This window comes from Halichoerus grypus, chromosome 11 (assembly GCF_964656455.1).
Source record: "Halichoerus grypus chromosome 11, mHalGry1.hap1.1, whole genome shotgun sequence".
NCBI classification, from domain to species: domain Eukaryota; kingdom Metazoa; phylum Chordata; class Mammalia; order Carnivora; family Phocidae; genus Halichoerus; species Halichoerus grypus.
This window is the reverse complement of record NC_135722.1, coordinates 66,308,297-66,380,385: the sequence shown is the minus strand read 5'-3', so window position 1 is coordinate 66,380,385 and position 72,089 is coordinate 66,308,297.

Here is a 72,089-nt window from a genome sequence, read left to right as displayed (position 1 = left end):
TCGAAGGAAAAACTCGCTGGAGAATCCATGCTTCAGCTAAAAGAGCCGCTCTTGAAGGTGGAAGCATTATGTTGTGTGCGTGCATGAGAGCCCTGCAAGGGAGTCCAAAGCTTTTTGTGAGTGAGCCTCAGGCCCCAGCAGAAGGCAGAACACGACTCCCCATGTGTTTCCTCACGCTAGCACGGCAGCCCCACTTTTGCATGGAAGTCTAACAGCTAGTGTTCTCACTCGAAGAAACAACACTGTAGAGAAACCCTGCTTTAGCTACCGTCGACCTCTAGATGGAGGAAGTATTACACGGAGTACCGTGGCTGAGAGCCTGGGGGACGGGTTCCATAAGTGAAACCAAGGGAGAAATAGGTCCGGGCAGAAGGCACCTCTGGACTCAGCTCTTGCTACCTGAAGCTAACACTACTGCTCCATGTGTGCTTGGAATGCTATGTGCTCGACACTGACTGGGAAGAAACAAGCCTGTCAAGAATCCCAGCTGCAGCTCATTCGCCTACCAGGCTACTAACACCAAGAATCAATGCTGTGGCGTTACTGCGCCTCAGCTAACATTGCCGTTCCTGAAGCCGCAGGAGTTGTATAGTGCTCGTGTATGAGAGACCGGGGAAAGGGTCCCAGACGTGAAATGGAGTGAGAAACAGGCCGGTGCGGAAGGCAGCTCTCAACTCACCTCTTGTTTATGAGGCTAGTACCCTTGCCCCGGGTGTGCCTGCAGGCCATAAGCCAACCACCTAACTCAAAGGAACAACTCTGTAGGGAATTCCTGCTTCGGCTAAAAGAGCCATGCCTCAGGGTGGACGCATTGTGTGGTGTGCATGCGTGAGTGCACAGCAAGTGAGTCCAAAACCATTTTCCTTGTGAGACCCAGGCCCCGCAAGAAGCCAGAACACGACTCCCCACTGGCTCCATGAAACTAGTACTGCGGCCCCACTTTTGAATGGAAGTCTAATAGCTAGCTTTCTAACTCGAAGAAACAACACTGTAGAGAAACCGTGCTTTAGCTACCGTCGACCTCTCTGTGGGCGAAGCAGTTTAGGGTGTACTGTGGCTGAGAGCCTGGGGACGGTTTCAATATTGTAATATCGGGGGAGAGACAGGCCGGTACAGAAGGCAGCTCTCAACCCACATCATGGTTATGGGGCTAGTACCGTTGCCCAGGGTGTGTGTGCAGGCTTAAACGAAGCCACCTAACTCGAAGGAAAAACTCGGTTGAGAGCCTGTGCTGCAGGTAAAACAGCTGCTCCTGAGGGTGGCAGCATTTTGTTGTGTGTGTGCGTGAGAGCACTGCAAGGGAGTCCAGACCCATTTTCCGTGTGGGACTCAGGCCCCGGCAGAAGACAGAACACGACTCCCCACTTGTTTCATGAAGCTAGCACTGCGGCCCCACTTTTGCATGGAAGTCTAATAGCAAGCGTTCTTTTTTATTATTATTATGAAATGTTTTTATTGTTATGTTAATCCCCATACATTACATCATTAGTTTTAGATATAGTGTTCCATGATTCCTTGTTTGTGCATAACACCCAGTGCTCCATGCAGATCGTGCCCTGCTCAATACCCATCACCAGGCTAACCCATCCTCCCACCCCCCTCCCCTCTAGAACCCTCAGTTTGTTTCTCAGAGTCCATCGTCTCTCATGGTTCTTCTCCCCCTCCGATTTTCCCCCCTTCATTCTTCCCCTCCTGCTACATTCTTCTTCTTCTTTTTTTCTTTCTTATCATATATTGCATTATTTGTTTCAGAGGTACAGATCTGAGATTCAACAGTCTTGCACAATTCACAGCGCTTACCAGAACACATACCCTCCCCAGTGTCCAACACCCAGTGACCCCATCCCTCCCACCCCAGCCCCCACTCCAGCCCAGCAACCCTCAGTTTGTTTCATGAGATTAAGGATTCCTCATATCAGTGAGGTCATATGATACATGTCTTTCTCTGTTTGACTTATTTCGCTCAGCATGATACCCTCCAGTTCCATCCACGTCGTTGCAGATGGCAAGATCTCATTCCTTTTGATGGCTGCATAATATTCCATTGTGTATATATATATACCCCCTCTTCTTTATCCATTCATCTGTTGGTGGACATCTTGGCTCTTTCCACAGTTTGGCTATTGTGGACATTAATGGCAAGCGTTCTAACTCGGAGAAACAACACTGAAGAGAAACCGTGCTTTAGCTACCGACGACCTCTGTGTGGGAGGAAGCAGTTTAGGGTGTACGGTGGGTGAGAGCCTGGGGACGGGTTCCGTTTCGTAAAATCGAGGGAGAGACAGGCCGGAGAGAAGGCAGCTCTCAACTCACACCATGGCTATGGGGCTAGTACCGTTGCCCCGGGTGTGTGTGCAGGCTTCATGAAAACCGCCTAACTCGAAGGAAAAACTCGCTGGAGAATCCATGCTTCAGCTAAAAGAGCCGCTCTTGAAGGTGGAAGCATTATGTTGTGTGCGTGCATGAGAGCCCTGCAAGGGAGTCCAAAGCTTTTTGTGAGTGAGCCTCAGGCCCCAGCAGAAGGCAGAACACGACTCCCCATGTGTTTCCTCACGCTAGCACGGCAGCCCCACTTTTGCATGGAAGTCTAACAGCTAGTGTTCTCACTCGAAGAAACAGCACTGTAGAGAAACCCTGCTTTAGCTACCGTCGACCTCTAGATGGAGGAAGTATTACACGGAGTACCGTGGCTGAGAGCCTGGGGGACGGGTTCCATACGTGAAAGCAAGGGAGAAATAGGTCCGGGCAGAAGGCACCTCTGGACTCAGCTCTTGCTACCTGAAGCTAACACTACTGCTCCATGTGTGCTTGGAATGCTATGTGCTCCACACTGACTGGGAAGAAACAAGCCTGTCAAGAATCCCAGCTGCAGCTCATTCGCCTACCAGGCTACTAACACCAAGAATCAATGCTGTGGCGTTACTGCGCCTTAGCTAACATTGCCGTTCCTGAAGCCGCAGGAGTTGTATAGTGCTCGTGTATGAGAGACCGGGGAAAGGGTCCCAGACGTGAAATGGAGTGAGAAACAGGCCGGTGCGGAAGGCAGCTCTCAACTCACCTCTTGTTTATGAGGCTAGTACCCTTGCCCCGGGTGTGCCTGCAGGCCATAAGCCAACCACCTAACTCAAAGGAACAACTCTGTAGGGAATTCCTGCTTCGGCTAAAAGAGCCATGCCTCAGGGTGGACGCATTGTGTGGTGTGCATGCGTGAGTGCACAGCAAGTGAGTCCAAAACCATTTTCCTTGTGAGACCCAGGCCCCGCAAGAAGCCAGAACACGACTCCCCACTGGCTCCATGAAACTAGTACTGCGGCCCCACTTTTGAATGGAAGTCTAATAGCTAGCTTTCTAACTCGAAGAAACAACACTGTAGAGAAACCGTGCTTTAGCTACCGTCGACCTCTCTGTGGGCGAAGCAGTTTAGGGTGTACTGTGGCTGAGAGCCTGGGGACGGTTTCAATATCGTAATATCGGGGGAGAGACAGGCCGGTACAGAAGGCAGCTCTCAACCCACATCATGGTTATGGGGCTAGTACCGTTGCCCAGGGTGTGTGTGCAGGCTTAAACGAAGCCACCTAACTCGAAGGAAAAACTCGGTTGAGAGCCTGTGCTGCAGGTAAAACAGCTGCTCCTGAGGGTGGCAGCATTTTGTTGTGTGCGTGCGTGAGAGCACTGCAAGGGAGTCCAGACCCATTTTCCGTGTGGGACTCAGGCCCCGGCAGAAGACAGAACACGACTCCCCACTTGTTTCATGAAGCTAGCACTGCGGCCCCACTTTTGCATGGAAGTCTAATAGCAAGCGTTCTTTTTTATTATTATTATGAAATGTTTTTATTGTTATGTTATTCCCCATACATTACATCATTAGTTTTAGATATAGTGTTCCATGATTCCTTGTTTGTGCATAACACCCAGTGCTCCATGCAGATCGTGCCCTGCTCAATACCCATCACAGGCTAACCCATCCTCCCACCCCCCTCCCCTCTAGAACCCTCAGTTTGTTTCTCAGATTCCATCGTCTCTCATGGTTCTTCTCCCCCTCCGATTTTCCCCCCTTCATTCTTCCCCTCCTGCTACATTCTTCTTCTTCTTTTTTTCTTTCTTAACATATATTGCATTATTTGTTTCAGAGGTACAGATCTGAGATTCAACAGTCTTGCAAAATTCACAGCGCTTACCAGAACACATACCCTCCCCAGTGTCCAACACCCAGTGACCCCATCCCTCCCACCCCAGCCCCCACTCCAGCCCAGCAACCCTCAGTTTGTTTCGTGAGATTAAGGATTCCTCATATCAGTGAGTTCATATGATACATGTCTTTCTCTGTTTGACTTATTTCGCTCAGCATGATACCCTCCAGTTCCATCCACGTCGTTGCAGATGGCAAGATCTCATTCCTTTTGATGGCTGCATAATATTCCATTGTGTATATACCCCCTCTTCTTTATCCATTCATCTGTTGGTGGACATCTTGGCTCTTTCCACAGTTTGGCTATTGTGGACATTAATGGCAAGCGTTCTAACTCGGAGAAACAACACTGAAGAGAAACCGTGCTTTAGCTACCGACGACCTCTGTGTGGGAGGAAGCAGTTTAGGGTGTACGGTGGGTGAGAGCCTGGGGACGGGTTCCGTTTCGTAAAATCGAGGGAGAGACAGGCCGGAGAGAAGGCAGCTCTCAACTCACACCATGGCTATGGGGCTAGTACCGTTGCCCCGGGTGTGTGTGCAGGCTTCATGAAAACCGCCTAACTCGAAGGAAAAACTCGCTGGAGAATCCATGCTTCAGCTAAAAGAGCCGCTCTTGAAGGTGGAAGCATTATGTTGTGTGCGTGCATGAGAGCCCTGCAAGGGAGTCCAAAGCTTTTTGTGAGTGAGCCTCAGGCCCCAGCAGAAGGCAGAACACAACTCCCCATGTGTTTCCTCACGCTAGCACGGCAGCCCCACTTTTGCATGGAAGTCTAACAGCTAGTGTTCTCACTCGAAGAAACAACACTGTAGAGAAACCCTGCTTTAGCTACCGTCGACCTCTAGATGGAGGAAGTATTACACGGACTACCGTGGCTGAGAGCCTGGGGGACGGGTTCCATACGTGAAAGCAAGGGAGAAATAGGTCCGGGCAGAAGGCACCTCTGGACTCAGCTCTTGCTACCTGAAGCTAACACTACTGCTCCATGTGTGCTTGGAATGCTATGTGCTCGACACTGACTGGGAAGAAACAAGCCTGTCAAGAATCCCAGCAGCAGCTCATTCGCCTACCAGGCTACTAACACCAAGAATCAATGCTGTGGCGTTACTGCGCCTTAGCTAACATTGCCGTTCCTGAAGCCGCAGGAGTTGTATAGTGCTCGTGTATGAGAGACCGGGGAAAGGGTCCCAGACGTGAAATGGAGTGAGAAACAGGCCGGTGCGGAAGGCAGCTCTCAACTCACCTCTTGTTTATGAGGTAGTACCCTTGCCCCGGGTGTGCCTGCAGGCCATAAGCCAACCACCTAACTCAAAGGAACAACTCTGTAGGGAATTCCTGCTTCGGCTAAAAGAGCCATGCCTCAGGGTGGACGCATTGTGTGGTGTGCATGCGTGAGTGCACAGCAAGTGAGTCCAAAACCATTTTCCTTGTGAGACCCAGGCCCCGCAAGAAGCCAGAACACGACTCCCCACTGGCTCCATGAAACTAGTTCTGCGGCCCCACTTTTGAATGGAAGTCTAATAGCTAGCTTTCTAACTCGAAGAAACAACACTGTAGAGAAACCGTGCTTTAGCTACCGTCGACCTCTCTGTGGGCGAAGCAGTTTAGGGTGTACTGTGGCTGAGAGCCTGGGGACGGTTTCAATATCGTAATATCGGGGGAGAGACAGGCCGGTACAGAAGGCAGCTCTCAACCCACATCATGGTTATGGGGCTAGTACCGTTGCCCAGGGTGTGTGTGCAGGCTTAAACGAAGCCACCTAACTCGAAGGAAAAACTCGGTTGAGAGCCTGTGCTGCAGGTAAAACAGCTGCTCCTGAGGGTGGCAGCATTTTGTTGTGTGCGTGCGTGAGAGCACTGCAAGGGAGTCCAGACCCATTTTCCGTGTGGGACTCAGGCCCCGGCAGAAGACAGAACACGACTCCCCACTTGTTTCATGAAGCTAGCACTGCGGCCCCACTTTTGCATGGAAGTCTAATAGCAAGCGTTCTTTTTTATTATTATTATGAAATGTTTTTATTGTTATGTTAATCCCCATACATTACATCATTAGTTTTAGATATAGTGTTCCATGATTCCTTGTTTGTGCATAACACCCAGTGCTCCATGCAGATCGTGCCCTGCTCAATACCCATCACCAGGCTAACCCATCCTCCCACCCCCCTCCCCTCTAGAACCCTCAGTTTGTTTCTCAGAGTCCATCGTCTCTCATGGTTCTTCTCCCCCTCCGATTTTCCCCCCTTCATTCTTCCCCTCCTGCTACATTCTTCTTCTTCTTTTTTTCTTTCTTAACATATATTGCATTATTTGTTTCAGAGGTACAGATCTGAGATTCAACAGTCTTGCACAATTCACAGCGCTTACCAGAACACATACCCTCCCCAGTGTCCAACACCCAGTGACCCCATCCCTCCCACCCCAGCCCCCACTCCAGCCCAGCAACCCTCAGTTTGTTTCGTGAGATTAAGAATTCCTCATATCAGTGAGGTCATATGATACATGTCTTTCTCTGTTTGACTTATTTCGCTCAGCATGATACCCTCCAGTTCCATCCACGTCGTTGCAGATGGCAAGATCTCATTCCTTTTGATGGCTGCATAATATTCCATTGTGTATATATATATATATATATATATATATATATATACCCCCTCTTCTTTATCCATTCATCTGTTGGTGGACATCTTGGCTCTTTCCACAGTTTGGCTATTGTGGACATTAATGGCAAGCGTTCTAACTCGGAGAAACAACACTGAAGAGAAACCGTGCTTTAGCTACCGACGACCTCTGTGTGGGAGGAAGCAGTTTAGGGTGTACGGTGGGTGAGAGCCTGGGGACGGGTTCCGTTTCGTAAAATCGAGGGAGAGACAGGCCGGAGAGAAGGCAGCTCTCAACTCACACCATGGCTATGGGGCTAGTACCGTTGCCCCGGGTGTGTGTGCAGGCTTCATGAAAACCGCCTAACTCGAAGGAAAAACTCGCTGGAGAATCCATGCTTCAGCTAAAAGAGCCGCTCTTGAAGGTGGAAGCATTATGTTGTGTGCGTGCATGAGAGCCCTGCAAGGGAGTCCAAAGCTTTTTGTGAGTGAGCCTCAGGCCCCAGCAGAAGGCAGAACACGACTCCCCATGTGTTTCCTCACGCTAGCACGGCAGCCCCACTTTTGCATGGAAGTCTAACAGCTAGTGTTCTCACTCGAAGAAACAACACTGTAGAGAAACCCTGCTTTAGCTACCGTCGACCTCTAGATGGAGGAAGTATTACACGGACTACCGTGGCTGAGAGCCTGGGGGACGGGTTCCATACGTGAAAGCAAGGGAGAAATAGGTCCGGGCAGAAGGCACCTCTGGACTCAGCTCTTGCTACCTGAAGCTAACACTACTGCTCCATGTGTGCTTGGAATGCTATGTGCTCGACACTGACTGGGAAGAAACAAGCCTGTCAAGAATCCCAGCTGCAGCTCATTCGCCTACCAGGCTACTAACACCAAGAATCAATGCTGTGGCGTTACTGCGCCTTAGCTAACATTGCCGTTCCTGAAGCCGCAGGAGTTGGATAGTGCTCGTGTATGAGAGACCGGGGAAAGGGTCCCAGACGTGAAATGGAGTGAGAAACAGGCCGGTGCGGAAGGCAGCTCTCAACTCACCTCTTGTTTATGAGGCTAGTACCCTTGCCCTGGGTGTGCCTGCAGGCCATAAGCCAACCACCTAACTCAAAGGAACAACTCTGTAGGGAATTCCTGCTTCGGCTAAAAGAGCCATGCCTCAGGGTGGACGCATTGTGTGGTGTGCATGCGTGAGTGCACAGCAAGTGAGTCCAAAACCATTTTTCTTGTGAGACCCAGGCCCCGCAAGAAGCCAGAACACGACTCCCCACTGGCTCCATGAAACTAGTTCTGCGGCCCCACTTTTGAATGGAAGTCTAATAGCTAGCTTTCTAACTCGAAGAAACAACACTGTAGAGAAACCGTGCTTTAGCTACCGTCGACCTCTCTGTGGGCGAAGCAGTTTAGGGTGTACTGTGGCTGAGAGCCTGGGGACGGTTTCAATATCGTAATATCGGGGGAGAGACAGGCCGGTACAGAAGGCAGCTCTCAACCCACATCATGATTATGGGGCTAGTACCGTTGCCCAGGGTGTGTGTGCAGGCTTAAACACAGCCACCTAACTCGAAGGAAAAACTCGGTTGAGAGCCTGTGCTGCAGGTAAAACAGCTGCTCCTGAGGGTGGCAGCATTTTGTTGTGTGCGTGCGTGAGAGCACTGCAAGGGAGTCCAGACCCATTTTCCGTGTGGGACTCAGGCCCCGGCAGAAGACAGAACACGACTCCCCACTTGTTTCATGAAGCTAGCACTGCGGCCCCACTTTTGCATGGAAGTCTAATAGCAAGCGTTCTTTTTTATTATTATTATGAAATGTTTTTATTGTTATGTTAATCCCCATACATTACATCATTAGTTTTAGATATAGTGTTCCATGATTCCTTGTTTGTGCATAACACCCAGTGCTCCATGCAGATCGTGCCCTGCTCAATACCCATCACCAGGCTAACCCATCCTCCACCCCCCTCCCCTCTAGAACCCTCAGTTTGTTTCTCAGAGTCCATCGTCTCTCATGGTTCTTCTCCCCCTCCGATTTTCCCCCCTTCATTCTTCCCCTCCTGCTACATTCTTCTTCTTCTTTTTTTCTTTCTTAACATATATTGCATTGTTTCAGAGGTACAGATCTGAGATTCAACAGTCTTGCACAATTCACAGCGCTTACCAGAACACATACCCTCCCCAGTGTCCAACACCCAGTGACCCCATCCCTCCCACCCCAGCCCCCACTCCAGCCCAGCAACCCTCAGTTTGTTTCGTGAGATTAAGGATTCCTCATATCAGTGAGGTCATATGATACATGTCTTTCTCTGTTTGACTTATTTCGCTCAGCATGATACCCTCCAGTTCCATCCACGTCGTTGCAGATGGCAAGATCTCATTCCTTTTGATGGCTGCATAATATTCCATTGTGTATATATATATACCCCCTCTTCTTTATCCATTCATCTGTTGGTGGACATCTTGGCTCTTTCCACAGTTTGGCTATTGTGGACATTAATGGCAAGCGTTCTAACTCGGAGAAACAACACTGAAGAGAAACCGTGCTTTAGCTACCGACGACCTCTGTGTGGGAGGAAGCAGTTTAGGGTGTACGGTGGGTGAGAGCCTGGGGACGGGTTCCGTTTCGTAAAATCGAGGGAGAGACAGGCCGGAGAGAAGGCAGCTCTCAACTCACACCATGGCTATGGGGCTAGTACCGTTGCCCGGGGTGTGTGTGCAGGCTTCATGAAAACCGCCTAACTCGAAGGAAAAACTCGCTGGAGAATCCATGCTTCAGCTAAAAGAGCCGCTCTTGAAGGTGGAAGCATTATGTTGTGTGCGTGCATGAGAGCCCTGCAAGGGAGTCCAAAGCTTTTTGTGAGTGAGCCTCAGGCCCCAGCAGAAGGCAGAACACGACTCCCCATGTGTTTCCTCACGCTAGCACGGCAGCCCCACTTTTGCATGGAAGTCTAACAGCTAGTGTTCTCACTCGAAGAAACAACACTGTAGAGAAACCCTGCTTTAGCTACCGTCGACCTCTAGATGGAGGAAGTATTACACGGACTACCGTGGCTGAGAGCCTGGGGGACGGGTTCCATACGTGAAACCAAGGGAGAAATAGGTCCGGGCACAAGGCACCTCTGGACTCAGCTCTTGCTACCTGAAGCTAACACTACTGCTCCATGTGTGCTTGGAATGCTATGTGCTCGACACTGACTGGGAAGAAACAAGCCTGTCAAGAATCCCAGCTGCAGCTCATTCGCCTACCAGGCTACTAACACCAAGAATCAATGCTGTGGCGTTACTGCGCCTTAGCTAACATTGCCGTTCCTGAAGCCGCAGGAGTTGTATAGTGCTCGTGTATGAGAGACCGGGGAAAGGGTCCCAGACGTGAAATGGAGTGAGAAACAGGCCGGTGCGGAAGGCAGCTCTCAACTCACCTCTTGTTTATGAGGCTAGTACCCTTGCCCCGGGTGTGCCTGCAGGCCATAAGCCAACCACCTAACTCAAAGGAACAACTCTGTAGGGAATTCCTGCTTCGGCTAAAAGAGCCATGCCTCAGGGTGGACGCATTGTGTGGTGTGCATGCGTGAGTGCACAGCAAGTGAGTCCAAAACCATTTTCCTTGTGAGACCCAGGCCCCGCAAGAAGCCAGAACACGACTCCCCACTGGCTCCATGAAACTAGTACTGCGGCCCCACTTTTGAATGGAAGTCTAATAGCTAGCTTTCTAACTCGAAGAAACAACACTGTAGAGAAACCGTGCTTTAGCTACCGTCGACCTCTCTGTGGGCGAAGCAGTTTAGGGTGTACTGTGGCTGAGAGCCTGGGGACGGTTTCAATATCGTAATATCGGGGGAGAGACAGGCCGGTACAGAAGGCAGCTCTCAACCCACATCATGGTTATGGGGCTAGTACCGTTGCCCAGGGTGTGTGTGCAGGCTTAAACGAAGCCACCTAACTCGAAGGAAAAACTCGGTTGAGAGCCTGTGCTGCAGGTAAAACAGCTGCTCCTGAGGGTGGCAGCATTTTGTTGTGTGCGTGCGTGAGAGCCCTGCAAGGGAGTCCAGACCCATTTTCCGTGTGGGACTCAGGCCCCGGCAGAAGACAGAACACGACTCCCCACTTGTTTCATGAAGCTAGCACTGCGGCCCCACTTTTGCATGGAAGTCTAATAGCAAGCGTTCTTTTTTATTATTATTATGAAATGTTTTTATTGTTATGTTAATCCCCATACATTACATCATTAGTTTTAGATATAGTGTTCCATGATTCCTTGTTTGTGCATAACACCCAGTGCTCCATGCAGATCGTGCCCTGCTCAATACCCATCACCAGGCTAACCCATCCTCCCACCCCCCTCCCCTCTAGAACCCTCAGTTTGTTTCTCAGAGTCCATCGTCTCTCATGGTTCTTCTCCCCCTCCGATTTTCCCCCCTTCATTCTTCCCCTCCTGCTACATTCTTCTTCTTCTTTTTTTCTTTCTTAACATATATTGCATTATTTGTTTCAGAGGTACAGATCTGAGATTCAACAGTCTTGCACAATTCACAGCGCTTACCAGAACACATACCCTCCCCAGTGTCCAACACCCAGTGACCCCATCCCTCCCACCCCAGCCCCCACTCCAGCCCAGCAACCCTCAGTTTGTTTCGTGAGATTAAGGATTCCTCATATCAGTGAGGTCATATGATACATGTCTTTCTCTGTTTGACTTATTTCGCTCAGCATGATACCCTCCAGTTCCATCCACGTCGTTGCAGATGGCAAGATCTCATTCCTTTTGATGGCTGCATAATATTCCATTGTGTATATATATATACCCCCTCTTCTTTATCCATTCATCTGTTGGTGGACATCTTGGCTCTTTCCACAGTTTGGCTATTGTGGACATTAATGGCAAGCGTTCTAACTCGGAGAAACAACACTGAAGAGAAACCGTGCTTTAGCTACCGACGACCTCTGTGTGGGAGGAAGCAGTTTAGGGTGTACGGTGGGTGAGAGCCTGGGGACGGGTTCCGTTTCGTAAAATCGAGGGAGAGACAGGCCGGAGAGAAGGCAGCTCTCAACTCACACCATGGCTATGGGGCTAGTACCGTTGCCCCGGGTGTGTGTGCAGGCTTCATGAAAACCGCCTAACTCGAAGGAAAAACTCGCTGGAGAATCCATGCTTCAGCTAAAAGAGCCGCTCTTGAAGGTGGAAGCATTATGTTGTGTGCGTGCATGAGAGCCCTGCAAGGGAGTCCAAAGCTTTTTGTGAGTGAGCCTCAGGCCCCAGCAGAAGGCAGAACACGACTCCCCATGTGTTTCCTCACGCTAGCACGGCAGCCCCACTTTTGCATGGAAGTCTAACAGCTAGTGTTCTCACTCGAAGAAACAGCACTGTAGAGAAACCCTGCTTTAGCTACCGTCGACCTCTAGATGGAGGAAGTATTACACGGAGTACCGTGGCTGAGAGCCTGGGGGACGGGTTCCATACGTGAAAGCAAGGGAGAAATAGGTCCGGGCAGAAGGCACCTCTGGACTCAGCTCTTGCTACCTGAAGCTAACACTACTGCTCCATGTGTGCTTGGAATGCTATGTGCTCGACACTGACTGGGAAGAAACAAGCCTGTCAAGAATCCCAGCTGCAGCTCATTCGCCTACCAGGCTACTAACACCAAGAATCAATGCTGTGGCGTTACTGCGCCTTAGCTAACATTGCCGTTCCTGAAGCCGCAGGAGTTGTATAGTGCTCGTGTATGAGAGACCGGGGAAAGGGTCCCAGACGTGAAATGGAGTGAGAAACAGGCCGGTGCGGAAGGCAGCTCTCAACTCACCTCTTGTTTATGAGGCTAGTACCCTTGCCCCGGGTGTGCCTGCAGGCCATAAGCCAACCACCTAACTCAAAGGAACAACTCTGTAGGGAATTCCTGCTTCGGCTAAAAGAGCCATGCCTCAGGGTGGACGCATTGTGTGGTGTGCATGCGTGAGTGCACAGCAAGTGAGTCCAAAACCATTTTCCTTGTGAGACCCAGGCCCCGCAAGAAGCCAGAACACGACTCCCCACTGGCTCCATGAAACTAGTACTGCGGCCCCACTTTTGAATGGAAGTCTAATAGCTAGCTTTCTAACTCGAAGAAACAACACTGTAGAGAAACCGTGCTTTAGCTACCGTCGACCTCTCTGTGGGCGAAGCAGTTTAGGGTGTACTGTGGCTGAGAGCCTGGGGACGGTTTCAATATCGTAATATCGGGGGAGAGACAGGCCGGTACAGAAGGCAGCTCTCAACCCACATCATGGTTATGGGGCTAGTACCGTTGCCCAGGGTGTGTGTGCAGGCTTAAACGAAGCCACCTAACTCGAAGGAAAAACTCGGTTGAGAGCCTGTGCTGCAGGTAAAACAGCTGCTCCTGAGGGTGGCAGCATTTTGTTGTGTGCGTGCGTGAGAGCACTGCAAGGGAGTCCAGACCCATTTTCCGTGTGGGACTCAGGCCCCGGCAGAAGACAGAACACGACTCCCCACTTGTTTCATGAAGCTAGCACGGCGGCCCCACTTTTGCATGGAAGTCTAAGAGCAAGCGTTCTTTTTTATTATTATTATGAAATGTTTTTATTGTTATGTTAATCCCCATACATTACATCATTAGTTTTAGATATAGTGTTCCATGATTCCTTGTTTGTGCATAACACCCAGTGCTCCATGCAGATCGTGCCCTGCTCAATACCCATCACAGGCTAACCCATCCTCCCACCCCCCTCCCCTCTAGAACCCTCAGTTTGTTTCTCAGATTCCATCGTCTCTCATGGTTCTTCTCCCCCTCCGATTTTCCCCCCTTCATTCTTCCCCTCCTGCTACATTCTTCTTCTTCTTTTTTTCTTTCTTAACATATATTGCATTATTTGTTTCAGAGGTACAGATCTGAGATTCAACAGTCTTGCACAATTCACAGCGCTTACCAGAACACATACCCTCCCCAGTGTCCAACACCCAGTGACCCCATCCCTCCCACCCCAGCCCCCACTCCAGCCCAGCAACCCTCAGTTTGTTTCGTGAGATTAAGGATTCCTCATATCAGTGAGGTCATATGATACATGTCTTTCTCTGTTTGACTTATTTCGCTCAGCATGATACCCTCCAGTTCCATCCACGTCGTTGCAGATGGCAAGATCTCATTCCTTTTGATGGCTGCATAATATTCCATTGTGTATATACCCCCTCTTCTTTATCCATTCATCTGTTGGTGGACATCTTGGCTCTTTCCACAGTTTGGCTATTGTGGACATTAATGGCAAGCGTTCTAACTCGGAGAAACAACACTGAAGAGAAACCGTGCTTTAGCTACCGACGACCTCTGTGTGGGAGGAAGCAGTTTAGGGTGTACGGTGGGTGAGAGCCTGGGGACGGGTTCCGTTTCGTAAAATCGAGGGAGAGACAGGCCGGAGAGAAGGCAGCTCTCAACTCACACCATGGCTATGGGGCTAGTACCGTTGCCCCGGGTGTGTGTGCAGGCTTCATGAAAACCGCCTAACTCGAAGGAAAAACTCGCTGGAGAATCCATGCTTCAGCTAAAAGAGCCGCTCTTGAAGGTGGAAGCATTATGTTGTGTGCGTGCATGAGAGCCCTGCAAGGGAGTCCAAAGCTTTTTGTGAGTGAGCCTCAGGCCCCAGCAGAAGGCAGAACACGACTCCCCATGTGTTTCCTCACGCTAGCACGGCAGCCCCACTTTTGCATGGAAGTCTAACAGCTAGTGTTCTCACTCGAAGAAACAACACTGTAGAGAAACCCTGCTTTAGCTACCGTCGACCTCTAGATGGAGGAAGTATTACACGGAGTACCGTGGCTGAGAGCCTGGGGGACGGGTTCCATACGTGAAAGCAAGGGAGAAATAGGTCCGGGCAGAAGGCACCTCTGGACTCAGCTCTTGCTACCTGAAGCTAACACTACTGCTCCATGTGTGCTTGGAATGCTATGTGCTCGACACTGACTGGGAAGAAACAAGCCTGTCAAGAATCCCAGCTGCAGCTCATTCGCCTACCAGGCTACTAACACCAAGAATCAATGCTGTGGCGTTACTGCGCCTTAGCTAACATTGCCGTTCCTGAAGCCGCAGGAGTTGGATAGTGCTCGTGTATGAGTGACCGGGGAAAGGGTCCCAGACGTGAAATGGAGTGAGAAACAGGCCGGTGCGGAAGGCAGCTCTCAACTCACCTCTTGTTTATGAGCCTAGTACCCTTGCCCCGGGTGTGCCTGCAGGCCATAAGCCAACCACCTAACTCAAAGGAACAACTCTGTAGGGAATTCCTGCTTCGGCTAAAAGAGCCATGCCTCAGGGTGGACGCATTGTGTGGTGTGCATGCGTGAGTGCACAGCAAGTGAGTCCAAAACCATTTTCCTTGTGAGACCCAGGCCCCGCAAAAAGCCAGAACACGACTCCCCACTGGCTCCATGAAACTAGTACTGCGGCCCCACTTTTGAATGGAAGTCTAATAGCTAGCTTTCTAACTCGAAGAAACAACACTGTAGAGAAACCGTGCTTTAGCTACCGTCGACCTCTCTGTGGGCGAAGCAGTTTAGGGTGAACTGTGGCTGAGAGCCTGGGGACGGTTTCAATATCGTAATATCGGGGGAGAGACAGGCCGGTACAGAAGGCAGCTCTCAACCCACATCATGGTTATGGGGCTAGTACCGTTGCCCAGGGTGTGTGTGCAGGCTTAAACACAGCCACCTAACTCGAAGGAAAAACTCGGTTGAGAGCCTGTGCTGCAGGTAAAACAGCTGCTCCTGAGGGTGGCAGCATTTTGTTGTGTGCGTGCGTGAGAGCCCTGCAAGGGAGTCCAGACCCATTTTCCGTGTGGGACTCAGGCCCCGGCAGAAGACAGAACACGACTCCCCACTTGTTTCATGAAGCTAGCACTGCGGCCCCACTTTTGCATGGAAGTCTAATAGCAAGCGTTCTTTTTTATTATTATTATGAAATGTTTTTATTGTTATGTTAATCCCCATACATTACATCAGTAGTTTTAGATATAGCGTTCCATGATTCCTTGTTTGTGCATAACACCCAGTGCTCCATGCAGATCGTGCCCTGCTCAATACCCATCACCAGGCTAACCCATCCTCCCACCCCCCTCCCCTCTAGAACCCTCAGTTTGTTTCTCAGAGTCCATCGTCTCTCATGGTTCTTCTCCCCCTCCGATTTTCCCCCCTTCATTCTTCCCCTCCTGCTACATTCTTCTTCTTCTTTTTTTCTTTCTTAACATATATTGCATTATTTGTTTCAGAGGTACAGATCTGACTTCAACAGTCTTGCACAATTCACAGCGCTTACCAGAACACATACCCTCCCCAGTGTCCAACACCCAGTGACCCCATCCCTCCCACCCCAGCCCCCACTCCAGCCCAGCAACCCTCAGTTTGTTTCGTGAGATTAAGAATTCCTCATATCAGTGAGTTCATATGATACATGTCTTTCTCTGTTTGACTTATTTCGCTCAGCATGATACCCTCCAGTTCCATCCACGTCGTTGCAGATGGCAAGATCTCATTCCTTTTGATGGCTGCATAATATTCCATTGTGTATACATATATGTATATATATATATATATATATATATATATATATACCCCCTCTTCTTTATCCATTCATCTGTTGGTGGACATCTTGGCTCTTTCCACAGTTTGGCTATTGTGGACATTAATGGCAAGCGTTCTAACTCGGAGAAACAACACTGAAGAGAAACCGTGCTTTAGCTACCGACGACCTCTGTGTGGGAGGAAGCAGTTTAGGGTGTACGGTGGGTGAGAGCCTGGGGACGGGTTCCGTTTCGTAAAATCGAGGGAGAGACAGGCCGGAGAGAAGGCAGCTCTCAACTCACACCATGGCTATGGGGCTAGTACCGTTGCCCCGGGTGTGTGTGCAGGCTTCATGAAAACCGCCTAACTCGAAGGAAAAACTCGCTGGAGAATCCATGCTTCAGCTAAAAGAGCCGCTCTTGAAGGTGGAAGCATTATGTTGTGTGCGTGCATGAGAGCCCTGCAAGGGAGTCCAAAGCTTTTTGTGAGTGAGCCTCAGGCCCCAGCAGAAGGCAGAACACGACTCCCCATGTGTTTCCTCACGCTAGCACGGCAGCCCCACTTTTGCATGGAAGTCTAACAGCTAGTGTTCTCACTCGAAGAAACAACACTGTAGAGAAACCCTGCTTTAGCTACCGTCGACCTCTAGATGGAGGAAGTATTACACGGACTACCGTGGCTGAGAGCCTGGGGGACGGGTTCCATACGTGAAAGCAAGGGAGAAATAGGTCCGGGCAGAAGGCACCTCTGGACTCAGCTCTTGCTACCTGAAGCTAACACTACTGCTCCATGTGTGCTTGGAATGCTATGTGCTCGACACTGACTGGGAAGAAACAAGCCTGTCAAGAATCCCAGCTGCAGCTCATTCGCCTACCAGGCTACTAACTCCAAGAATCAATGCTGTGGCGTTACTGCGCCTTAGCTAACAATGCCGTTCCTGAAGCCGCAGGAGTTGTATAGTGCTCGTGTATGAGAGACCGGGGAAAGGGTCCCAGACGTGAAATGGAGTGAGAAACAGGCCGGTGCGGAAGGCAGCTCTCAACTCACCTCTTGTTTATGAGGCTAGTACCCTTGCCCCGGGTGTGCCTGCAGGCCATAAGCCAACCACCTAACTCAAAGGAACAACTCTGTAGGGAATTCCTGCTTCGGCTAAAAGAGCCATGCCTCAGGGTGGACGCATTGTGTGGTGTGCATGCGTGAGTGCACAGCAAGTGAGTCCAAAACCATTTTCCTTGTGAGACCCAGGCCCCGCAAGAAGCCAGAACACGACTCCCCACTGGCTCCATGAAACTAGTACTGCGGCCCCACTTTTGAATGGAAGTCTAATAGCTAGCTTTCTAACTCGAAGAAACAACACTGTAGAGAAACCGTGCTTTAGCTACCGTCGACCTCTCTGTGGGCGAAGCAGTTTAGGGTGTACTGTGGCTGAGAGCCTGGGGACGGTTTTAATATCGTAATATCGGGGGAGAGACAGGCCGTTACAGAAGGCAGCTCTCAACCCACATCATGGTTAAGGGGCTAGTACCGTTGCCCAGGGTGTGTGTGCAGGCTTAAACGAAGCCACCTAACTCGAAGGAGAAACTCGGTTGAGAGCCTGTGCTGCAGGTAAAACAGCTGCTCCTGAGGGTGGCAGCATTTTGTTGTGTGCGTGCGTGAGAGCACTGCAAGGGAGTCCAGACCCATTTTCCGTGTGGGACTCAGGCCCCGGCAGAAGACAGAACACGACTCCCCACTTGTTTCATGAAGCTAGCACTGCGGCCCCACTTTTGCATGGAAGTCTAATAGCAAGCGTTCTTTTTTATTATTATTATGAAATGTTTTTATTGTTATGTTAATCCCCATACATTACATCATTAGTTTTAGATATAGTGTTCCATGATTCCTTGTTTGTGCATAACACCCAGTGCTCCATGCAGATCGTGCCCTGCTCAATACCCATCACCAGGCTAACCCATCCTCCACCCCCCTCCCCTCTAGAACCCTCAGTTTGTTTCTCAGAGTCCATCGTCTCTCATGGTTCTTCTCCCCCTCCGATTTTCCCCCCTTCATTCTTCCCCTCCTGCTACATTCTTCTTCTTCTTTTTTTCTTTCTTAACATATATTGCATTGTTTCAGAGGTACAGATCTGAGATTCAACAGTCTTGCACAATTCACAGCGCTTACCAGAACACATACCCTCCCCAGTGTCCAACACCCAGTGACCCCATCCCTCCCACCCCAGCCCCCACTCCAGCCCAGCAACCCTCAGTTTGTTTCGTGAGATTAAGGATTCCTCATATCAGTGAGGTCATATGATACATGTCTTTCTCTGTTTGACTTATTTCGCTCAGCATGATACCCTCCAGTTCCATCCACGTCGTTGCAGATGGCAAGATCTCATTCCTTTTGATGGCTGCATAATATTCCATTGTGTATATATATATACCCCCTCTTCTTTATCCATTCATCTGTTGGTGGACATCTTGGCTCTTTCCACAGTTTGGCTATTGTGGACATTAATGGCAAGCGTTCTAACTCGGAGAAACAACACTGAAGAGAAACCGTGCTTTAGCTACCGACGACCTCTGTGTGGGAGGAAGCAGTTTAGGGTGTACGGTGGGTGAGAGCCTGGGGACGGGTTCCGTTTCGTAAAATCGAGGGAGAGACAGGCCGGAGAGAAGGCAGCTCTCAACTCACACCATGGCTATGGGGCTAGTACCGTTGCCCCGGGTGTGTGTGCAGGCTTCATGAAAACCGCCTAACTCGAAGGAAAAACTCGCTGGAGAATCCATGCTTCAGCTAAAAGAGCCGCTCTTGAAGGTGGAAGCATTATGTTGTGTGCGTGCATGAGAGCCCTGCAAGGGAGTCCAAAGCTTTTTGTGAGTGAGCCTCAGGCCCCAGCAGAAGGCAGAACACGACTCCCCATGTGTTTCCTCACGCTAGCACGGCAGCCCCACTTTTGCATGGAAGTCTAACAGCTAGTGTTCTCACTCGAAGAAACAACACTGTAGAGAAACCCTGCTTTAGCTACCGTCGACCTCTAGATGGAGGAAGTATTACACGGACTACCGTGGCTGAGAGCCTGGGGGACGGGTTCCATACGTGAAAGCAAGGGAGAAATAGGTCCGGGCAGAAGGCACCTCTGGACTCAGCTCTTGCTACCTGAAGCTAACACTACTGCTCCATGTGTGCTTGGAATGCTATGTGCTCCACACTGACTGGGAAGAAACAAGCCTGTCAAGAATCCCAGCTGCAGCTCATTCGCCTACCAGGCTACTAACACCAAGAATCAATGCTGTGGCGTTACTGCGCCTTAGCTAACATTGCCGTTCCTGAAGCCGCAGGAGTTGGATAGTGCTCGTGTATGAGAGACCGGGGAAAGGGTCCCAGACGTGAAATGGAGTGAGAAACAGGCCGGTGCGGAAGGCAGCTCTCAACTCACCTCTTGTTTATGAGGCTAGTACCCTTGCCCCGGGTGTGCCTGCAGGCCATAAGCCAACCACCTAACTCAAAGGAACAACTCTGTAGGGAATTCCTGCTTCGGCTAAAAGAGCCATGCCTCAGGGTGGACGCATTGTGTGGTGTGCATGCGTGAGTGCACAGCAAGTGAGTCCAAAACCATTTTCCTTGTGAGACCCAGGCCCCGCAAGAAGCCAGAACACGACTCCCCACTGGCTCCATGAAACTAGTACTGCGGCCCCACTTTTGAATGGAAGTCTAATAGCTAGCTTTCTAACTCGAAGAAACAACACTGTAGAGAAACCGTGCTTTAGCTACCGTCGACCTCTCTGTGGGCGAAGCAGTTTAGGGTGTACTGTGGCTGAGAGCCTGGGGACGGTTTCAATATCGTAATATCGGGGGAGAGACAGGCCGGTACAGAAGGCAGCTCTCAACCCACATCATGGTTATGGGGCTAGTACCGTTGCCCAGGGTGTGTGTGCAGGCTTAAACGAAGCCACCTAACTCGAAGGAAAAACTCGGTTGAGAGCCTGTGCTGCAGGTAAAACAGCTGCTCCTGAGGGTGGCAGCATTTTGTTGTGTGCGTGCGTGAGAGCACTGCAAGGGAGTCCAGACCCATTTTCCGTGTGGGACTCAGGCCCCGGCAGAAGACAGAACACGACTCCCCACTTGTTTCATGAAGCTAGCACTGCGGCCCCACTTTTGCATGGAAGTCTAATAGCAAGCGTTCTTTTTTATTATTATTATGAAATGTTTTTATTGTTATGTTAATCCCCATACATTACATCATTAGTTTTAGATATAGTGTTCCATGATTCCTTGTTTGTGCATAACACCCAGTGCTCCATGCAGATCGTGCCCTGCTCAATACCCATCACCAGGCTAACCCATCCTCCCACCCCCCTCCCCTCTAGAACCCTCAGTTTGTTTCTCAGAGTCCATCGTCTCTCATGGTTCTTCTCCCCCTCCGATTTTCCCCCCTTCATTCTTCCCCTCCTGCTACATTCTTCTTCTTCTTTTTTTCTTTCTTAACATATATTGCATTGTTTCAGAGGTACAGATCTGAGATTCAACAGTCTTGCACAATGCACAGCGCTTACCAGAACACATACCCTCCCCAGTGTCCAACACCCAGTGACCCCATCCCTCCCACCCCAGCCCCCACTCCAGCCCAGCAACCCTCAGTTTGTTTCGTGAGATTAAGGATTCCTCATATCAGTGAGGTCATATGATACATGTCTTTCTCTGTTTGACTTATTTCGCTCAGCATGATACCCTCCAGTTCCATCCACGTCGTTGCAGATGGCAAGATCTCATTCCTTTTGATGGCTGCATAATATTCCATTGTGTATATATATATACCCCCTCTTCTTTATCCATTCATCTGTTGGTGGACATCTTGGCTCTTTCCACAGTTTGGCTATTGTGGACATTAATGGCAAGCGTTCTAACTCGGAGAAACAACACTGAAGAGAAACCGTGCTTTAGCTACCGACGACCTCTGTGTGGGAGGAAGCAGTTTAGGGTGTACGGTGGGTGAGAGCCTGGGGACGGGTTCCGTTTCGTAAAATCGAGGGAGAGACAGGCCGGAGAGAAGGCAGCTCTCAACTCACACCATGGCTATGGGGCTAGTACCGTTGCCCCGGGTGTGTGTGCAGGCTTCATGAAAACCGCCTAACTCGAAGGAAAAACTCGCTGGAGAATCCATGCTTCAGCTAAAAGAGCCGCTCTTGAAGGTGGAAGCATTATGTTGTGTGCGTGCATGAGAGCCCTGCAAGGGAGTCCAAAGCTTTTTGTGAGTGAGCCTCAGGCCCCAGCAGAAGGCAGAACACGACTCCCCATGTGTTTCCTCACGCTAGCACGGCAGCCCCACTTTTGCATGGAAGTCTAACAGCTAGTGTTCTCACTCGAAGAAACAACACTGTAGAGAAACCCTGCTTTAGCTACCGTCGACCTCTAGATGGAGGAAGTATTACACGGACTACCGTGGCTGAGAGCCTGGGGGACGGGTTCCATACGTGAAAGCAAGGGAGAAATAGGTCCGGGCAGAAGGCACCTCTGGACTCAGCTCTTGCTACCTGAAGCTAACACTACTGCTCCATGTGTGCTTGGAATGCTATGTGCTCCACACTGACTGGGAAGAAACAAGCCTGTCAAGAATCCCAGCTGCAGCTCATTCGCCTACCAGGCTACTAACACCAAGAATCAATGCTGTGGCGTTACTGCGCCTTAGCTAACATTGCCGTTCCTGAAGCCGCAGGAGTTGGATAGTGCTCGTGTATGAGAGACCGGGGAAAGGGTCCCAGACGTGAAATGGAGTGAGAAACAGGCCGGTGCGGAAGGCAGCTCTCAACTCACCTCTTGTTTATGAGGCTAGTACCCTTGCCCCGGGTGTGCCTGCAGGCCATAAGCCAACCACCTAACTCAAAGGAACAACTCTGTAGGGAATTCCTGCTTCGGCTAAAAGAGCCATGCCTCAGGGTGGACGCATTGTGTGGTGTGCATGCGTGAGTGCACAGCAAGTGAGTCCAAAACCATTTTCCTTGTGAGACCCAGGCCCCGCAAGAAGCCAGAACACGACTCCCCACTGGCTCCATGAAACTAGTACTGCGGCCCCACTTTTGAATGGAAGTCTAATAGCTAGCTTTCTAACTCGAAGAAACAACACTGTAGAGAAACCGTGCTTTAGCTACCGTCGACCTCTCTGTGGGCGAAGCAGTTTAGGGTGTACTGTGGCTGAGAGCCTGGGGACGGTTTCAATATCGTAATATCGGGGGAGAGACAGGCCGGTACAGAAGGCAGCTCTCAACCCACATCATGGTTATGGGGCTAGTACCGTTGCCCAGGGTGTGTGTGCAGGCTTAAACGAAGCCACCTAACTCGAAGGAAAAACTCGGTTGAGAGCCTGTGCTGCAGGTAAAACAGCTGCTCCTGAGGGTGGCAGCATTTTGTTGTGTGCGTGCGTGAGAGCACTGCAAGGGAGTCCAGACCCATTTTCCGTGTGGGACTCAGGCCCCGGCAGAAGACAGAACACGACTCCCCACTTGTTTCATGAAGCTAGCACTGCGGCCCCACTTTTGCATGGAAGTCTAATAGCAAGCGTTCTTTTTTATTATTATTATGAAATGTTTTTATTGTTATGTTAATCCCCATACATTACATCATTAGTTTTAGATATAGTGTTCCATGATTCCTTGTTTGTGCATAACACCCAGTGCTCCATGCAGATCGTGCCCTGCTCAATACCCATCACCAGGCTAACCCATCCTCCCACCCCCCTCCCCTCTAGAACCCTCAGTTTGTTTCTCAGAGTCCATCGTCTCTCATGGTTCTTCTCCCCCTCCGATTTTCCCCCCTTCATTCTTCCCCTCCTGCTACATTCTTCTTCTTCTTTTTTTCTTTCTTAACATATATTGCATTGTTTCAGAGGTACAGATCTGAGATTCAACAGTCTTGCACAATGCACAGCGCTTACCAGAACACATACCCTCCCCAGTGTCCAACACCCAGTGACCCCATCCCTCCCACCCCAGCCCCCACTCCAGCCCAGCAACCCTCAGTTTGTTTCGTGAGATTAAGGATTCCTCATATCAGTGAGGTCATATGATACATGTCTTTCTCTGTTTGACTTATTTCGCTCAGCATGATACCCTCCAGTTCCATCCACGTCGTTGCAGATGGCAAGATCTCATTCCTTTTGATGGCTGCATAATATTCCATTGTGTATATATATATACCCCCTCTTCTTTATCCATTCATCTGTTGGTGGACATCTTGGCTCTTTCCACAGTTTGGCTATTGTGGACATTAATGGCAAGCGTTCTAACTCGGAGAAACAACACTGAAGAGAAACCGTGCTTTAGCTACCGACGACCTCTGTGTGGGAGGAAGCAGTTTAGGGTGTACGGTGGGTGAGAGCCTGGGGACGGGTTCCGTTTCGTAAAATCGAGGGAGAGACAGGCCGGAGAGAAGGCAGCTCTCAACTCACACCATGGCTATGGGGCTAGTACCGTTGCCCCGGGTGTGTGTGCAGGCTTCATGAAAACCGCCTAACTCGAAGGAAAAACTCGCTGGAGAATCCATGCTTCAGCTAAAAGAGCCGCTCTTGAAGGTGGAAGCATTATGTTGTGTGCGTGCATGAGAGCCCTGCAAGGGAGTCCAAAGCTTTTTGTGAGTGAGCCTCAGGCCCCAGCAGAAGGCAGAACACGACTCCCCATGTGTTTCCTCACGCTAGCACGGCAGCCCCACTTTTGCATGGAAGTCTAACAGCTAGTGTTCTCACTCGAAGAAACAACACTGTAGAGAAACCCTGCTTTAGCTACCGTCGACCTCTAGATGGAGGAAGTATTACACGGACTACCGTGGCTGAGAGCCTGGGGGACGGGTTCCATACGTGAAAGCAAGGGAGAAATAGGTCCGGGCAGAAGGCACCTCTGGACTCAGCTCTTGCTACCTGAAGCTAACACTACTGCTCCATGTGTGCTTGGAATGCTATGTGCTCGACACTGACTGGGAAGAAACAAGCCTGTCAAGAATCCCAGCTGCAGCTCATTCGCCTACCAGGCTACTAACACCAAGAATCAATGCTGTGGCGTTACTGCGCCTTAGCTAACATTGCCGTTCCTGAAGCCGCAGGAGTTGTATAGTGCTCGTGTATGAGAGACCGGGGAAAGGGTCCCAGACGTGAAATGGAGTGAGAAACAGGCCGGTGCGGAAGGCAGCTCTCAACTCACCTCTTGTTTATGAGGCTAGTACCCTTGCCCCGGGTGTGCCTGCAGGCCATAAGCCAACCACCTAACTCAAAGGAACAACTCTGTAGGGAATTCCTGCTTCGGCTAAAAGAGCCATGCCTCAGGGTGGACGCATTGTGTGGTGTGCATGCGTGAGTGCACAGCAAGTGAGTCCAAAACCATTTTCCTTGTGAGACCCAGGCCCCGCAAGAAGCCAGAACACGACTCCCCACTGGCTCCATGAAACTAGTACTGCGGCCCCACTTTTGAATGGAAGTCTAATAGCTAGCTTTCTAACTCGAAGAAACAACACTGTAGAGAAACCGTGCTTTAGCTACCGTCGACCTCTCTGTGGGCGAAGCAGTTTAGGGTGTACTGTGGCTGAGAGCCTGGGGACGGTTTCAATATCGTAATATCGGGGGAGAGACAGGCCGGTACAGAAGGCAGCTCTCAACCCACATCATGGTTATGGGGCTAGTACCGTTGCCCAGGGTGTGTGTGCAGGCTTAAACGAAGCCACCTAACTCGAAGGAAAAACTCGGTTGAGAGCCTGTGCTGCAGGTAAAACAGCTGCTCCTGAGGGTGGCAGCATTTTGTTGTGTGCGTGCGTGAGAGCACTGCAAGGGAGTCCAGACCCATTTTCCGTGTGGGACTCAGGCCCCGGCAGAAGACAGAACACGACTCCCCACTTGTTTCATGAAGCTAGCACTGCGGCCCCACTTTTGCATGGAAGTCTAATAGCAAGCGTTCTTTTTTATTATTATTATGAAATGTTTTTATTGTTATGTTAATCCCCATACATTACATCATTAGTTTTAGATATAGTGTTCCATGATTCCTTGTTTGTGCATAACACCCAGTGCTCCATGCAGATCGTGCCCTGCTCAATACCCATCACCAGGCTAACCCATCCTCCCACCCCCCTCCCCTCTAGAACCCTCAGTTTGTTTCTCAGAGTCCATCGTCTCTCATGGTTCTTCTCCCCCTCCGATTTTCCCCCCTTCATTCTTCCCCTCCTGCTACATTCTTCTTCTTCTTTTTTCTTTCTTAACATATATTGCATTATTTGTTTCAGAGGTACAGATCTGAGATTCAACAGTCTTGCACAATTCACAGCGCTTACCAGAACACATACCCTCCCCAGTGTCCAACACCCAGTGACCCCATCCCTCCCACCCCAGCCCCCACTCCAGCCCAGCAACCCTCAGTTTGTTTCGTGAGATTAAGAATTCCTCATATCAGTGAGGTCATATGATACATGTCTTTCTCTGTTTGACTTATTTCGCTCAGCATGATACCCTCCAGTTCCATCCACGTCGTTGCAGATGGCAAGATCTCATTCCTTTTGATGGCTGCATAATATTCCATTGTGTATATATATATACCCCCTCTTCTTTATCCATTCATCTGTTGGTGGACATCTTGGCTCTTTCCACAGTTTGGCTATTGTGGACATTAATGGCAAGCGTTCTAACTCGGAGAAACAACACTGAAGAGAAACCGTGCTTTAGCTACCGACGACCTCTGTGTGGGACGAAGCAGTTTAGGGTGTACGGTGGGTGAGAGCCTGGGGACGGGTTCCGTTTCGTAAAATCGAGGGAGAGACAGGCCGGAGAGAAGGCAGCTCTCAACTCACACCATGGCTATGGGGCTAGTACCGTTGCCCCGGGTGTGTGTGCAGGCTTCATGAAAACCGCCTAACTCGAAGGAAAAACTCGCTGGAGAATCCATGCTTCAGCTAAAAGAGCCGCTCTTGAAGGTGGAAGCATTATGTTGTGTGCGTGCATGAGAGCCCTGCAAGGGAGTCCAAAGCTTTTTGTGAGTGAGCCTCAGGCCCCAGCAGAAGGCAGAACACGACTCCCCATGTGTTTCCTCACGCTAGCACGGCAGCCCCACTTTTGCATGGAAGTCTAACAGCTAGTGTTCTCACTCGAAGAAACAACACTGTAGAGAAACCCTGCTTTAGCTACCGTCGACCTCTAGATGGAGGAAGTATTACACGGACTACCGTGGCTGAGAGCCTGGGGGACGGGTTCCATACGTGAAAGCAAGGGAGAAATAGGTCCGGGCAGAAGGCACCTCTGGACTCAGCTCTTGCTACCTGAAGCTAACACTACTGCTCCATGTGTGCTTGGAATGCTATGTGCTCGACACTGACTGGGAAGAAACAAGCCTGTCAAGAATCCCAGCTGCAGCTCATTCGCCTACCAGGCTACTAACACCAAGAATCAATGCTGTGGCGTTACTGCGCCTTAGCTAACATTGCCGTTCCTGAAGCCGCAGGAGTTGGATAGTGCTCGTGTATGAGAGACCGGGGAAAGGGTCCCAGACGTGAAATGGAGTGAGAAACAGGCCGGTGCGGAAGGCAGCTCTCAACTCACCTCTTGTTTATGAGGCTAGTACCCTTGCCCCGGGTGTGCCTGCAGGCCATAAGCCAACCACCTAACTCAAAGGAACAACTCTGTAGGGAATTCCTGCTTCGGCTAAAAGAGCCATGCCTCAGGGTGGACGCATTGTGTGGTGTGCATGCGTGAGTGCACAGCAAGTGAGTCCAAAACCATTTTCCTTGTGAGACCCAGGCCCCGCAAGAAGCCAGAACACGACTCCCCACTGGCTCCATGAAACTAGTACTGCGGCCCCACTTTTGAATGGAAGTCTAATAGCTAGCTTTCTAACTCGAAGAAACAACACTGTAGAGAAACCGTGCTTTAGCTACCGTCGACCTCTCTGTGGGCGAAGCAGTTTAGGGTGTACTGTGGCTGAGAGCCTGGGGACGGTTTCAATATCGTAATATCGGGGGAGAGACAGGCCGGTACAGAAGGCAGCTCTCAACCCACATCATGGTTATGGGGCTAGTACCGTTGCCCAGGGTGTGTGTGCAGGCTTAAACGAAGCCACCTAACTCGAAGGAAAAACTCGGTTGAGAGCCTGTGCTGCAGGTAAAACAGCTGCTCCTGAGGGTGGCAGCATTTTGTTGTGTGCGTGCGTGAGAGCACTGCAAGGGAGTCCAGACCCATTTTCCGTGTGGGACTCAGGCCCCGGCAGAAGACAGAACACGACTCCCCACTTGTTTCATGAAGCTAGCACTGCGGCCCCACTTTTGCATGGAAGTCTAATAGCAAGCGTTCTTTTTTATTATTATTATGAAATGTTTTTATTGTTATGTTAATCCCCATACATTACATCATTAGTTTTAGATATAGTGTTCCATGATTCCTTGTTTGTGCATAACACCCAGTGCTCCATGCAGATCGTGCCCTGCTCAATACCCATCACCAGGCTAACCCATCCTCCACCCCCCTCCCCTCTAGAACCCTCAGTTTGTTTCTCAGAGTCCATCGTCTCTCATGGTTCTTCTCCCCCTCCGATTTTCCCCCCTTCATTCTTCCCCTCCTGCTACATTCTTCTTCTTCTTTTTTTCTTTCTTAACATATATTGCATTGTTTCAGAGGTACAGATCTGAGATTCAACAGTCTTGCACAATTCACAGCGCTTACCAGAACACATACCCTCCCCAGTGTCCAACACCCAGTGACCCCATCCCTCCCACCTCAGCCCCCACTCCAGCCCAGCAACCCTCAGTTTGTTTCGTGAGATTAAGGATTCCTCATATCAGTGAGGTCATATGATACATGTCTTTCTCTGTTTGACTTATTTCGCTCAGCATGATACCCTCCAGTTCCATCCACGTCGTTGCAGATGGCAAGATCTCATTCCTTTTGATGGCTGCATAATATTCCATTGTGTATATATATATACCCCCTCTTCTTTATCCATTCATCTGTTGGTGGACATCTTGGCTCTTTCCACAGTTTGGCTATTGTGGACATTAATGGCAAGCGTTCTAACTCGGAGAAACAACACTGAAGAGAAACCGTGCTTTAGCTACCGACGACCTCTGTGTGGGAGGAAGCAGTTTAGGGTGTACGGTGGGTGAGAGCCTGGGGACGGGTTCCGTTTCGTAAAATCGAGGGAGAGACAGGCCGGAGAGAAGGCAGCTCTCAACTCACACCATGGCTATGGGGCTAGTACCGTTGCCCCGGGTGTGTGTGCAGGCTTCATGAAAACCGCCTAACTCGAAGGAAAAACTCGCTGGAGAATCCATGCTTCAGCTAAAAGAGCCGCTCTTGAAGGTGGAAGCATTATGTTGTGTGCGTGCATGAGAGCCCTGCAAGGGAGTCCAAAGCTTTTTGTGAGTGAGCCTCAGGCCCCAGCAGAAGGCAGAACACGACTCCCCATGTGTTTCCTCACGCTAGCACGGCAGCCCCACTTTTGCATGGAAGTCTAACAGCTAGTGTTCTCACTCGAAGAAACAACACTGTAGAGAAACCCTGCTTTAGCTACCGTCGACCTCTAGATGGAGGAAGTATTACACGGACTACCGTGGCTGAGAGCCTGGGGGACGGGTTCCATACGTGAAAGCAAGGGAGAAATAGGTCCGGGCAGAAGGCACCTCTGGACTCAGCTCTTGCTACCTGAAGCTAACACTACTGCTCCATGTGTGCTTGGAATGCTATGTGCTCGACACTGACTGGGAAGAAACAAGCCTGTCAAGAATCCCAGCTGCAGCTCATTCGCCTACCAGGCTACTAACACCAAGAATCAATGCTGTGGCGTTACTGCGCCTTAGCTAACATTGCCGTTCCTGAAGCCGCAGGAGTTGTATAGTGCTCGTGTATGAGAGACCGGGGAAAGGGTCCCAGACGTGAAATGGAGTGAGAAACAGGCCGGTGCGGAAGGCAGCTCTCAACTCACCTCTTGTTTATGAGGCTAGTACCCTTGCCCCGGGTGTGCCTGCAGGCCATAAGCCAACCACCTAACTCAAAGGAACAACTCTGTAGGGAATTCCTGCTTCGGCTAAAAGAGCCATGCCTCAGGGTGGACGCATTGTGTGGTGTGCATGCGTGAGTGCACAGCAAGTGAGTCCAAAACCATTTTCCTTGTGAGACCCAGGCCCCGCAAGAAGCCAGAACACGACTCCCCACTGGCTCCATGAAACTAGTACTGCGGCCCCACTTTTGAATGGAAGTCTAATAGCTAGCTTTCTAACTCGAAGAAACAACACTGTAGAGAAACCGTGCTTTAGCTACCGTCGACCTCTCTGTGGGCGAAGCAGTTTAGGGTGTACTGTGGCTGAGAGCCTGGGGACGGTTTCAATATCGTAATATCGGGGGAGAGACAGGCCGGTACAGAAGGCAGCTCTCAACCCACATCATGGTTATGGGGCTAGTACCGTTGCCCAGGGTGTGTGTGCAGGCTTAAACGAAGCCACCTAACTCGAAGGAAAAACTCGGTTGAGAGCCTGTGCTGCAGGTAAAACAGCTGCTCCTGAGGGTGGCAGCATTTTGTTGTGTGCGTGCGTGAGAGCACTGCAAGGGAGTCCAGACCCATTTTCCGTGTGGGACTCAGGCCCCGGCAGAAGACAGAACACGACTCCCCACTTGTTTCATGAAGCTAGCACTGCGGCCCCACTTTTGCATGGAAGTCTAATAGCAAGCGTTCTTTTTTATTATTATTATGAAATGTTTTTATTGTTATGTTAATCCCCATACATTACATCATTAGTTTTAGATATAGTGTTCCATGATTCCTTGTTTGTGCATAACACCCAGTGCTCCATGCAGATCGTGCCCTGCTCAATACCCATCACCAGGCTAACCCATCCTCCACCCCCCTCCCCTCTAGAACCCTCAGTTTGTTTCTCAGAGTCCATCGTCTCTCATGGTTCTTCTCCCCCTCCGATTTTCCCCCCTTCATTCTTCCCCTCCTGCTACATTCTTCTTCTTCTTTTTTTCTTTCTTAACATATATTGCATTGTTTCAGAGGTACAGATCTGAGATTCAACAGTCTTGCACAATTCACAGCGCTTACCAGAACACATACCCTCCCCAGTGTCCAACACCCAGTGACCCCATCCCTCCCACCTCAGCCCCCACTCCAGCCCAGCAACCCTCAGTTTGTTTCGTGAGATTAAGGATTCCTCATATCAGTGAGGTCATATGATACATGTCTTTCTCTGTTTGACTTATTTCGCTCAGCATGATACCCTCCAGTTCCATCCACGTCGTTGCAGATGGCAAGATCTCATTCCTTTTGATGGCTGCATAATATTCCATTGTGTATATATATATACCCCCTCTTCTTTATCCATTCATCTGTTGGTGGACATCTTGGCTCTTTCCACAGTTTGGCTATTGTGGACATTAATGGCAAGCGTTCTAACTCGGAGAAACAACACTGAAGAGAAACCGTGCTTTAGCTACCGACGACCTCTGTGTGGGAGGAAGCAGTTTAGGGTGTACGGTGGGTGAGAGCCTGGGGACGGGTTCCGTTTCGTAAAATCGAGGGAGAGACAGGCCGGAGAGAAGGCAGCTCTCAACTCACACCATGGCTATGGGGCTAGTACCGTTGCCCCGGGTGTGTGTGCAGGCTTCATGAAAACCGCCTAACTCGAAGGAAAAACTCGCTGGAGAATCCATGCTTCAGCTAAAAGAGCCGCTCTTGAAGGTGGAAGCATTATGTTGTGTGCGTGCATGAGAGCCCTGCAAGGGAGTCCAAAGCTTTTTGTGAGTGAGCCTCAGGCCCCAGCAGAAGGCAGAACACGACTCCCCATGTGTTTCCTCACGCTAGCACGGCAGCCCCACTTTTGCATGGAAGTCTAACAGCTAGTGTTCTCACTCGAAGAAACAACACTGTAGAGAAACCCTGCTTTAGCTACCGTCGACCTCTAGATGGAGGAAGTATTACACGGACTACCGTGGCTGAGAGCCTGGGGGACGGGTTCCATACGTGAAAGCAAGGGAGAAATAGGTCCGGGCAGAAGGCACCTCTGGACTCAGCTCTTGCTACCTGAAGCTAACACTACTGCTCCATGTGTGCTTGGAATGCTATGTGCTCGACACTGACTGGGAAGAAACAAGCCTGTCAAGAATCCCAGCTGCAGCTCATTCGCCTACCAGGCTACTAACACCAAGAATCAATGCTGTGGCGTTACTGCGCCTTAGCTAACATTGCCGTTCCTGAAGCCGCAGGAGTTGTATAGTGCTCGTGTATGAGAGACCGGGGAAAGGGTCCCAGACGTGAAATGGAGTGAGAAACAGGCCGGTGCGGAAGGCAGCTCTCAACTCACCTCTTGTTTATGAGGCTAGTACCCTTGCCCCGGGTGTGCCTGCAGGCCATAAGCCAACCACCTAACTCAAAGGAACAACTCTGTAGGGAATTCCTGCTTCGGCTAAAAGAGCCATGCCTCAGGGTGGACGCATTGTGTGGTGTGCATGCGTGAGTGCACAGCAAGTGAGTCCAAAACCATTTTCCTTGTGAGACCCAGGCCCCGCAAGAAGCCAGAACACGACTCCCCACTGGCTCCATGAAACTAGTACTGCGGCCCCACTTTTGAATGGAAGTCTAATAGCTAGCTTTCTAACTCGAAGAAACAACACTGTAGAGAAACCGTGCTTTAGCTACCGTCGACCTCTCTGTGGGCGAAGCAGTTTAGGGTGTACTGTGGCTGAGAGCCTGGGGACGGTTTCAATATCGTAATATCGGGGGAGAGACAGGCCGGTACAGAAGGCAGCTCTCAACCCACATCATGGTTATGGGGCTAGTACCGTTGCCCAGGGTGTGTGTGCAGGCTTAAACGAAGCCACCTAACTCGAAGGAAAAACTCGGTTGAGAGCCTGTGCTGCAGGTAAAACAGCTGCTCCTGAGGGTGGCAGCATTTTGTTGTGTGCGTGCGTGAGAGCACTGCAAGGGAGTCCAGACCCATTTTCCGTGTGGGACTCAGGCCCCGGCAGAAGACAGAACACGACTCCCCACTTGTTTCATGAAGCTAGCACTGCGGCCCCACTTTTGCATGGAAGTCTAATAGCAAGCGTTCTTTTTTATTATTATTATGAAATGTTTTTATTGTTATGTTAATCCCCATACATTACATCATTAGTTTTAGATATAGTGTTCCATGATTCCTTGTTTGTGCATAACACCCAGTGCTCCATGCAGATCGTGCCCTGCTCAATACCCATCACCAGGCTAACCCATCCTCCCACCCCCCTCCCCTCTAGAACCCTCAGTTTGTTTTTCAGAGTCCATCGTCTCTCATGGTTCTTCTCCCCCTCCGATTTTCCCCCCTTCATTCTTCCCCTCCTGCTACATTCTTCTTCTTCTTTTTTCTTTCTTAACATATATTGCATTATTTGTTTCAGAGGTACAGATCTGAGATTCAACAGTCTTGCACAATTCACAGCGCTTACCAGAACACATACCCTCCCCAGTGTCCAACACCCAGTGACCCCATCCCTCCCACCCCAGCCCCCACTCCAGCCCAGCAACCCTCAGTTTGTTTCGTGAGATTAAGAATTCCTCATATCAGTGAGGTCATATGATACATGTCTTTCTCTGTTTGACTTATTTCGCTCAGCATGATACCCTCCAGTTCCATCCACGTCGTTGCAGATGGCAAGATCTCATTCCTTTTGATGGCTGCATAATATTCCATTGTGTATATATATATACCCCCTCTTCTTTATCCATTCATCTGTTGGTGGACATCTTGGCTCTTTCCACAGTTTGGCTATTGTGGACATTAATGGCAAGCGTTCTAACTCGGAGAAACAACACTGAAGAGAAACCGTGCTTTAGCTACCGACGACCTCTGTGTGGGAGGAAGCAGTTTAGGGTGTACGGTGGGTGAGAGCCTGGGGACGGGTTCCGTTTCGTAAAATCGAGGGAGAGACAGGCCGGAGAGAAGGCAGCTCTCAACTCACACCATGGCTATGGGGCTAGTACCGTTGCCCCGGGTGTGTGTGCAGGCTTCATGAAAACCGCCTAACTCGAAGGAAAAACTCGCTGGAGAATCCATGCTTCAGCTAAAAGAGCCGCTCTTGAAGGTGGAAGCATTATGTTGTGTGCGTGCATGAGAGCCCTGCAAGGGAGTCCAAAGCTTTTTGTGAGTGAGCCTCAGGCCCCAGCAGAAGGCAGAACACGACTCCCCATGTGTTTCCTCACGCTAGCACGGCAGCCCCACTTTTGCATGGAAGTCTAACAGCTAGTGTTCTCACTCGAAGAAACAACACTGTAGAGAAACCCTGCTTTAGCTACCGTCGACCTCTAGATGGAGGAAGTATTACACGGACTACCGTGGCTGAGAGCCTGGGGGACGGGTTCCATACGTGAAACCAAGGGAGAAATAGGTCCGGGCAGAAGGCACCTCTGGACTCAGCTCTTGCTACCTGAAGCTAACACTACTGCTCCATGTGTGCTTGGAATGCTATGTGCTCGACACTGACTGGGAAGAAACAAGCCTGTCAAGAATCCCAGCTGCAGCTCATTCGCCTACCAGGCTACTAACACCAAGAATCAATGCTGTGGCGTTACTGCGCCTTAGCTAACATTGCCGTTCCTGAAGCCGCAGGAGTTGTATAGTGCTCGTGTATGAGAGACCGGGGAAAGGGTCCCAGACGTGAAATGGAGTGAGAAACAGGCCGGTGCGGAAGGCAGCTCTCAACTCACCTCTTGTTTATGAGGCTAGTACCCTTGCCCCGGGTGTGCCTGCAGGCCATAAGCCAACCACCTAACTCAAAGGAACAACTCTGTAGGGAATTCCTGCTTCGGCTAAAAGAGCCATGCCTCAGGGTGGACGCATTGTGTGGTGTGCATGCGTGAGTGCACAGCAAGTGAGTCCAAAACCATTTTCCTTGTGAGACCCAGGCCCCGCAAGAAGCCAGAACACGACTCCCCACTGGCTCCATGAAACTAGTACTGCGGCCCCACTTTTGAATGGAAGTCTAATAGCTAGCTTTCTAACTCGAAGAAACAACACTGTAGAGAAACCGTGCTTTAGCTACCGTCGACCTCTCTGTGGGCGAAGCAGTTTAGGGTGTACTGTGGCTGAGAGCCTGGGGACGGTTTCAATATCGTAATATCGGGGGAGAGACAGGCCGGTACAGAAGGCAGCTCTCAACCCACATCATGGTTATGGGGCTAGTACCGTTGCCCAGGGTGTGTGTGCAGGCTTAAACGAAGCCACCTAACTCGAAGGAAAAACTCGGTTGAGAGCCTGTGCTGCAGGTAAAACAGCTGCTCCTGAGGGTGGCAGCATTTTGTTGTGTGCGTGCGTGAGAGCACTGCAAGGGAGTCCAGACCCATTTTCCGTGTGGGACTCAGGCCCCGGCAGAAGACAGAACACGACTCCCCACTTGTTTCATGAAGCTAGCACTGCGGCCCCACTTTTGCATGGAAGTCTAATAGCAAGCGTTCTTTTTTATTATTATTATGAAATGTTTTTATTGTTATGTTAATCCCCATACATTACATCATTAGTTTTAGATATAGTGTTCCATGATTCCTTGTTTGTGCATAACACCCAGTGCTCCATGCAGATCGTGCCCTGCTCAATACCCATCACCAGGCTAACCCATCCTCCCACCCCCCTCCCCTCTAGAACCCTCAGTTTGTTTTTCAGAGTCCATCGTCTCTCATGGTTCTTCTCCCCCTCCGATTTTCCCCCCTTCATTCTTCCCCTCCTGCTACATTCTTCTTCTTCTTTTTTCTTTCTTAACATATATTGCATTATTTGTTTCAGAGGTACAGATCTGAGATTCAACAGTCTTGCACAATTCACAGCGCTTACCAGAACACATACCCTCCCCAGTGTCCAACACCCAGTGACCCCATCCCTCCCACCCCAGCCCCCACTCCAGCCCAGCAACCCTCAGTTTGTTTCGTGAGATTAAGAATTCCTCATATCAGTGAGGTCATATGATACATGTCTTTCTCTGTTTGACTTATTTCGCTCAGCATGATACCCTCCAGTTCCATCCACGTCGTTGCAGATGGCAAGATCTCATTCCTTTTGATGGCTGCATAATATTCCATTGTGTATATATATATACCCCCTCTTCTTTATCCATTCATCTGTTGGTGGACATCTTGGCTCTTTCCACAGTTTGGCTATTGTGGACATTAATGGCAAGCGTTCTAACTCGGAGAAACAACACTGAAGAGAAACCGTGCTTTAGCTACCGACGACCTCTGTGTGGGAGGAAGCAGTTTAGGGTGTACGGTGGGTGAGAGCCTGGGGACGGGTTCCGTTTCGTAAAATCGAGGGAGAGACAGGCCGGAGAGAAGGCAGCTCTCAACTCACACCATGGCTATGGGGCTAGTACCGTTGCCCCGGGTGTGTGTGCAGGCTTCATGAAAACCGCCTAACTCGAAGGAAAAACTCGCTGGAGAATCCATGCTTCAGCTAAAAGAGCCGCTCTTGAAGGTGGAAGCATTATGTTGTGTGCGTGCATGAGAGCCCTGCAAGGGAGTCCAAAGCTTTTTGTGAGTGAGCCTCAGGCCCCAGCAGAAGGCAGAACACGACTCCCCATGTGTTTCCTCACGCTAGCACGGCAGCCCCACTTTTGCATGGAAGTCTAACAGCTAGTGTTCTCACTCGAAGAAACAACACTGTAGAGAAACCCTGCTTTAGCTACCGTCGACCTCTAGATGGAGGAAGTATTACACGGACTACCGTGGCTGAGAGCCTGGGGGACGGGTTCCATACGTGAAAGCAAGGGAGAAATAGGTCCGGGCAGAAGGCACCTCTGGACTCAGCTCTTGCTACCTGAAGCTAACACTACTGCTCCATGTGTGCTTGGAATGCTATGTGCTCGACACTGACTGGGAAGAAACAAGCCTGTCAAGAATCCCAGCTGCAGCTCATTCGCCTACCAGGCTACTAACACCAAGAATCAATGCTGTGGCGTTACTGCGCCTTAGCTAACATTGCCGTTCCTGAAGCCGCAGGAGTTGTATAGTGCTCGTGTATGAGAGACCGGGGAAAGGGTCCCAGACGTGAAATGGAGTGAGAAACAGGCCGGTGCGGAAGGCAGCTCTCAACTCACCTCTTGTTTATGAGGCTAGTACCCTTGCCCCGGGTGTGCCTGCAGGCCATAAGCCAACCACCTAACTCAAAGGAACAACTCTGTAGGGAATTCCTGCTTCGGCTAAAAGAGCCATGCCTCAGGGTGGACGCATTGTGTGGTGTGCATGCGTGAGTGCACAGCAAGTGAGTCCAAAACCATTTTCCTTGTGAGACCCAGGCCCCGCAAGAAGCCAGAACACGACTCCCCACTGGCTCCATGAAACTAGTACTGCGGCCCCACTTTTGAATGGAAGTCTAATAGCTAGCTTTCTAACTCGAAGAAACAACACTGTAGAGAAACCGTGCTTTAGCTACCGTCGACCTCTCTGTGGGCGAAGCAGTTTAGGGTGTACTGTGGCTGAGAGCCTGGGGACGGTTTCAATATCGTAATATCGGGGGAGAGACAGGCCGGTACAGAAGGCAGCTCTCAACCCACATCATGGTTATGGGGCTAGTACCGTTGCCCAGGGTGTGTGTGCAGGCTTAAACGAAGCCACCTAACTCGAAGGAAAAACTCGGTTGAGAGCCTGTGCTGCAGGTAAAACAGCTGCTCCTGAGGGTGGCAGCATTTTGTTGTGTGCGTGCGTGAGAGCACTGCAAGGGAGTCCAGACCCATTTTCCGTGTGGGACTCAGGCCCCGGCAGAAGACAGAACACGACTCCCCACTTGTTTCATGAAGCTAGCACTGCGGCCCCACTTTTGCATGGAAGTCTAATAGCAAGCGTTCTTTTTTATTATTATTATGAAATGTTTTTATTGTTATGTTAATCCCCATACATTACATCATTAGTTTTAGATATAGTGTTCCATGATTCCTTGTTTGTGCATAACACCCAGTGCTCCATGCAGATCGTGCCCTGCTCAATACCCATCACCAGGCTAACCCATCCTCCCACCCCCCTCCCCTCTAGAACCCTCAGTTTGTTTCTCAGAGTCCATCGTCTCTCATGGTTCTTCTCCCCCTCCGATTTTCCCCCCTTCATTCTTCCCCTCCTGCTACATTCTTCTTCTTCTTTTTTTCTTTCTTAACATATATTGCATTGTTTCAGAGGTACAGATCTGAGATTCAACAGTCTTGCACAATTCACAGCGCTTACCAGAACACATACCCTCCCCAGTGTCCAACACCCAGTGACCCCATCCCTCCCACCCCAGCCCCCACTCCAGCCCAGCAACCCTCAGTTTGTTTCGTGAGATTAAGAATTCCTCATATCAGTGAGGTCATATGATACATGTCTTTCTCTGTTTGACTTATTTCGCTCAGCATGATACCCTCCAGTTCCATCCACGTCGTTGCAGATGGCAAGATCTCATTCCTTTTGATGGCTGCATAATATTCCATTGTGTATATATATATACCCCCTCTTCTTTATCCATTCATCTGTTGGTGGACATCTTGGCTCTTTCCACAGTTTGGCTATTGTGGACATTAATGGCAAGCGTTCTAACTCGGAGAAACAACACTGAAGAGAAACCGTGCTTTAGCTACCGACGACCTCTGTGTGGGAGGAAGCAGTTTAGGGTGTACGGTGGGTGAGAGCCTGGGGACGGGTTCCGTTTCGTAAAATCGAGGGAGAGACAGGCCGGAGAGAAGGCAGCTCTCAACTCACACCATGGCTATGGGGCTAGTACCGTTGCCCCGGGTGTGTGTGCAGGCTTCATGAAAACCGCCTAACTCGAAGGAAAAACTCGCTGGAGAATCCATGCTTCAGCTAAAAGAGCCGCTCTTGAAGGTGGAAGCATTATGTTGTGTGCGTGCATGAGAGCCCTGCAAGGGAGTCCAAAGCTTTTTGTGAGTGAGCCTCAGGCCCCAGCAGAAGGCAGAACACGACTCCCCATGTGTTTCCTCACGCTAGCACGGCAGCCCCACTTTTGCATGGAAGTCTAACAGCTAGTGTTCTCACTCGAAGAAACAACACTGTAGAGAAACCCTGCTTTAGCTACCGTCGACCTCTAGATGGAGGAAGTATTACACGGACTACCGTGGCTGAGAGCCTGGGGGACGGGTTCCATACGTGAAAGCAAGGGAGAAATAGGTCCGGGCAGAAGGCACCTCTGGACTCAGCTCTTGCTACCTGAAGCTAACACTACTGCTCCATGTGTGCTTGGAATGCTATGTGCTCGACACTGACTGGGAAGAAACAAGCCTGTCAAGAATCCCAGCTGCAGCTCATTCGCCTACCAGGCTACTAACACCAAGAATCAATGCTGTGGCGTTACTGCGCCTTAGCTAACATTGCCGTTCCTGAAGCCGCAGGAGTTGTATAGTGCTCGTGTATGAGAGACCGGGGAAAGGGTCCCAGACGTGAAATGGAGTGAGAAACAGGCCGGTGCGGAAGGCAGCTCTCAACTCACCTCTTGTTTATGAGGCTAGTACCCTTGCCCCGGGTGTGCCTGCAGGCCATAAGCCAACCACCTAACTCAAAGGAACAACTCTGTAGGGAATTCCTGCTTCGGCTAAAAGAGCCATGCCTCAGGGTGGACGCATTGTGTGGTGTGCATGCGTGAGTGCACAGCAAGTGAGTCCAAAACCATTTTCCTTGTGAGACCCAGGCCCCGCAAGAAGCCAGAACACGACTCCCCACTGGCTCCATGAAACTAGTACTGCGGCCCCACTTTTGAATGGAAGTCTAATAGCTAGCTTTCTAACTCGAAGAAACAACACTGTAGAGAAACCGTGCTTTAGCTACCGTCGACCTCTCTGTGGGCGAAGCAGTTTAGGGTGTACTGTGGCTGAGAGCCTGGGGACGGTTTCAATATCGTAATATCGGGGGAGAGACAGGCCGGTACAGAAGGCAGCTCTCAACCCACATCATGGTTATGGGGCTAGTACCGTTGCCCAGGGTGTGTGTGCAGGCTTAAACGAAGCCACCTAACTCGAAGGAAAAACTCGGTTGAGAGCCTGTGCTGCAGGTAAAACAGCTGCTCCTGAGGGTGGCAGCATTTTGTTGTGTGCGTGCGTGAGAGCACTGCAAGGGAGTCCAGACCCATTTTCCGTGTGGGACTCAGGCCCCGGCAGAAGACAGAACACGACTCCCCACTTGTTTCATGAAGCTAGCACTGCGGCCCCACTTTTGCATGGAAGTCTAATAGCAAGCGTTCTTTTTTATTATTATTATGAAATGTTTTTATTGTTATGTTAATCCCCATACATTACATCATTAGTTTTAGATATAGTGTTCCATGATTCCTTGTTTGTGCATAACACCCAGTGCTCCATGCAGATCGTGCCCTGCTCAATACCCATCACCAGGCTAACCCATCCTCCCACCCCCCTCCCCTCTAGAACCCTCAGTTTGTTTTTCAGAGTCCATCGTCTCTCATGGTTCTTCTCCCCCTCCGATTTTCCCCCCTTCATTCTTCCCCTCCTGCTACATTCTTCTTCTTCTTTTTTCTTTCTTAACATATATTGCATTATTTGTTTCAGAGGTACAGATCTGAGATTCAACAGTCTTGCACAATTCACAGCGCTTACCAGAACACATACCCTCCCCAGTGTCCAACACCCAGTGACCCCATCCCTCCCACCCCAGCCCCCACTCCAGCCCAGCAACCCTCAGTTTGTTTCGTGAGATTAAGAATTCCTCATATCAGTGAGGTCATATGATACATGTCTTTCTCTGTTTGACTTATTTCGCTCAGCATGATACCCTCCAGTTCCATCCACGTCGTTGCAGATGGCAAGATCTCATTCCTTTTGATGGCTGCATAATATTCCATTGTGTATATATATATACCCCCTCTTCTTTATCCATTCATCTGTTGGTGGACATCTTGGCTCTTTCCACAGTTTGGCTATTGTGGACATTAATGGCAAGCGTTCTAACTCGGAGAAACAACACTGAAGAGAAACCGTGCTTTAGCTACCGACGACCTCTGTGTGGGAGGAAGCAGTTTAGGGTGTACGGTGGGTGAGAGCCTGGGGACGGGTTCCGTTTCGTAAAATCGAGGGAGAGACAGGCCGGAGAGAAGGCAGCTCTCAACTCACACCATGGCTATGGGGCTAGTACCGTTGCCCCGGGTGTGTGTGCAGGCTTCATGAAAACCGCCTAACTCGAAGGAAAAACTCGCTGGAGAATCCATGCTTCAGCTAAAAGAGCCGCTCTTGAAGGTGGAAGCATTATGTTGTGTGCGTGCATGAGAGCCCTGCAAGGGAGTCCAAAGCTTTTTGTGAGTGAGCCTCAGGCCCCAGCAGAAGGCAGAACACGACTCCCCATGTGTTTCCTCACGCTAGCACGGCAGCCCCACTTTTGCATGGAAGTCTAACAGCTAGTGTTCTCACTCGAAGAAACAACACTGTAGAGAAACCCTGCTTTAGCTACCGTCGACCTCTAGATGGAGGAAGTATTACACGGACTACCGTGGCTGAGAGCCTGGGGGACGGGTTCCATACGTGAAACCAAGGGAGAAATAGGTCCGGGCAGAAGGCACCTCTGGACTCAGCTCTTGCTACCTGAAGCTAACACTACTGCTCCATGTGTGCTTGGAATGCTATGTGCTCGACACTGACTGGGAAGAAACAAGCCTGTCAAGAATCCCAGCTGCAGCTCATTCGCCTACCAGGCTACTAACACCAAGAATCAATGCTGTGGCGTTACTGCGCCTTAGCTAACATTGCCGTTCCTGAAGCCGCAGGAGTTGTATAGTGCTCGTGTATGAGAGACCGGGGAAAGGGTCCCAGACGTGAAATGGAGTGAGAAACAGGCCGGTGCGGAAGGCAGCTCTCAACTCACCTCTTGTTTATGAGGCTAGTACCCTTGCCCCGGGTGTGCCTGCAGGCCATAAGCCAACCACCTAACTCAAAGGAACAACTCTGTAGGGAATTCCTGCTTCGGCTAAAAGAGCCATGCCTCAGGGTGGACGCATTGTGTGGTGTGCATGCGTGAGTGCACAGCAAGTGAGTCCAAAACCATTTTCCTTGTGAGACCCAGGCCCCGCAAGAAGCCAGAACACGACTCCCCACTGGCTCCATGAAACTAGTACTGCGGCCCCACTTTTGAATGGAAGTCTAATAGCTAGCTTTCTAACTCGAAGAAACAACACTGTAGAGAAACCGTGCTTTAGCTACCGTCGACCTCTCTGTGGGCGAAGCAGTTTAGGGTGTACTGTGGCTGAGAGCCTGGGGACGGTTTCAATATCGTAATATCGGGGGAGAGACAGGCCGGTACAGAAGGCAGCTCTCAACCCACATCATGGTTATGGGGCTAGTACCGTTGCCCAGGGTGTGTGTGCAGGCTTAAACGAAGCCACCTAACTCGAAGGAAAAACTCGGTTGAGAGCCTGTGCTGCAGGTAAAACAGCTGCTCCTGAGGGTGGCAGCATTTTGTTGTGTGCGTGCGTGAGAGCACTGCAAGGGAGTCCAGACCCATTTTCCGTGTGGGACTCAGGCCCCGGCAGAAGACAGAACACGACTCCCCACTTGTTTCATGAAGCTAGCACTGCGGCCCCACTTTTGCATGGAAGTCTAATAGCAAGCGTTCTTTTTTATTATTATTATGAAATGTTTTTATTGTTATGTTAATCCCCATACATTACATCATTAGTTTTAGATATAGTGTTCCATGATTCCTTGTTTGTGCATAACACCCAGTGCTCCATGCAGATCGTGCCCTGCTCAATACCCATCACCAGGCTAACCCATCCTCCCACCCCCCTCCCCTCTAGAACCCTCAGTTTGTTTCTCAGAGTCCATCGTCTCTCATGGTTCTTCTCCCCCTCCGATTTTCCCCCCTTCATTCTTCCCCTCCTGCTACATTCTTCTTCTTCTTTTTTTCTTTCTTAACATATATTGCATTATTTGTTTCAGAGGTACAGATCTGAGATTCAACAGTCTTGCACAATTCACAGCGCTTACCAGAACACATACCCTCCCCAGTGTCCAACACCCAGTGACCCCATCCCTCCCACCCCAGCCCCCACTCCAGCCCAGCAACCCTCAGTTTGTTTCGTGAGATTAAGAATTCCTCATATCAGTGAGGTCATATGATACATGTCTTTCTCTGTTTGACTTATTTCGCTCAGCATGATACCCTCCAGTTCCATCCACGTCGTTGCAGATGGCAAGATCTCATTCCTTTTGATGGCTGCATAATATTCCATTGTGTATATATATATACCCCCTCTTCTTTATCCATTCATCTGTTGGTGGACATCTTGGCTCTTTCCACAGTTTGGCTATTGTGGACATTAATGGCAAGCGTTCTAACTCGGAGAAACAACACTGAAGAGAAACCGTGCTTTAGCTACCGACGACCTCTGTGTGGGAGGAAGCAGTTTAGGGTGTACGGTGGGTGAGAGCCTGGGGACGGGTTCCGTTTCGTAAAATCGAGGGAGAGACAGGCCGGAGAGAAGGCAGCTCTCAACTCACACCATGGCTATGGGGCTAGTACCGTTGCCCCGGGTGTGTGTGCAGGCTTCATGAAAACCGCCTAACTCGAAGGAAAAACTCGCTGGAGAATCCATGCTTCAGCTAAAAGAGCCGCTCTTGAAGGTGGAAGCATTATGTTGTGTGCGTGCATGAGAGCCCTGCAAGGGAGTCCAAAGCTTTTTGTGAGTGAGCCTCAGGCCCCAGCAGAAGGCAGAACACGACTCCCCATGTGTTTCCTCACGCTAGCACGGCAGCCCCACTTTTGCATGGAAGTCTAACAGCTAGTGTTCTCACTCGAAGAAACAACACTGTAGAGAAACCCTGCTTTAGCTACCGTCGACCTCTAGATGGAGGAAGTATTACACGGACTACCGTGGCTGAGAGCCTGGGGGACGGGTTCCATACGTGAAACCAAGGGAGAAATAGGTCCGGGCAGAAGGCACCTCTGGACTCAGCTCTTGCTACCTGAAGCTAACACTACTGCTCCATGTGTGCTTGGAATGCTATGTGCTCGACACTGACTGGGAAGAAACAAGCCTGTCAAGAATCCCAGCTGCAGCTCATTCGCCTACCAGGCTACTAACACCAAGAATCAATGCTGTGGCGTTACTGCGCCTTAGCTAACATTGCCGTTCCTGAAGCCGCAGGAGTTGTATAGTGCTCGTGTATGAGAGACCGGGGAAAGGGTCCCAGACGTGAAATGGAGTGAGAAACAGGCCGGTGCGGAAGGCAGCTCTCAACTCACCTCTTGTTTATGAGGCTAGTACCCTTGCCCCGGGTGTGCCTGCAGGCCATAAGCCAACCACCTAACTCAAAGGAACAACTCTGTAGGGAATTCCTGCTTCGGCTAAAAGAGCCATGCCTCAGGGTGGACGCATTGTGTGGTGTGCATGCGTGAGTGCACAGCAAGTGAGTCCAAAACCATTTTCCTTGTGAGACCCAGGCCCCGCAAGAAGCCAGAACACGACTCCCCACTGGCTCCATGAAACTAGTACTGCGGCCCCACTTTTGAATGGAAGTCTAATAGCTAGCTTTCTAACTCGAAGAAACAACACTGTAGAGAAACCGTGCTTTAGCTACCGTCGACCTCTCTGTGGGCGAAGCAGTTTAGGGTGTACTGTGGCTGAGAGCCTGGGGACGGTTTCAATATCGTAATATCGGGGGAGAGACAGGCCGGTACAGAAGGCAGCTCTCAACCCACATCATGGTTATGGGGCTAGTACCGTTGCCCAGGGTGTGTGTGCAGGCTTAAACGAAGCCACCTAACTCGAAGGAAAAACTCGGTTGAGAGCCTGTGCTGCAGGTAAAACAGCTGCTCCTGAGGGTGGCAGCATTTTGTTGTGTGCGTGCGTGAGAGCACTGCAAGGGAGTCCAGACCCATTTTCCGTGTGGGACTCAGGCCCCGGCAGAAGACAGAACACGACTCCCCACTTGTTTCATGAAGCTAGCACTGCGGCCCCACTTTTGCATGGAAGTCTAATAGCAAGCGTTCTTTTTTATTATTATTATGAAATGTTTTTATTGTTATGTTAATCCCCATACATTACATCATTAGTTTTAGATATAGTGTTCCATGATTCCTTGTTTGTGCATAACACCCAGTGCTCCATGCAGATCGTGCCCTGCTCAATACCCATCACCAGGCTAACCCATCCTCCCACCCCCCTCCCCTCTAGAACCCTCAGTTTGTTTCTCAGAGTCCATCGTCTCTCATGGTTCTTCTCCCCCTCCGATTTTCCCCCCTTCATTCTTCCCCTCCTGCTACATTCTTCTTCTTCTTTTTTTCTTTCTTAACATATATTGCATTATTTGTTTCAGAGGTACAGATCTGAGATTCAACAGTCTTGCACAATTCACAGCGCTTACCAGAACACATACCCTCCCCAGTGTCCAACACCCAGTGACCCCATCCCTCCCACCCCAGCCCCCACTCCAGCCCAGCAACCCTCAGTTTGTTTCGTGAGATTAAGAATTCCTCATATCAGTGAGGTCATATGATACATGTCTTTCTCTGTTTGACTTATTTCGCTCAGCATGATACCCTCCAGTTCCATCCACGTCGTTGCAGATGGCAAGATCTCATTCCTTTTGATGGCTGCATAATATTCCATTGTGTATATATATATATATATATATATATATATATATACCCCCTCTTCTTTATCCATTCATCTGTTGGTGGACATCTTGGCTCTTTCCACAGTTTGGCTATTGTGGACATTAATGGCAAGCGTTCTAACTCGGAGAAACAACACTGAAGAGAAACCGTGCTTTAGCTACCGACGACCTCTGTGTGGGAGGAAGCAGTTTAGGGTGTACGGTGGGTGAGAGCCTGGGGACGGGTTCCGTTTCGTAAAATCGAGGGAGAGACAGGCCGGAGAGAAGGCAGCTCTCAACTCACACCATGGCTATGGGGCTAGTACCGTTGCCCCGGGTGTGTGTGCAGGCTTCATGAAAACCGCCTAACTCGAAGGAAAAACTCGCTGGAGAATCCATGCTTCAGCTAAAAGAGCCGCTCTTGAAGGTGGAAGCATTATGTTGTGTGCGTGCATGAGAGCCCTGCAAGGGAGTCCAAAGCTTTTTGTGAGTGAGCCTCAGGCCCCAGCAGAAGGCAGAACACGACTCCCCATGTGTTTCCTCACGCTAGCACGGCAGCCCCACTTTTGCATGGAAGTCTAACAGCTAGTGTTCTCACTCGAAGAAACAACACTGTAGAGAAACCCTGCTTTAGCTACCGTCGACCTCTAGATGGAGGAAGTATTACACGGACTACCGTGGCTGAGAGCCTGGGGGACGGGTTCCATACGTGAAAGCAAGGGAGAAATAGGTCCGGGCAGAAGGCACCTCTGGACTCAGCTCTTGCTACCTGAAGCTAACACTACTGCTCCATGTGTGCTTGGAATGCTATGTGCTCCACACTGACTGGGAAGAAACAAGCCTGTCAAGAATCCCAGCTGCAGCTCATTCGCCTACCAGGCTACTAACACCAAGAATCAATGCTGTGGCGTTACTGCGCCTTAGCTAACATTGCCGTTCCTGAAGCCGCAGGAGTTGTATAGTGCTCGTGTATGAGAGACCGGGGAAAGGGTCCCAGACGTGAAATGGAGTGAGAAACAGGCCGGTGCGGAAGGCAGCTCTCAACTCACCTCTTGTTTATGAGGCTAGTACCCTTGCCCCGGGTGTGCCTGCAGGCCATAAGCCAACCACCTCACTCAAAGGAACAACTCTGTAGGGAATTCCTGCTTCGGCTAAAAGAGCCATGCCTCAGGGTGGACGCATTGTGTGGTGTGCATGCGTGAGTGCACAGCAAGTGAGTCCAAAACCATTTTTCTTGTGAGACCCAGGCCCCGCAAGAAGCCAGAACACGACTCCCCACTGGCTCCATGAAACTAGTTCTGCGGCCCCACTTTTGAATGGAAGTCTAATAGCTAGCTTTCTAACTCGAAGAAACAACACTGTAGAGAAACCGTGCTTTAGCTACCGTCGACCTCTCTGTGGGCGAAGCAGTTTAGGGTGTACTGTGGCTGAGAGCCTGGGGACGGTTTCAATATCGTAATATCGGGGGAGAGACAGGCCGGTACAGAAGGCAGCTCTCAACCCACATCATGATTATGGGGCTAGTACCGTTGCCCAGGGTGTGTGTGCAGGCTTAAACACAGCCACCTAACTCGAAGGAAAAACTCGGTTGAGAGCCTGTGCTGCAGGTAAAACAGCTGCTCCTGAGGGTGGCAGCATTTTGTTGTGTGCGTGCGTGAGAGCACTGCAAGGGAGTCCAGACCCATTTTCCGTGTGGGACTCAGGCCCCGGCAGAAGACAGAACACGACTCCGCACTTGTTTCATGAAGCTAGCACTGCGGCCCCACTTTTGCATGGAAGTCTAATAGCAAGCGTTCTTTTTTATTATTATTATGAAATGTTTTTATTGTTATGTTAATCCCCATACATTACATCATTAGTTTTAGATATAGTGTTCCATGATTCCTTGTTTGTGCATAACACCCAGTGCTCCATGCAGATCGTGCCCTCCTCAATACCCATCACCAGGCTAACCCATCCTCCCACCCCCCTCCCCTCTAGAACCCTCAGTTTGTTTCTCAGAGTCCATCGTCTCTCATGGTTCTTCTCCCCCTCCGATTTTCCCCCCTTCATTCTTCCCCTCCTGCTACATTCTTCTTCTTCTTTTTTTCTTTCTTAACATATATTGCATTGTTTCAGAGGTACAGATCTGAGATTCAACAGTCTTGCACAATTCACAGCGCTTACCAGAACACATACCCTCCCCAGTGTCCAACACCCAGTGACCCCATCCCTCCCACCCCAGCCCCCACTCCAGCCCAGCAACCCTCAGTTTGTTTCGTGAGATTAAGGATTCCTCATATCAGTGAGGTCATATGATACATGTCTTTCTCTGTTTGACTTATTTCGCTCAGCATGATACCCTCCAGTTCCATCCACGTCGTTGCAGATGGCAAGATCTCATTCCTTTTGATGGCTGCATAATATTCCATTGTGTATATATATATACCCCCTCTTCTTTATCCATTCATCTGTTGGTGGACATCTTGGCTATTTCCACAGTTTGGCTATTGTGGACATTAATGGCAAGCGTTCTAACTCGGAGAAACAACACTGAAGAGAAACCGTGCTTTAGCTACCGACGACCTCTGTGTGGGAGGAAGCAGTTTAGGGTGTACGGTGGGTGAGAGCCTGGGGACGGGTTCCGTTTCGTAAAATCGAGGGAGAGACAGGCCGGAGAGAAGGCAGCTCTCAACTCACACCATGGCTATGGGGCTAGTACCGTTGCCCCGGGTGTGTGTGCATGCTTCATGAAAACCGCCTAACTCGAAGGAAAAACTCGCTGGAGAATCCATGCTTCAGCTAAAAGAGCCGCTCTTGAAGGTGGAAGCATTATGTTGTGTGCGTGCATGAGAGCCCTGCAAGGGAGTCCAAAGCTTTTTGTGAGTGAGCCTCAGGCCCCAGCAGAAGGCAGAACACGACTCCCCATGTGTTTCCTCACGCTAGCACGGCAGCCCCACTTTTGCATGGAAGTCTAACAGCTAGTGTTCTCACTCGAAGAAACAACACTGTAGAGAAACCCTGCTTTAGCTACCGTCGACCTCTAGATGGAGGAAGTATTACACGGAGTACCGTGGCTGAGAGCCTGGGGGACGGGTTCCATACGTGAAAGCAAGGGAGAAATAGGTCCGGGCAGAAGGCACCTCTGGACTCAGCTCTTGCTACCTGAAGCTAACACTACTGCTCCATGTGTGCTTGGAATGCTATGTGCTCGACACTGACTGGGAAGAAACAAGCCTGTCAAGAATCCCAGCTGCAGCTCATTCGCCTACCAGGCTACTAACACCAAGAATCAATGCTGTGGCGTTACTGCGCCTTAGCTAACATTGCCGTTCCTGAAGCCGCAGGAGTTGTATAGTGCTCGTGTATGAGAGATCGGGGAAAGGGTCCCAGACGTGAAATGGAGTGAGAAACAGGCCGGTGCGGAAGGCAGCTCTCAACTCACCTCTTGTTTATGAGGCTAGTACCCTTGCCCCGGGTGTGCCTGCAGGCCATAAGCCAACCACCTAACTCAAAGGAACAACTCTGTAGGGAATTCCTGCTTCGGCTAAAAGAGCCATGCCTCAGGGTGGACGCATTGTGTGGTGTGCATGCGTGAGTGCACAGCAAGTGAGTCCAAAACCATTTTCCTTGTGAGACCCAGGCCCCGCAAGAAGCCAGAACACGACTCCCCACTGGCTCCATGAAACTAGTACTGCGGCCCCACTTTTGAATGGAAGTCTAATAGCTAGCTTTCTAACTCGAAGAAACAACACTGTAGAGAAACCGTGCTTTAGCTACCGTCGACCTCTCTGTGGGCGAAGCAGTTTAGGGTGTACTGTGGCTGAGAGCCTGGGGACGGTTTCAATATCGTAATATCGGGGGAGAGACAGGCCGGTACAGAAGGCAGCTCTCAACCCACATCATGGTTATGGGGCTAGTACCGTTGCCCAGGGTGTGTGTGCAGGCGTAAACGAAGCCACCTAACTCGAAGGAAAAACTCGGTTGAGAGCCTGTGCTGCAGGTAAAACAGCTGCTCCTGAGGGTGGCAGCATTTTGTTGTGTGCGTGCGTGAGAGCACTGCAAGGGAGTCCAGACCCATTTTCCGTGTGGGACTCAGGCCCCGGCAGAAGACAGAACACGACTCCCCACTTGTTTCATGAAGCTAGCACTGTGGCCCCACTTTTGCATGGAAGTCTAATAGCAAGCGTTCTTTTTTATTATTATTATGAAATGTTTTTATTGTTATGTTAATCCCCATACATTACATCATTAGTTTTAGATATAGTGTTCCATGATTCCTTGTTTGTGCATAACACCCAGTGCTCCATGCAGATCGTGCCCTGCTCAATACCCATCACCAGGCTAACCCATCCTCCCACCCCCCTCCCCTCTAGAACCCTCAGTTTGTTTCTCAGAGTCCATCGTCTCTCATGGTTCTTCTCCCCCTCCGATTTTCCCCCCTTCATTCTTCCCGTCCTGCTACATTCTTCTTCTTCTTTTTTTCTTTCTTATCATATATTGCATTATTTGTTTCAGAGGTACAGATCTGAGATTCAACAGTCTTGCACAATTCACAGCGCTTACCAGAACAAATACCCTCCCCAGTGTCCAGCACCCAGTGACCCCATCCCTCCCACCCCAGCCCCCACTCCAGCCCAGCAACCCTCAGTTTGTTTCGTGAGATTAAGAATTCCTCATATCAGTGAGGTCATATGATACATGTCTTTCTCTGTTTGACTTATTTCGCTCAGCATGATACCCTCCAGTTCCATCCACGTCGTTGCAGATGGCAAGATCTCATTCCTTTTGATGGCTGCATAATATTCCATTGTGTATATATATATACCCCCTCTTCTTTATCCATTCATCTGTTGGTGGACATCTTGGCTCTTTCCACAGTTTGGCTATTGTGGACATTAATGGCAAGCGTTCTAACTCGGAGAAACAACACTGAAGAGAAACCGTGCTTTAGCTACCGACGACCTCTGTGTGGGAGGAAGCAGTTTAGGGTGTACGGTGGGTGAGAGCCTGGGGACGGGTTCCGTTTCGTAAAATCGAGGGAGAGACAGGCCGGAGAGAAGGCAGCTCTCAACTCACACCATGGCTATGGGGCTAGTACCGTTGCCCCGGGTGTGTGTGCAGGCTTCAGGAAAACCGCCTAACTCGAAGGAAAAACTCGCTGGAGAATCCATGCTTCAGCTAAAAGAGCCGCTCTTGAAGGTGGAAGCATTATGTTGTGTGCGTGCATGAGAGCCCTGCAAGGGAGTCCAAAGCTTTTTGTGAGTGAGCCTCAGGCCCCAGCAGAAGGCAGAACACGACTCCCCATGTGTTTCCTCACGCTAGCACGGCAGCCCCACTTTTGCATGGAAGTCTAACAGCTAGTGTTCTCACTCGAAGAAACAACACTGTACAGAAACCCTGCTTTAGCTACCGTCGACCTCTAGATGGAGGAAGTATTACACGGACTACCGTGGCTGAGAGCCTGGGGGACGGGTTCCATACGTGAAAGCAAGGGAGAAATAGGTCCGGGCAGAAGTCACCTCTGGACTCAGCTCTTGCTACCTGAAGCTAACACTACTGCTCCATGTGTGCTTGGAATGCTATGTGCTCCACACTGACTGGGAAGAAACAAGCCTGTCAAGAATCCCAGCTGCAGCTCATTCGCCTTCCAGGCTACTAACACCAAGAATCAATGCTGTGGCGTTACTGCGCCTTAGCTAACATTGCCGTTCCTGAAGTCGCAGGAGTTGGATAGTGCTCGTGTATGAGAGACCGGGGAAAGGGTCCCAGACGTGAAATGGAGTGAGAAACAGGCCGGTGCGGAAGGCAGCTCTCAACTCACCTCTTGTTTATGAGGCTAGTACCCTTGCCCCGGGTGTGCCTGCAGGCCATAAGCCAACCACCTAACTCAAAGGAACAACTCTGTAGGGAATTCCTGCTTCGGCTAAAAGAGCCATGCCTCAGGGTGGACGCATTGTGTGGTGTGCATGCGTGAGTGCACAGCAAGTGAGTCCAAAACCATTTTCCTTGTGAGACCCAGGCCCCGCAAGAAGCCAGAACACGACTCCCCACTGGCTCCATGAAACTAGTACTGCGGCCCCACTTTTGAATGGAAGTCTAATAGCTAGCTTTCTAACTCGAAGAAACAACACTGTAGAGAAACCGTGCTTTAGCTACCGTCGACCTCTCTGTGGGCGAAGCAGTTTAGGGTGTACTGTGGCTGAGAGCCTGGGGACGGTTTCAATATCGTAATATCGGGGGAGAGACAGGCCGGTACAGAAGGCAGCTCTCAACCCACATCATGGTTATGGGGCTAGTACCGTTGCCCAGGGTGTGTGTGCAGGCTTAAACGAAGCCACCTAACTCGAAGGAAAAACTCGGTTGAGAGCCTGTGCTGCAGGTAAAACAGCTGCTCCTGAGGGTGGCAGCATTTTGTTGTGTGCGTGCGTGAGAGCACTGCAAGGGAGTCCAGACCCATTTTCCGTGTGGGACTCAGGCCCCGGCAGAAGACAGAACACGACTCCCCACTTGTTTCATGAAGCTAGCACTGCGGCCCCACTTTTGCATGGAAGTCTAATAGCAAGCGTTCTTTTTTATTATTATTATGAAATGTTTTTATTGTTATGTTAATCCCCATACATTACATCATTAGTTTTAGATATACTGTTCCATGATTCCTTGTTTGTGCATAACACCCAGTGCTCCATGCAGATCGTGCCCTGCTCAATACCCATCACCAGGCTAACCCATCCTCCCACCCCCCTCCCCTCTAGAACCCTCAGTTTGTTTCTCAGAGTCCATCGTCTCTCATGGTTTTTCTCCCCCTCCGATTTTCCCCCCCTTCATTCTCCCCTCCTGCTACATTCTTCTTCTTCTTTTTTTCTTTCTTAACATATATTGCATTATTTGTTTCAGAGGTACAGATCTGAGATTCAACAGTCTTGCACAATTCACAGCGCTTACCAGAACACATACCCTCCCCAGTGTCCAACACCCAGTGACCCCATCCCTCCCACCCCAGCCCCCACTCCAGCCCAGCAACCCTCAGTTTGTTTCCTGAGATTAAGAATTCCTCATATCAGTGAGGTCATATGATACATGTCTATATCTGTTTGACTTATTTCGCTCAGCATGATACCCTCCAGTTCCATCCACGTCGTTGCAGATGGCAAGATCTCATTCCTTTTGATGGCTGCATAATATTCCATTGTGTATATATATATTTATATATATATATATATATATATATATATATATATATACCCCCTCTTCTTTATCCATTCATCTGTTGGTGGACATCTTGGCTCTTTCCACAGTTTGGCTATTGTGGACATTAATGGAAAGCGTTCTAACTCGGAGAAACAACACTGAAGAGAAACCGTGCTTTAGCTACCGACGACCTCTGTGTGGGAGGAAGCAGTTTAGTGTGTACGGTGGGTGAGAGCCTGGGGACGGGTTCCGTTTCGTAAAATCGAGGGAGAGACAGGCCGGAGAGAAGGCAGCTCTCAACTCACACCATGGCTATGGGGCTAGTACCGTTGCCCCGGGTGTGTGTGCAGGCTTCAGGAAAACCGCCTAACTCGAAGGAAAAACTCGCTGGAGAATCCATGCTTCAGCTAAAAGAGCCGCTCTTGAAGGTGGAAGCATTATGTTGTGTGCGTGCATGAGAGCCCTGCAAGGGAGTCCAAAGCTTTTTGTGAGTGAGCCTCAGGCCCCAGCAGAAGGCAGAACACGACTCCCCATGTGTTTCATCACGCTAGCACGGCAGCCCCACTTTTGCATGGAAGTCTAACAGCTAGTGTTCTCACTCGAAGAAACAACACTGTAGAGAAACCCTGCTTTAGCTACCGTCGACCTCTAGATGGAGGAAGTATTACACGGACTACCGTGGCTGAGAGCCTGGGGGACGGGTTCCATACGTGAAAGCAAGGGAGAAATAGGTCCGGGCAGAAGGCACCTCTGGACTCAGCTCTTGCTACCTGAAGCTAACACTACTGCTCCATGTGTGCTTGGAATGCTATGTGCTCCACACTGACTGGGAAGAAACAAGCCTGTCAAGAATCCCAGCTGCAGCTCATTCGCCTACCAGGCTACTAACACCAAGAATCAATGCTGTGGCGTTACTGCGCCTTAGCTAACATTGCCGTTCCTGAAGCCGCAGGAGTTGTATAGTGCTCGTGTATGAGAGACCGGGGAAAGGGTCCCAGACGTGAAATGGAGTGAGAAACAGGCCGGTGCGGAAGGCAGCTCTCAACTCACCTCTTGTTTATGAGGCTAGTACCCTTGCCCCGGGTGTGCCTGCAGGCCATAAGCCAACCACCTAACTCAAAGGAACAACTCTGTAGGGAATTCCTGCTTCGGCTAAAAGAGCCATGCCTCAGGGTGGACGCATTGTGTGGTGTGCATGCGTGAGTGCACAGCAAGTGAGTCCAAAACCATTTTCCTTGTGAGACCCAGGCCCCGCAAGAAGCCAGAACACGACTCCCCACTGGCTCCATGAAACTAGTACTGCGGCCCCACTTTTGAATGGAAGTCTAATAGCTAGCTTTCTAACTCGAAGAAACAACACTGTAGAGAAACCGTGCTTTAGCTACCGTCGACCTCTCTGTGGGCGAAGCAGTTTAGGGTGTACTGTGGCTGAGAGCCTGGGGACGGTTTCAATATCGTAATATCGGGGGAGAGACAGGCCGGTACAGAAGGCAGCTCTCAACCCACATCATGGTTATGGGGCTAGTACCGTTGCCCAGGGTGTGTGTGCAGGCGTAAACGAAGCCACCTAACTCGAAGGAAAAACTCGGTTGAGAGCCTGTGCTGCAGGTAAAACAGCTGCTCCTGAGGGTGGCAGCATTTTGTTGTGTGCGTGCGTGAGAGCACTGCAAGGGAGTCCAGACCCATTTTCCGTGTGGGACTCAGGCCCCGGCAGAAGACAGAACACGACTCCCCACTTGTTTCATGAAGCTAGCACTGCGGCCCCACTTTTGCATGGAAGTCTAATAGCAAGCGTTCTTTAGTATTATTATTATTAAATGTTTTTATTGTTATGTTAATCCCCATACATTACATCATTAGTTTTAGATATAGTGTTCCATGATTCCTTGTTTGTGCATAACACCCAGTGCTCCATGCAGATCGTGCCCTGCTCAATACCCATCACCAGGCTAACCCATCCTCCCACCCCCCTCCCCTCTAGAACCCTCAGTTTGTTTCTCAGAGTCCATCGTCTCTCATGGTTCTTCTCCCCCTCCGATTTTCCCCCCTTCATTCTTCCCCTCCTGCTACATTCTTCTTCTTTTTTTTTTCTTTCTTATCATATATTGCATTATTTGTTTCAGAGGTACAGATCTGAGATTCAACAGTCTTGCACAATTCACAGCGCTTACCAGAACAAATACCCTCCCCAGTGTCCAGCACCCAGTGACCCCATCCCTCCCACCCCAGCCCCCACTCCAGCCCAGCAACCCTCAGTTTGTTTCGTGAGATTAAGAATTCCTCATATCAGTGAGGTCATATGATACATGTCTTTCTCTGTTTGACGTATTTAGCTCAGCATGATACCCTCCAGTTCCATCCACGTCGTTGCAGATGGCAAGATCTCATTCCTTTTGATGGCTGCATAATATTCCATTGTATATATATATATATATATATATATATATATATATACCCCCTCTTCTTTATCCATTCATCTGTTGGTGGACATCTTGGCTCTTTCCACAGTTTGGCTATTGTGGACATTAATGGCAAGCGTTCTAACTCGGAGAAACAACACTGAGGAGAAACCGTGCTTTAGCTACCGACGACCTCTGTGTGGGAGGAAGCAGTTTAGGGTGTACGGTGGGTGAGAGCCTGGGGACGGGTTCCGTTTCGTAAAATCGAGGGAGAGACAGGCCGGAGAGAAGGCAGCTCTCAACTCACACCATGGCTATGGGGCTAGTACCGTTGCCCCGGGTGTGTGTGCAGGCTTCAGGAAAACCGCCTAACTCGAAGGAAAAACTCGCTGGAGAATCCATGCTTCAGCTAAAAGAGCCGCTCTTGAAGGTGGAAGCATTATGTTGTGTGCGTGCATGAGAGCCCTGCAAGGGAGTCCAAAGCTTTTTGTGAGTGAGCCTCAGGCCCCAGCAGAAGGCAGAACACGACTCCCCATGTGTTTCATCACGCTAGCACGGCAGCCCCACTTTTGCATGGAAGTCTAACAGCTAGTGTTTTCACTCGAAGAAACAACACTGTAGAGAAACCCTGCTTTAGCTACCGTCGACCTCTAGATGGAGGAAGTATTACACGGACTACCGTGGCTGAGAGCCTGGGGGACGGGTTCCATACGTGAAAGCAAGGGAGAAATAGGTCCGGGCAGAAGGCACCTCTGGACTCAGCTCTTGCTACCTGAAGCTAACACTACTGCTCCATGTGTGCTTGGAATGCTATGTGCTCCACACTGACTGGGAAGAAACAAGCCTGTCAAGAATCCCAGCTGCAGCTCATTCGCCTACCAGGCTACTAACACCAAGAATCAATGCTGTGGCGTTACTGCGCCTTAGCTAACATTGCCGTTCCTGAAGCCGCAGGAGTTGTATAGTGCTCGTGTATGAGAGACCGGGGAAAGGGTCCCAGACGTGAAATGGAGTGAGAAACAGGCCGGTGCGGAAGGCAGCTCTCAACTCACCTCTTGTTTATGAGGCTAGTACCCTTGCCCCGGGTGTGCCTGCAGGCCATAAGCCAACCACCTAACTCAAAGGAACAACTCTGTAGGGAATTCCTGCTTCGGCTAAAAGAGCCATGCCTCAGGGTGGACGCATTGTGTGGTGTGCATGCGTGAGTGCACAGCAAGTGAGTCCAAAACCATTTTCCTTGTGAGACCCAGGCCCCGCAAGAAGCCAGGACACGACTCCCCACTGGCTCCATGAAACTAGTACTGCGGCCCCACTTTTGAATGGAAGTCTAATAGCTAGCTTTCTAACTCGAAGAAACAACACTGTAGAGAAACCGTGCTTTAGCTACCGTCGACCTCTCTGTGGGCGAAGCAGTTTAGGGTGTACTGTGGCTGAGAGCCTGGGGACGGTTTCAATATCGTAATATCGGGGGAGAGACAGGCCGGTACAGAAGGCAGCTCTCAACCCACATCATGGTTATGGGGCTAGTACCGTTGCCCAGGGTGTGTGTGCAGGCGTAAACGAAGCCACCTAACTCGAAGGAAAAACTCGGTTGAGAGCCTGTGCTGCAGGTAAAACAGCTGCTCCTGAGGGTGGCAGCATTTTGTTGTGTGCGTGCGTGAGAGCACTGCAAGGGAGTCCAGACCCATTTTCCGTGTGGGACTCAGGCCCCGGCAGAAGACAGAACACGACTCCCCACTTGTTTCATGAAGCTAGCACTGCGGCCCCACTTTTGCATGGAAGTCTAATAGCAAGCGTTCTTTAGTATTATTATTATTAAATGTTTTTACTGTTATGTTATTCCCCATACATTACATCATTAGTTTTAGATATAGTGTTCCATGATTCCTTGTTTGTGCATAACACCCAGTGCTCCATGCAGATCGTGCCCTGCTCAATACCCATCACCAGGCTAACCCATCCTCCCACCCCCCTCCCCTCTAGAACCCTCAGTTTGTTTCTCAGAGTCCATCGTCTCTCATGGTTCTTCTCCCCCTCCGATTTTCCCCCCTTCATTCTTCCCCTCCTGCTACATTCTTCTTCTTCTTTTTTTCTTTATTAACATATATTGCATTGTTTCAGAGGTACAGATCTGAGATTCAACAGTCTTGCACAATTCACAGCGCTTACCAGAACACATACCCTCCCCAGTGTCCAACACCCAGTGACCCCATCCCTCCCACCCCAGCCCCCACTCCAGCCCAGCAACCCTCAGTTTGTTTCGTGAGATTAAGGATTCCTCATATCAGTGAGGTCATATGATACATGTCTTTCTCTGTTTGACTTATTTCGCTCAGCATGATACCCTCCAGTTCCATCCACGTCGTTGCAGATGGCAAGATCTCATTCCTTTTGATGGCTGCATAATATTCAATTGTGTATATATATATACCCCCTCTTCTTTATCCATTCATCTGTTGGTGGACATCTTGGCTCTTTCCACAGTTTGGCTATTGTGGACATTAATGGCAAGCGTTCTAACTCGGAGAAACAACACTGAAGAGAAACCGTGCTTTAGCTACCGACGACCTCTGTGTGGGAGGAAGCAGTTTAGGGTGTACGGTGGGTGAGAGCCTGGGGACGGGTTCCGTTTCCTAAAATCGAGGGAGAGACAGGCCGGAGAGAAGGCAGCTCTCAACTCACACCATGGTTATGGGGCTAGTACCGTTGCCCCGGGTGTGTGTGCATGCTTCATGAAAAGCGCCTAACTCGAAGGAAAAACTCGCTGGAGAATCCATGCTTCAGCTCAAAGAGCCGCTCTTGAAGGTGGAAGCATTATGTTGTGTGCGTGCATGAGAGCCCTGCAAGGGAGTCCAAAGCTTTTTGTGAGTGAGCATCAGGCCCCAGCAGAAGGCAGAACACGACTCCCCATGTGTTTCATCACGCTAGCACGGCAGCCCCACTTTTGCATGGAAGTCTAACAGCTAGTGTTCTCACTCGAAGAAACAACACTGTAGAGAAACCCTGCTTTAGCTACCGTCGACCTCTAGATGGAGGAAGTATTACACGGACTACCGTGGCTGAGAGCCTGGGGGACGGGTTCCATACGTGAAAGCAAGGGAGAAATAGGTCCGGGCAGAAGGCACCTCTGGACTCAGCTCTTGCTACCTGAAGCTAACACTACTGCTCCATGTGTGCTTGGAATGCTATGTGCTCCACACTGACTGGGAAGAAACAAGCCTGTCAAGAATCCCAGCTGCAGCTCATTCGCCTACCAGGCTACTAACACCAAGAATCAATGCTGTGGCGTTACTGCGCCTTAGCTAACATTGCCGTTCCTGAAGCCGCAGGAGTTGTATAGTGCTCGTGTATGAGAGACCGGGGAAAGGGTCCCAGACGTGAAATGGAGTGAGAAACAGGCCGGTGCGGAAGGCAGCTCTCAACTCACCTCTTGTTTATGAGGCTAGTACCCTTGCCCCGGGTGTGCCTGCAGGCCATAAGCCAACCACCTAACTCAAAGGAACAACTCTGTAGGGAATTCCTGCTTCGGCTAAAAGAGCCATGCCTCAGGGTGGACGCATTGTGTGGTGTGCATGCGTGAGTGCACAGCAAGTGAGTCCAAAACCATTTTCCTTGTGAGACCCAGGCCCCGCAAGAAGCCAGGACACGACTCCCCACTGGCTCCATGAAACTAGTACTGCGGCCCCACTTTTGAATGGAAGTCTAATAGCTAGCTTTCTAACTCGAAGAAACAACACTGTAGAGAAACCGTGCTTTAGCTACCGTCGACCTCTCTGTGGGCGAAGCAGTTTAGGGTGTACTGTGGCTGAGAGCCTGGGGACGGTTTCAATATCGTAATATCGGGGGAGAGACAGGCCGGTACAGAAGGCAGCTCTCAACCCACATCATGGTTATGGGGCTAGTACCGTTGCCCAGGGTGTGTGTGCAGGCGTAAACGAAGCCACCTAACTCGAAGGAAAAACTCGGTTGAGAGCCTGTGCTGCAGGTAAAACAGCTGCTCCTGAGGGTGGCAGCATTTTGTTGTGTGCGTGCGTGAGAGCACTGCAAGGGAGTCCAGACCCATTTTCCGTGTGGGACTCAGGCCCCGGCAGAAGACAGAACACGACTCCCCACTTGTTTCATGAAGCTAGCACTGCGGCCCCACTTTTGCATGGAAGTCTAATAGCAAGCGTTCTTTAGTATTATTATTATTAAATGTTTTTATTGTTATGTTAATCCCCATACATTACATCATTAGTTTTAGATATAGTGTTCCATGATTCCTTGTTTGTGCATAACACCCAGTGCTCCATGCAGATCGTGCCCTGCTCAATACCCATCACCAGGCTAACCCATCCTCCCACCCCCCTCCCCTCTAGAACCCTCAGTTTGTTTCTCAGAGTCCATCGTCTCTCATGGTTCTTCTCCCCCTCCGATTTTCCCCCCTTCATTCTTCCCCTCCTGCTACATTCTTCTTCTTTTTTTTTTCTTTCTTATCATATATTGCATTATTTGTTTCAGAGGTACAGATCTGAGATTCAACAGTCTTGCACAATTCACAGCGCTTACCAGAACAAATACCCTCCCCAGTGTCCAGCACCCAGTGACCCCATCCCTCCCACCCCAGCCCCCACTCCAGCCCAGCAACCCTCAGTTTGTTTCGTGAGATTAAGAATTCCTCATATCAGTGAGGTCATATGATACATGTCTTTCTCTGTTTGACTTATTTCGCTCAGCATGATACCCTCCAGTTCCATCCACGTCGTTGCAGATGGCAAGATCTCATTCCTTTTGATGGCTGCATAATATTCCATTGTGTATATATATATACCCCCTCTTCTTTATCCATTCATCTGTTGGTGGACATCTTGGCTCTTTCCACAGTTTGGCTATTGTGGACATTAATGGCAAGCGTTCTAACTCGGAGAAACAACACTGAAGAGAAACCGTGCTTTAGCAACCGACGACCTCTGTGTGGGAGGAAGCAGTTTAGGGTGTACGGTGGGTGAGAGCCTGGGGACGGGTTCCGTTTCGTAAAATCGAGGGAGAGACAGGCCGGAGAGAAGGCAGCTCTCAACTCACACCATGGCTATGGGGCTAGTACCGTTGCCCCGGGTGTGTGTGCATGCTTCAGGAAAACCGCCTAACTCGAAGGAAAAACTCGCTGGAGAATCCATGCTTCAGCTAAAAGAGCCGCTCTTGAAGGTGGAAGCATTATGTTGTGTGCGTGCATGAGAGCCCTGCAAGGGAGTCCAAAGCTTTTTGTGAGTGAGCCTCAGGCCCCAGCAGAAGGCAGAACACGACTCCCCATGTGTTTCATCACGCTAGCACGGCAGCCCCACTTTTGCATGGAAGTCTAACAGCTAGTGTTCTCACTCGAAGAAACAACACTGTAGAGAAACCCTGCTTTAGCTACCGTCGACCTCTAGATGGAGGAAGTATTACACGGACTACCGTGGCTGAGAGCCTGGGGAACGGGTTCCATACGTGAAAGCAAGGGAGAAATAGGTCCGGGCAGAAGGCACCTCTGGACTCAGCTCTTGCTACCTGAAGCTAACACTACTGCTCCATGTGTGCTTGGAATGCTATGTGCTCCACACTGACTGGGAAGAAACAAGCCTGTCAAGAATCCCAGCTGCAGCTCATTCGCCTACCAGGCTACTAACACCAAGAATCAATGCTGTGGCGTTACTGCGCCTTAGCTAACATTGCCGTTCCTGAAGCCGCAGGAGTTGTATAGTGCTCGTGTATGAGAGACCGGGGAAAGGGTCCCAGACGTGAAATGGAGTGAGAAACAGGCCGGTGCGGAAGGCAGCTCTCAACTCACCTCTTGTTTATGAGGCTAGTACCCTTGCCCCGGGTGTGCCTGCAGGCCATAAGCCAACCACCTAACTCAAAGGAACAACTCTGTAGGGAATTCCTGCTTCGGCTAAAAGAGCCATGCCTCAGGGTGGACGCATTGTGTGGTGTGCATGCGTGAGTGCACAGCAAGTGAGTCCAAAACCATTTTCCTTGTGAGACCCAGGCCCCGCAAGAAGCCAGAACACGACTCCCCACTGGCTCCATGAAACTAGTACTGCGGCCCCACTTTTGAATGGAAGTCTAATAGCTAGCTTTCTAACTCGAAGAAACAACACTGTAGAGAAACCGTGCTTTAGCTACCGTCGACCTCTCTGTGGGCGAAGCAGTTTAGGGTGTACTGTGGCTGAGAGCCTGGGGACGGTTTCAATATCGTAATATCGGGGGAGAGACAGGCCGGTACAGAAGGCAGCTCTCAACCCACATCATGGTTATGGGGCTAGTACCGTTGCCCAGGGTGTGTGTGCAGGCTTAAATGAAGCCACCTAACTGGAAGGAAAAACTCGGTTGAGAGCCTGTGCTGCAGGTAAAACAGCTGCTCCTGAGCGTGGCAGCATTTTGTTGTGTGCGTGCGTGAGAGCACTGCAAGGGAGTCCAGACCCATTTTCCGTGTGGGACTCAGGCCCCGGCAGAAGACAGAACACGACTCCCCACTTGTTTCATGAAGCTAGCACTGCGGCCCCACTTTTGCATGGAAGTCTAATAGCAAGCGTTCTTTAGTATTATTATTATTATATGTTTTTACTGTTATGTTATTCCCCATACATTACATCATTAGTTTTAGATATAGTGTTCCATGATTCCTTGTTTGTGCATAACACCCAGTGCTCCATGCAGATCGTGCCCTGCTCAATACCCATCACCAGGCTAACCCATCCTCCCACCCCCCTCCCCTCTAGAACCCTCAGTTTGTTTCTCAGAGTCCATCGTCTCTCATGGTTCTTCTCCCCCTCCGATTTTCCCCCCTTCATTCTTCCCCTCCTGCTACATTCTTCTTCTTCTTTTTTTCTTTCTTAACATATATTGCATTGTTTCAGAGGTACAGATCTGAGATTCAACAGTCTTGCACAATTCACAGCGCTTACCAGAACACATACCCTCCCCAGTGTCCAACACCCAGTGACCCCATCCCTCCCACCCCAGCCCCCACTCCAGCCCAGCAACCCTCAGTTTGTTTCGTGAGATTAAGGATTCCTCATATCAGTGAGGTCATATGATACATGTCTTTCTCTGTTTGACTTATTTCGCTCAGCATGATACCCTCCAGTTCCATCCACGTCGTTGCAGATGGCAAGATCTCATTCCTTTTGATGGCTGCATAATATTCCATTGTGTATATATATATACCCCCTCTTCTTTATCCATTCATCTGTTGGTGGACATCTTGGCTCTTTCCACAGTTTGGCTATTGTGGACATTAATGGCAAGCGTTCTAACTCGGAGAAACAACACTGAAGAGAAACCGTGCTTTAGCTACCGACGACCTCTGTGTGGGAGGAAGCAGTTTAGGGTGTACGGTGGGTGAGAGCCTGGGGACGGGTTCCGTTTCGTAAAATCGAGGGAGAGACAGGCCGGAGAGAAGGCAGCTCTCAACTCACACCATGGCTATGGGGCTAGTACCGTTGCCCCGGGTGTGTGTGCAGGCTTCAGGAAAACCGCCTAACTCGAAGGAAAAACTCGCTGGAGAATCCATGCTTCAGCTAAAAGAGCCGCTCTTGAAGGTGGAAGCATTATGTTGTGTGCGTGCATGAGAGCCCTGCAAGGGAGTCCAAAGCTTTTTGTGAGTGAGCCTCAGGCCCCAGCAGAAGGCAGAACACGACTCCCCATGTGTTTCCTCACGCTAGCACGGCAGCCCCACTTTTGCATGGAAGTCTAACAGCTAGTGTTCTCACTCGAAGAAACAACACTGTAGAGAAACCCTGCTTTAGCTACCGTCGACCTCTAGATGGAGGAAGTATTACACGGACTACCGTGGCTGAGAGCCTGGGGGACGGGTTCCATACGTGAAAGCAAGGGAGAAATAGGTCCGGGCAGAAGGCACCTCTGGACTCAGCTCTTGCTACCTGAAGCTAACACTACTGCTCCATGTGTGCTTGGAATGCTATGTGCTCCACACTGACTGGGAAGAAACAAGCCTGTCAAGACTCCCAGCTGCAGCTCATTCGCCTACCAGGCTACTAACACCAAGAATCAATGCTGTGGCGTTACTGCGCCTTAGCTAACATTGCCGTTCCTGAAGCCGCAGGAGTTGGATAGTGCTCGTGTATGAGAGACCGGGGAAAGGGTCCCAGACGTGAAATGGAGTGAGAAACAGGCCGGTGCGGAAGGCAGCTCTCAACTCACCTCTTGTTTATGAGGCTAGTACCCTTGCCCCGGGTGTGCCTGCAGGCCATAAGCCAACCACCTCACTCAAAGGAACAACTCTGTAGGGAATTCCTGCTTCGGCTAAAAGAGCCATGCCTCAGGGTGGACGCATTGTGTGGTGTGCATGCGTGAGTGCACAGCAAGTGAGTCCAAAACCATTTTCCTTGTGAGACCCAGGCCCCGCAAGAAGCCAGAACACGACTCCCCACTGGCTCCATGAAACTAGTACTGCGGCCCCACTTTTGAATGGAAGTCTAATAGCTAGCTTTCTAACTCGAAGAAACAACACTGTAGAGAAACCGTGCTTTAGCTACCGTCGACCTCTCTGTGGGCGAAGCAGTTTAGGGTGTACTGTGGCTGAGAGCCTGGGGACGGTTTCAATATCGTAATATCGGGGGAGAGACAGGCCGGTACAGAAGGCAGCTCTCAACCCACATCATGGTTATGGGGCTAGTACCGTTGCCCAGGGTGTGTGTGAAGGCGTAAACGAAGCCACTTAACTCGAAGGAAAAACTCGGTTGAGAGCCTGTGCTGCAGGTAAAACAGCTGCTCCTGAGGGTGGCAGCATTTTGTTGTGTGCGTGCGTGAGAGCACTGCAAGGGAGTCCAGACCCATTTTCCGTGTGGGACTCAGGCCCCGGCAGAAGACAGAACACGACTCCCCACTTGTTTCATGAAGCTAGCACTGCGGCCCCACTTTTGCATGGAAGTCTAATAGCAAGCGTTCTTTAGTATTATTATTATTAAATGTTTTTACTGTTATGTTATTCCCCATACATTACATCATTAGTTTTAGATATAGTGTTCCATGATTCCTTGTTTGTGCATAACACCCAGTGCTCCATGCAGATCGTGCCCTGCTCAATACCCATCACCAGGCTAACCCATCCTCCCACCCCCCTCCCCTCTAGAACCCTCAGTTTGTTTCTCAGAGTCCATCGTCTCTCATGGTTCTTCTCCCCCTCCGATTTTCCCCCCTTCATTCTTCCCCTCCTGCTACATTCTTCTTCTTCTTTTTTTCTTTATTAACATATATTGCATTGTTTCAGAGGTACAGATCTGAGATTCAACAGTCTTGCACAATTCACAGCGCTTACCAGAACACATACCCTCCCCAGTGTCCAACACCCAGTGACCCCATCCCTCCCACCCCAGCCCCCACTCCAGCCCAGCAACCCTCAGTTTGTTTCGTGAGATTAAGGATTCCTCATATCAGTGAGGTCATATGATACATGTCTTTCTCTGTTTGACTTATTTCGCTCAGCATGATACCCTCCAGTTCCATCCACGTCGTTGCAGATGGCAAGATCTCATTCCTTTTGATGGCTGCATAATATTCCATTGTGTATATATATATACCCCCTCTTCTTTATCCATTCATCTGTTGGTGGACATCTTGGCTCTTTCCACAGTTTGGCTATTGTGGACATTAATGGCAAGCGTTCTAACTCGGAGAAACAACACTGAAGAGAAACCGTGCTTTAGCTACCGACGACCTCTGTGTGGGAGGAAGCAGTTTAGGGTGTACGGTGGGTGAGAGCCTGGGGACGGGTTCCGTTTCGTAAAATCGAGGGAGAGACAGGCCGGAGAGAAGGCAGCTCTCAACTCACACCATGGCTATGGGGCTAGTACCGTTGCCCCGGGTGTGTGTGCAGGCTTCAGGAAAACCGCCTAACTCGAAGGAAAAACTCGCTGGAGAATCCATGCTTCAGCTAAAAGAGCCGCTCTTGAAGGTGGAAGCATTATGTTGTGTGCGTGCATGAGAGCCCTGCAAGGGAGTCCAAAGCTTTTTGTGAGTGAGCCTCAGGCCCCAGCAGAAGGCAGAACACGACTCCCCATGTGTTTCCTCACGCTAGCACGGCAGCCCCACTTTTGCATGGAAGTCTAACAGCTAGTGTTCTCACTCGAAGAAACAACACTGTAGAGAAACCCTGCTTTAGCTACCGTCGACCTCTAGATGGAGGAAGTATTACACGGACTACCGTGGCTGAGAGCCTGGGGGACGGGTTCCATACGTGAAAGCAAGGGAGAAATAGGTCCGGGCAGAAGGCACCTCTGGACTCAGCTCTTGCTACCTGAAGCTAACACTACTGCTCCATGTGTGCTTGGAATGCTATGTGCTCCACACTGACTGGGAAGAAACAAGCCTGTCAAGACTCCCAGCTGCAGCTCATTCGCCTACCAGGCTACTAACACCAAGAATCAATGCTGTGGCGTTACTGCGCCTTAGCTAACATTGCCGTTCCTGAAGCCGCAGGAGTTGGATAGTGCTCGTGTATGAGAGACCGGGGAAAGGGTCCCAGACGTGAAATGGAGTGAGAAACAGGCCGGTGCGGAAGGCAGCTCTCAACTCACCTCTTGTTTATGAGGCTAGTACCCTTGCCCCGGGTGTGCCTGCAGGCCATAAGCCAACCACCTCACTCAAAGGAACAACTCTGTAGGGAATTCCTGCTTCGGCTAAAAGAGCCATGCCTCAGGGTGGACGCATTGTGTGGTGTGCATGCGTGAGTGCACAGCAAGTGAGTCCAAAACCATTTTCCTTGTGAGACCCAGGCCCCGCAAGAAGCCAGAACACGACTCCCCACTGGCTCCATGAAACTAGTACTGCGGCCCCACTTTTGAATGGAAGTCTAATAGCTAGCTTTCTAACTCGAAGAAACAACACTGTAGAGAAACCGTGCTTTAGCTACCGTCGACCTCTCTGTGGGCGAAGCAGTTTAGGGTGTACTGTGGCTGAGAGCCTGGGGACGGTTTCAATATCGTAATATCGGGGGAGAGACAGGCCGGTACAGAAGGCAGCTCTCAACCCACATCATGGTTATGGGGCTAGTACCGTTGCCCAGGGTGTGTGTGAAGGCGTAAACGAAGCCACTTAACTCGAAGGAAAAACTCGGTTGAGAGCCTGTGCTGCAGGTAAAACAGCTGCTCCTGAGGGTGGCAGCATTTTGTTGTGTGCGTGCGTGAGAGCACTGCAAGGGAGTCCAGACCCATTTTCCGTGTGGGACTCAGGCCCCGGCAGAAGACAGAACACGACTCCCCACTTGTTTCATGAAGCTAGCACTGCGGCCCCACTTTTGCATGGAAGTCTAATAGCAAGCGTTCTTTAGTATTATTATTATTAAATGTTTTTACTGTTATGTTATTCCCCATACATTACATCATTAGTTTTAGATATAGTGTTCCATGATTCCTTGTTTGTGCATAACACCCAGTGCTCCATGCAGATCGTGCCCTGCTCAATACCCATCACCAGGCTAACCCATCCTCCCACCCCCCTCCCCTCTAGAACCCTCAGTTTGTTTCTCAGAGTCCATCGTCTCTCATGGTTCTTCTCCCCCTCCGATTTTCCCCCCTTCATTCTTCCCCTCCTGCTACATTCTTCTTCTTCTTTTTTTCTTTATTAACATATATTGCATTGTTTCAGAGGTACAGATCTGAGATTCAACAGTCTTGCACAATTCACAGCGCTTACCAGAACACATACCCTCCCCAGTGTCCAACACCCAGTGACCCCATCCCTCCCACCCCAGCCCCCACTCCAGCCCAGCAACCCTCAGTTTGTTTCGTGAGATTAAGGATTCCTCATATCAGTGAGGTCATATGATACATGTCTTTCTCTGTTTGACTTATTTCGCTCAGCATGATACCCTCCAGTTCCATCCACGTCGTTGCAGATGGCAAGATCTCATTCCTTTTGATGGCTGCATAATATTCCATTGTGTATATATATATATATATATATATATATATATATATATCCCCTCTTCTTTATCCATTCATCTGTTGGTGGACATCTTGGCTCTTTCCACAGTTTGGCTATTGTGGACATTAATGGCAAGCGTTCTAACTCGGAGAAACAACACTGAAGAGAAACCGTGCTTTAGCTACCGACGACCTCTGTGTGGGAGGAAGCAGTTTAGGGTGTACGGTGGGAGAGAGCCTGGGGATGGGTTCCGTTTCCTAAAATCGAGGGAGAGACAGGCCGGAGAGAAGGCAGCTCTCAACTCACACCATGGCTATGGGGCTAGTACCGTTGCCCCGGATGTGTGTGCAGGCTTCAGGAAAACCGCCTAACTCGAAGGAAAAACTCGCTGGAGAATCCATGCTTCAGCTAAAAGAGCCCCTTTGAAGGTGGAAGCATTATGTTGTGTGCGTGCATGAGAGCCCTGCAAGGGAGTCCAAAGCTTTTTGTGAGTGAGCCTCAGGCCCCAGCAGAAGGCAGAACACGACTCCCCATGTGTTTCATCACGCTAGCACGGCAGCCCCACTTTTGCATGGAAGTCTAACAGCTAGTGTTCTCACTCGAAGAAACAACACTGTAGAGAAACCCTGCTTTAGCTACCGTCGACCTCTAGATGGAGGAAGTATTACACGGACTACCGTGGCTGAGAGCCTGGGGGACGGGTTCCATACGTGAAAGCAAGGGAGAAATAGGTCCGGGCAGAAGGCACCTCTGGACTCGGCTCTTGCTACCTGAAGCTAACACTACTGCTCCATGTGTGCTTGGAATGCTATGTGCTCGACACTGACTGGGAAGAAACAAGCCTTTAAAGAATCCCAGCTGCAGCTCATTCGCCTATCAGGCTACTAACACCAAGAATCAATGCTGTGGCGTTACTGCGCCTTAGCTAACATTGCCGTTCCTGAAGCCGCAGGAGTTGGATAGTGCTCGTGTATGAGAGACCGGGGAAAGGGTCCCAGACGTGAAATGGAGTGAGAAACAGGCCGGTGCGGAAGGCAGCTCTCAACTCACCTCTTGTTTATGAGCCTAGTACCCTTGCCCCGGGTGTGCCTGCAGGCCATAAGCCAACCACCTAACTCAAAGGAACAACTCTGTAGGGAATTCCTGCTTCGGCTAAAAGAGCCATGCCTCAGGGTGGACGCATTGTGTGGTGTGCATGCGTGAGTGCACAGCAAGTGAGTCCAAAACCATTTTCCTTGTGAGACCCAGGCCCCGCAAGAAGCCAGAACACGACTCCCCACTGGCTCCATGAAACTAGTACTGCGGCCCCGCTTTTGAATGGAAGTCTAATAGCTAGCTTTCTAACTCGAAGAAACAACACTGTAGAGAAACCGTGCTTTAGCTACCGTCGACCTCTCTGTGGGCGAAGCAGTTTAGGGTGTACTGTGGCTGAGAGCCTGGGGACGGTTTCAATATCGTAATATCGGGGGAGAGACAGGCCGGTACAGAAGGCAGCTCTCAACCCACATCATGGTTATGGGGCTAGTACCGTTGCCCAGGGTGTGTGTGCAGGCTTAAACGAAGCCACCTAACTCGAAGGAAAAACTCGGTTGAGAGCCTGTGCTGCAGGTAAAACAGCTGCTCCTGAGGGTGGCAGCATTTTGTTGTGTGCGTGCGTGAGAGCACTGCAAGGGAGTCCAGACCCATTTTCCGTGTGGGACTCAGGCCCCGGCAGAAGACAGAACACGACTCCCCACTTGTTTCATGAAGCTAGCACTGCGGCCCCACTTTTGCATGGAAGTCTAATAGCAAGCGTTCTTTTTTATTATTATTATGAAATGTTTTTATTGTTATGTTAATCCCCATACATTACATCATTAGTTTTAGATATAGTGTTCCATGATTCCTTGTTTGTGCATAACACCCAGTGCTCCATGCAGATCCTGCCCTGCTCAATACCCATCACCAGGCTAACCCATCCTCCCACCCCCCTCCCCTCTAGAACCCTCAGTTTGTTTCTCAGAGTCCATCGTCTCTCATGGTTCTTCTCCCCCTCGGATTTTGCCCCCCTTCATTCTTTCCCTCCTGCTACATTCTTCTTCTTCTTTTTTTCTTTCTTAACATATATTGCATTATTTGTTTCAGAGGTACAGATCTGAGATTCAACAGTCTTGCACAATTCACAGCGCTTACCAGAACACATACCCTCCCCAGTGTCCAACACCCAGTGACCCCATCCCTCCCACCCCAGCCCCCACTCCAGCCCAGCAACCCTCAGTTTGTTTCCTGAGATTAAGAATTCCTCATATCAGTGAGGTCATATGATACATGTCTTTCTCTGTTTGACTTATTTCGCTCAGCATGATACCCTCCAGTTCCATCCACGTCGTTGCAGATGGCAAGATCTCATTCCTTTTGATGGCTGCGTAATATTCCATTGTGTATATATATATATATATATATATATATATATACCCCCTCTTCTTTATCCATTCATCTGTTGGTGGACATCTTGGCTCTTTCCACAGTTTGGCTATTGTGGACATTAATGGCAAGCGTTCTAACTCGGAGAAACAACACTGAAGAGAAACCGTGCTTTAGCTACCGACGACCTCTGTGTGGGAGGAAGCAGTTTAGGGTGTACGGTGGGTGAGAGCCTGGGGACGGTTTCAATATCGTAATATCAGGGGAGAGACAGGCCGGTACAGAAGGTAGCTCTCAACCCACATCATGGTTATGGGGCTAGTACCGTTGCCCAGGGTGTGTGTGCAGGCTTAAACGAAGCCACCTAACTCGAAGGAAAAACTCGGTTGAGAGCCTGTGCTGCAGGTAAAACAGCTGCTCCTGAGGGTGGCAGCATTTTGTTGTGTGCGTGCGTGAGAGCACTGCAAGGGAGTCCAGACCCATTTTCCGTGTGGGACTCAGGCCCCGGCAGAAGACAGAACACGACTCCCCACTTGTTTCATGAAGCTAGCACTGCGGCCCCACTTTTGCATGGAAGTCTAATAGCAAGCGTTCTTTTTTATTATTATTATGAAATGTTTTTATTGTTATGTTAATCCCCATACATTGCATCAGTAGTTTTAGATATAGTGTTCCATGATTCCTTGTTTGTGCATAACACCCAGTGCTCCATGCAGATCGTGCCCTGCTCAATACCCATCACCAGGCTAACCCATCCTCCCACCCCCCTCCCCTCTAGAACCCTCAGTTTGTTTCTCAGAGTCCATCGTCTCTCATGGTTCTTCTCCCCCTCCGATTTTCCCCCCTTCATTCTTCCCCTCCTGCTACATTCTTCTTCTTCTTTTTTTCTTTCTTAACATATATTGCATTATTTGTTTCAGAGGTACAGATCTGAGATTCAACAGTCTTGCACAATTCACAGCGCTTACCAGAACACATACCCTCCCCAGTGTCCAACACCCAGTGACCCCATCCCTCCCACCCCAGCCCCCACTCCAGCCCAGCAACCCTCAGTTTGTTTCGTGAGATTAAGAATTCCTCATATCAGTGAGGTCATATGATACATGTCTTTCTCTGTTTGACTTATTTCGCTCAGCATGATACCATCCAGTTCCATCCACGTCGTTGCAGATGGCAAGATCTCATTCCTTTTGATGGCTGCAAAATATTCCATTGTGTATATATATATACCCCCTCTTCTTTATCCATTCATCTGTTGGTGGACATCTTGGCTCTTTCCACAGTTTGGCTATTGTGGACATTAATGGCAAGCGTTCTAACTCGGAGAAACAACACTGAAGAGAAACCGTGCTTTAGCTACCGACGACCTCTGTGTGGGAGGAAGCAGTTTAGGGTGTACGGTGGGTGAGAGCCTGGGGACGGGTTCCGTTTCGTAAAATCGAGGGAGAGACAGGCCGGAGAGAAGGCAGCTCTCAACTCACACCATGGCTATGGGGCTAGTACCGTTGCCCCGGGTGTGTGTGCAGGCTTCAGGAAAACCGCCTAACTCGAAGGAAAACCTCGCTGGAGAATCCATGCTTCAGCTAAAAGAGCCGCTCTTGAAGGTGGAAGCATTATGTTGTGTGCGTGCATGAGAGCCCTGCAAGGGAGTCCAAAGCTTTTTGTGAGTGAGCCTCAGGCCCCAGCAGAAGGCAGAACACGACTCCCCATGTGTTTCATCACGCTAGCACGGCAGCCCCACTTTTGCATGGAAGTCTAACAGCTAGTGTTCTCACTCGAAGAAACAACACTGTAGAGAAACCCTGCTTTAGCTACCGTCGACCTCTAGATGGAGGAAGTATCACACGGACTACCGTGGCTGAAAGCCTGGGGGACGGGTTCCATACGTGAAAGCAAGGGAGAAATAGGTCCGGGCAGAAGGCACCTCTGGACTCAGCTCTTGCTACCTGAAGCTAACACTACTGCTCCATGTGTGCTTGGAATGCTATGTGCTCGACACTGACTGGGAAGAAACAAGCCTGTCAAGAATCCCAGCTGCAGCTCATTCGCCTACCAGGCTACTAACACCAAGAATCAATGCTGTGGCGTTACTGCGCCTTAGCTAACATTGCCGTTCCTGAAGCCGCAGGAGTTGGATAGTGCTCGTGTATGAGAGACCGGGGAAAGGGTCCCAGACGTGAAATGGAGTGAGAAACAGGCCGGTGCGGAAGGCAGCTCTCAACTCACCTCTTGTTTATGAGGCTAGTACCCTTGCCCCGGGTGTGCCTGCAGGCCATAAGCCAACCACCTCACTCAAAGGAACAACTCTGTAGGGAATTCCTGCTTCGGCTAAAAGAGCCATGCCTCAGGGTGGACGCATTGTGTGGTGTGCATGCGTGAGTGCACAGCAAGTGAGTCCAAAACCATTTTCCTTGTGAGACCCAGGCCCCGCAAGAAGCCAGAACACGACTCCCCACTGGCTCCATGAAACTAGTACTGCGGCCCCACTTTTGAATGGAAGTCTAATAGCTAGCTTTCTAACTCGAAGAAACAACACTGTAGAGAAACCGTGCTTTAGCTACCGTCGACCTCTCTGTGGGCGAAGCAGTTTAGGGTGTACTGTGGCTGAGAGCCTGGGGACGGTTTCAATATCGTAATATCGGGGGAGAGACAGGCCGGTACAGAAGGCAGCTCTCAACCCACATCATGGTTATGGGGCTAGTACCGTTGCCCAGGGTGTGTGTGCAGGCTTAAACGAAGCCACCTAACTCGAAGGAAAAACTCGGTTGAGAGCCTGTGCTGCAGGTAAAACAGCTGCTCCTGAGGGTGGCAGCATTTTGTTGTGTGCGTGCGTGAGAGCACTGCAAGGGAGTCCAGACCCATTTTCCGTGTGGGACTCAGGCCCCGGCAGAAGACAGAACACGACTCCCCACTTGTTTCATGAAGCTAGCACTGCGGCCCCACTTTTGCATGGAAGTCTAATAGCAAGCGTTCTTTTTTATTATTATTATGAAATGTTTTTATTGTTATGTTAATCCCCATACATTACATCATTAGTTTTAGATATAGTGTTCCATGATTCCTTGTTTGTGCATAACACCCAGTGCTCCATGCAGATCGTGCCCTGCTCAATACCCATCACCAGGCTAACCCATCCTCCCACCCCCCTCCCCTCTAGAACCCTCAGTTTGTTTTTCAGAGTCCATCGTCTCTCATGGTTCTTCTCCCCCTCCGATTTTCCCCCCTTCATTCTTCCCCTCCTGCTACATTCTTCTTCTTCTTTTTTTCTTTCTTAACATATATTGCATTATTTGTTTCAGAGGTACAGATCTGAGATTCAACAGTCTTGCACAATTCACAGCGCTTACCAGAACACA